At 45.8% G+C, this 72,089-nt stretch overlaps 1 long non-coding RNA gene across 3 annotated transcripts; it reads left to right on the top strand.

Moving 5' to 3' along the window:
- Positions 1–15,850: 15,850 nt before the first annotated feature.
- Positions 15,851–48,495, top strand: LOC148213978 (uncharacterized). Of its 3 annotated transcripts, none has more exons than XR_015793610.1 (4): positions 15,851–16,145; positions 37,947–40,170; positions 45,262–45,404; positions 46,206–48,495. It is a non-coding gene; the product is annotated as an uncharacterized LOC148213978 (long non-coding RNA). The 3 variants fall into 3 exon arrangements; XR_015793611.1 differs by lacking the exon at positions 15,851–16,145 and having other exon boundaries at positions 35,033–38,141; positions 39,972–40,170; positions 46,206–48,483; XR_015793609.1 differs by lacking the exon at positions 15,851–16,145 and having other exon boundaries at positions 35,038–40,170; positions 46,206–48,481.
- The last annotated feature ends 23,594 nt before the right edge of the window (positions 48,496–72,089 follow it).

The raw sequence follows: 72,089 nt of genomic DNA, 5'->3' as shown, positions 1-72,089 counted from the left end.
GGATAACTCAGTGAAGCCATGAGCTATACCATGCAGGGCCACCCAAGACGGACAGGTCATGACAGAGAGTTCTGACAAAACGTGGTCCACTGGAGAAGGAAATGGCAACCCACTCCAGTATCCTTGCCAAGAAAACCCCATGGACAATGTCAAAAGGCTAAAAGATATGATGCTGGAAGATGAGCCCCTCAGGTCAGAAGGTGTCCAATATGCTACTGGGGAAGAGCGGAGGGCAATTCCAAGTAGCATCAGGAAGGATGAAGCGGCTGGGCCAAAGCCGAAAGGACGTTCAGCTGTGGATGTATCTGGAAGCGAAAAGAAGGTCCGATGCTGTAAAGAACAATATTGTATAGGTACCTGGAATGTAAGATCTATGAACCAAGGCAAGCTGGATGTGGACAAACACGAGATGACAAGATTGAACGTCGACATCTTGGGAATCAGCGAATTGAAATGGACGGGAATGGGTGAATCTAATTCAGGTGATCATTATATCTACTACTGTGGGCAAGAAACCCTTAGAAGAAATGGAGTTGCACTCATAGTCAATAAGAGAGTGGGAAAGGCAGTAATGGGGTACAACCTTAAAAATGACAGAATGATCTCAGTGCATATCCAAGGCAAACCATGCAACATCACAGTAATCCAAGTCTATGCCCCAACCACTGATGCCAAAGAAGCTGAAGTTGACAGGTTCTATGAAGACCTACAACACCTTCTAGAACTAGCACCAAAAAAAGATGTCCTTTTCAACACAGGGGATTGGAATGCTAAAGTAGGAAGTCAAGGAGTAATCGGAATAACAGGCAAGTTTGGCCTTGGAGTACAAAATGAAGCAGGGCAAAGGCTAATAGAGTTCTGTCAAAAGAACAAGCTAGTCATAGCAAACACTCTTTTCCAACAACACAAGAGACGACTCTACACATAGACATCACCAGGTGGTCAATACCGAAACCAGATTGATTATATACTTTGCAGCCAAAGATGGAGAAGCTCTATACAGATAGCAAAAACAAGACCGGGAGCTGACTGTGGCTCAGATCATGAGCTTCTTACTGCAAAATTTAGGCTTAAATTGAAGAACGTAGGGAAAACCACTAGACCACTCAGGTATGACTTAGATCATATTCCTTGTGAGTACACAGTGAAGGTGATGAATAGATTTAGAAGTTTAGATTTGGTAGACAGAGTGCCTGAAGAACTATGGACGGGGGTCCGTAACATTGTACAGGAGGCAGCAACTAAAACCATCCCAAAGAAAAATGCAAGAAAGCAAAATGGCTGTCTGAGGAAGCTTTACAAATAGCTGTGGAAAGAAGGAATGCGAAAAGCAAGGGTGAAAGGGAAAGATATAAGCAACTGAATGCAGATTTCCAGAGAATAGCAAGGAGAGATAAGAAGGCCTTCTTAAATGAACAATGCAAAGAAATCGAGGAAAACAATAGAATGGGGAAGACTAGAGATCTCTTCAAGAAAACTGGAGATATGAAAGGAACGTTTAGTGCAAAGATGGGCATGATAAAGGACAAAAAAGGCAGGGACCTAACAGAAGCGGAAGAGATTAAGAAGAGGTGGCAAGAATACACAGAAGAACTATACAAGAAAGATTTTAATGTCCCTGATGTCCACACTGGTGTGATCACTGACCTTGAGCCAGACATCCTAGAGTCAAGTGGGCCTTAGGAAGCATTGCTAACAACAAAGCTAGTGGAGATGACAGTATTCCAGCTGAGTTATTTAAAATACTAAAAGACGATGGTATTAAAGTGCTGCACTCAATATGGCAGCAAGTTTGGAAAACGCAGCAGTGGCCACGGGATTGGAAAAGGTCAGTTTACGTTCCAATTCCAAAGAAGGGCAATCCCAAAGAATGCTCAAACTATCGCACAACTGCACTCATTTCACATGCTAGCAAGGTTATGCTCAAAATCCTACAAGCTAGGCTTCAGCAGTACGTGAACCGAGAACTACCGGATGTACAAGCTGGGTTTCGAAGAGGCAGAGGAACTAGAGATCAAATCGCCAACATTCGCTGGATCATGGAGAAAGCACGAGAGTTCCAGAAAAACATCTACTTCTGCTTCATTGACTATGCAAAAGCCTTCGATTGTGTGGATCACAACAAACTGTGGCAAATTCTTAAAGAGATGGGGGTACCAGACCACCTTACCTGTCTCCTGAGAAATCTGTATGCGGGCCAAGAAGCAACAGTTAGAACCGGTCACGGAACAAACGATTGGTTCAAAATAGGGAAAGGTGTACGCCAAGGCTGTATACTGTCACCCTGCTTATTTAACCTATATGCAGAGTACATCATGAGAAATGCCAGGCTGGAAGAATCACAAGCCGGAATTAAGATTGCAGGGAGAATCATCAATAACCTCAGATATGCAGATGATACCACCCTAATGGCAGAAAGTGAAGAAGAACTAAAGAGCCTCTTGATGAGGGTGAAAGAGGAGAGTGCGAAAGCTGGCTTGAAACTCAACATTAAAAAAACTAAGATCATGGCATCTGGACCCATCAGTTCCTGGCAAATAGAAGGGGTAGAAATGGAAGCAGTAACAAACTTCATTTATTTGGGCTCCAAGATCACTGCAGACAGAGACTGCAGCCATGAAATTAAAAGACGCTTGCTCCTTGGGAGGAAAGCTATGGCAAGCCTAAATAGCATATTAAAAAGCAGAGACGTCACCTTGCCGACAAAGATCTGCATAGTCAAAGCTATGGTTTTTCCAGTAGTAAAGTGTGGCTGTGAGAGCTGGACCATAAAGAAGGCTGAGCGCCGAAGAATTGATGCCTTTGAACTGTGGTGCTGGAGAAGACTCTTGAGAGTCCCCTGGACTGCTAGGAGGTCAAACCAGTCAATCTTAAAGGAAATCAACCCTGATTGCTCATTGGAAGGATCGATAATGAAGCTCAAGCTCAGATATTTTGGTCACCTAAAGCGAAGAGAGATCTCTTTGGAGAAGACCCTGATGCTGGGAAAGATTGAAGGCAAAAGGAGAAGAGGATGGCAGAGGATGAGATGGTTAGATAGCATCACTGAAGCAATGAGCATGAAACTGAGCAAACTCAGGGAGGCAGTGAAGGACAGGAAGGCCTGGCGCAATATGGTTCATGGGGTCACGAAGAGTCGGACACGACTTAACGACTAAACAACAACATCTGTCCCAAGGATCATCTATTCTCTAGATGTATAGGAAAAAAGTTAACTAAGAACTGCGTGAATTTTAATTTAGTTTTCTCTGTGTGCTTTTAAGTCTAACTTTTGTCTCAGGTGATTATTCTCTCCATACAAACTGGCACCTTGAGGTGATTTTTTGCAATTTAGAGCTTCTTTACATCAGTTGCTTCTAAACAGGAGCAGACCTGTATCATCTTGCAATCTACTCAGAGCATTCATTTTGCTATATTTTTCTATTGGAGGTTCTTCTAAAATGCTGTCTGTGGTTTAAACAGCCCTGTATTTTTATTTCTTCCACCCCTTATTGCTTTGCATGTGACTACTTAAAATTAGATAGGACTTTTACATTCTCTTGTTTCCTTTTTTAAAACATAAAGTTTGATTCTTGTGAGATTGGTCCCACAAAGGAGGAGGTAGAGGAGGGTCTGATTCTCCTAACTACCTGCTCAACACTACAAGGTCAGAAAGTGGTGCTATAGACTTTGCTTGTTTGTTTGTTTCCCCTTTTACTTGCCAGAAAAGCACATGGGCGCATGAGGCCTGGCTCTTCCACATAGCAAAGGGGAGGATATTAGGTCGAGGCAACCCCCTGGAAATTAGGCGGTTGCAGTGAGGACTACCAAGTCAGTACATCGAGATAGGAGGTAGAACTAAGGGGTGTAGACCCAGAGGGATCTAGGAGAGGAGGCTTGAGACCTCTAACCCTTCACCCTACAAACTCACCTTTCTTGTAGGGATACACCCGTGGGTTGACTTATGTGAAGAATAAGAAACTGTACTGTACTTAGCAAGTGAACAGCCAAAGTCAAGAGAAACTCCATTGTGAATGTTTGGGAAGAACTTAAGAAAATGACAAGGAAGAAAACACAATGAGAGAAGCAGTGGTTTTATGGTTTCCAATCATAAGAAAGTCCACCCAGTTATCCTTTCACCTCTAGGATGTTTAGTCCTTTCAGGATTGCTGACAATTTCTAAGCCTATATGCACTGAAAAAAGCCACTGAAATAGATGGCTAACTTGTTTTGCCATTCCCCCCCAGGCAAACGGGATATGGTATTTATTTATTTATTTATTTATTTATTTATACATTCGATTTATTTATTGTCCGCCCATCTCCCCCCAATGGGGAACTCTGGGCGGCTCACAAAGTACATATCAACAATTACAATTCTACAATTAATTACGTTATGTGACCGGCAGGGGTCGCTAGGGGGTCATCCGGGCTTTTCCTCCTCCGTAGATCTTCCTCGCCGCTCACCACTCATGCCGGCTGCATTCGGAGTTCGACCAGCACCGGTATTTGCCCCCTGCGCAGCACCGCCGGTTCCTCCCATCTAAACGGGAGTACCCATTTATCTACTCGCAGATGGAATAGCTTTCGAATTGCTGGGTGAGCAAGAGCTAGGACAAGGGACAGGAGCTCACCCTGTCCCACGGAGCCGGGCTCGAACTGCAGGAGAGCCAATCATTTCTGACCGGCAACTCCCACGTCATTAAGCCCTTACGCCACCGCGTATACAATACAATACAATGCAATACAAGCGTAGTATTGCAGGCTAATCCCTCCATTCAGACGTTAATGTATAGAGCTTTAGTTGTTCTCCCTTTCAGAGAAGGCAGAGTAATTTCCTAAGTACATGGCAAGAGCCTGTAACCCAACCAGGTCAGTTAGGCAGCTTCTGAAAGTCAGCTGCAGAGGGAATGTTGGTTCCCTGGTCTTTCAGATTCTAGAATTCTAGAGGAGCAAGTGCAGTTCAGTGAAACACAAACAGCCCAAGACTCTTAGCATTGGTTAAAGTTTGGTGGGATCAGAGCTGAAGGTCACTGACCAGAAAAAGGACCTGGGGTCAGGTTGGTGAACAGAAGGATAAGAGTCAGCTGATGCCCAAGTGGCAAATTTATGCTGAGACCCATTGCACAAGGAATTGAAATTGAAATGCCCTTATTTAAATAACTGTTGCGACCACACCAAAAATTCTTAGGATAATTGTGGCCACCATGTCTTAGACAGTTTATTAGAAAATAAGAGCAGGACTGTTGGAGCATGTCCAGCAGTGTTGCTGCAAGGCTTGTGACAACACTGGGCCTGGCCCTTCCCCAAAGGCTGCTTTTGGCCTGGTCTCCCGTGCTGTCCTGCTCCTTCTTGATACCAAGAGTTTTGGGGAGAGCGTGTCCAACTCCTGCCCAGTGCAGGAATCCAAACTAGAGTATCCCAGAGTAACAGCTGTCTGGCCCCTGCTTGAACACATCCAGAGAAGAAGAAGGACAAGCTCTGTCACTTTTTTCTTTTAACCCCAGAACCTGGACTCCTCTGTAGAGCAGAATTGTGGAGGTTTTAGGGCATGGAAGACTTACTGCTTCTTTCCACCATGCACTGTTAATGTCTGAATTGGCTACATAAGTTATACTGACAGGCTCACATAGTAATATATGATTATTTGCTCACTTACATGTTTCATCAGATCATTGGGAAATTCAGCACTTTCCCCCAGAGCTTCAACAGGAATCCAAATGGTTTTTTTTTTTTTAATGAAATTTCATATGTTACTCAGCTCACCTATGCACTATTTTAAGTTTCCCCTCAATCATTTTTGTTCATGCTTTTTACCCTGGAGATAGTTCATGCATCTGATGGATTGTAGTCCATAAATGTTTCTGCCATCATACCTAGAATCATGGAATGTTAGGTCGGAAAGGATCTTGGAGATCATTTAGTCCCCCCTCCTCAGTGTTGGAATCTTATGATGGCATCTCCAACAGAGACCATCTAGCTTCTGTTTTTATACCTCAGTGAAGGAGAATCCATCACCTCTTAAGGAAGTCTGTTCCATTGTTGAACTGCTCTAACCATTAGGAATTTGTTTCTGTTTTAATTTCCTTGTAACTGTTTCTTGTCCTGACTTAGGGAATGACTCTGAACAATTTTGCCCCATCTTTTACATGACAGCCCTTCAACACACGAAAGCAACTATGATGCCCTCTGCAGTCTTCTCCAGGGTACATATACCAAGACTTCTAAATGTTCCCTGTAAGTTTCTTCCTTCTAGGGTCTGAATCATCTTGGTTGCTTTGCTCTGGACACACCAGTTTGCCAATGCCCTTCTTTAAATGTGATACTCCATACTGGGCACAGGTATGGTCTGACACTGCAGAATAAAGAAAAACAATGACTTTTCTTGATCTTGAGACTGTATTTCTGTGGATGAGGCTTAGGATTGCATTGCTTTTATTACTTTTTACAGCTGCACTGTTGCCATATATATTAATTAATTAATTACAATAATTTATCTGACTGCCCAACTTGCACACGCAACTCTAGGTAGGTAACTTAGGATTAAAAACCAGAACAAGATATATAATAAATATAAAACTACAACTCTACAATACGAGGTGGCACCAACTAAGGCCAAAAACACATCATGTTCAGAATCCTAAACCATTTTCCAGATGGGTCAGGCAACATGCTAACTCAAGTGCTACCTGGCTGTGTGCCATTAAGGGCTTTATGGGTGATAACAGCAACTTGAAGGGGTAGAGGAGTGTGGAGATAGCCTTGCTCTTATTTATTGTTATTTCCCTATAACAACTCGGTGCATTCCTTCACAGGGAGGTCACCCCCTTTATCTCTATCTCCCTTTCAGACTCTACCACCCCTGCATTTTGCCCTCTAGAATTCCATATATCTATATTTATATCTATATCTATATCTTTATTAAAATTTTAAAAATGAAAGATAAAAGCTAACAAACCATACATGGACGAGACAAGAGAACTTGGAATTGATGGAATGCTGCTACAACAGCAGACCTAATGAGATATACGAAACGTATGAGGGAACTATGGGGATATACGAAACGTATGAGGGAACTATGGATAGACAGAAGACCTACATCCACACTAACTGAGAAACAACTAGTAACACAGCGCTTCAACATAGTGAAGAGGAAGCTGCTCTCACAACTTGAAATAGACCAACTCCACATTACAACCTGGACTCAAGCAGATCTGGAAGAACAACTGGATGTGCAGCCAACACCTGAAGCAGGAACATCACTGCCACCTCCTCCATTACACAGCACAGCAACTGATATGAGGCATAAGATCATGGATAAACTAGCTACAGTCAACCCTTGGGACCTATTACCAAGGCTCAGTGGAGAAGTACCATCAGATAGTATGCTAGAAGATGCCAATAGAGCCCTCCAGACAATCCCTACAGTCTACAGTCACAGGGACCAACAGACAGAGACCCCCAGGATGAAGAGGACACTCTGATTCCCAGCACAATCGTCTTTCCAGAACAAGCCATTATGGAGCAGGAAAAGAGAGGGGACCCTTCAGTCCTACATATCTCTGAATTGCAGGACTTGCCTATTGATTTGCAGGACCTGCTGAGTGATGGTGGGGCAGTGAGTCTGTAGAGCGTTCTCATAGCACTGTTCCAGTGGGATTTGTGTGTGTGTGCGTGCGCGTGCATGTATGTATATGTGTCCCCTGGGGTGATGGCTGATGCCACACCTAAAACCTGGATGGACACATTTCTGAGAGGAGAATGCCCCCTTTGTGTAGGATAATGCAGTCAAAACCCACAGCTCCTCCATTCCTAGATAGACACATGGAAGGAGGCGGAGACTCTGTGAAGTCACTTCCGTTTCCTCCTTCGCCATGTTCTCAAGGCGAAAGCACATGTCTGAGCTATTCAGCTCAGAGACTAATTATGGCCTAATTTTGTAATTTACTTAATACTTTAAATTTGCCATTTAATTGTTGCTACTGAGGAAAAACTACTTCATGTGAGTAAATGTTAATTTTGTCTTATTTCACAAGAAAACTGTGATCGTTGTTTTTCGAGGGGATAAAAGGGGTAGCACCAGGTATAATCTCATGCCCACACTTTGTACCCAACCAGGTTCAAGAATACACACTAGGTTGGCCATCTACCTCTACCAGGTCACGAAGGCCAACTTGGCATTCAGTAGCAGCACCTAAAACCCTGGGTAACTGAAGGTTTACTGAATGGGCATTGAGAGTGAGCACAGGGAGCTTGAATGTGGAATTGGGATAATACTCTCAGAGTCAATCCACAGACTATTATAGCCCCTTGGTGTCACTGTAGCACACAAACCAACAAAAACCCTCCAAAACATCTTGACTGATTGATTATGTGCCATCAAGTCAGTGTCAACTCTTAGCAACCACATAGATAGATTTTCTCCATGATGATCTGTCCCTAACCTGGTCTTTCAGGTCTTCCAATGGTGCCTTGATCACCACTGTAACTGAGTCTATCCACCTTGCTGCTGGTTATCCTCTTCTTCTCTTTCCTTCCACTTTCCCAGCATTACAGCCTTCTCCAGAGACCAAAACATCTTTGGCAAACCTAAACACCAATAACCGAAGAAATAAAAAACATGTCATCCACAACATAGAAGGTAAGGACTGTAACAGCCACTATGTAGACGATAGGTTGAAGATTGTCAGAATGCATCCATAAGCATCAACTGGCAGTCAAGATGAAAATGAAAACAAGATGAAAATTCCTTAATATCTCAACACATAAAGAGACCCAGAATTTCATCTGGGAAATTGTTGGCATTCTCGACCAAGCCAAATCCAAAAATGCTAGGGAATTCCTGGTGGCTTAGCATTCAGGCATCAGCCATCAATATACACATAGAGACAAACCCCATTTGCATACCATTTAAAAGATATAACCAGAAGTCAAACAGCCCAGCTCACATCATCCTTACCAGTTTGCACCCAGAATAAGCAGAAAACAGCGCTAGATAAACAAGCAAGGAAAAAACAGTATGCTCATCAAGGTAGAAACCACATTTCAACCAAGACTGTAGGGCAAGCTACTATATGTAAACAGCCAGCACACTCCACTTTCCCTCACCCTGATGATTTTGCCTAGCCTAGGGATGAAGTGTCTGCAGGACAACAACCAAGTTCAGAGAATACCAAGATTCACCCACAGAAACAACTTATTCCAGGCAAGGATGATGTGTGATCCACTGAACTGGACAGAGTGCATCTGAGCAGGTGCTTGGCTAACTGCTTCACTGTCTGCCTAGAGTGTGGATGCCAAGAATTGGGACAAGTTTGGACAGGCTGCCTTGTCTCAGTGACAATAATTAAACAGCAGATTGTCCAGCCTTCCAATGACTATCCTAGTTTATTGATCCATGCATTGGCTTTTTCAGTGCTGGTCACTGAAAAATACCAAATGTTGACAGGTTAAAAGGAAAGGAGGAACTACTTAGACTTTGCTGAGAAGAGGGATTATGTTCTACCAGGCAACTAATAAAGATTTTGAACTTCATCCCAGGATGAAGGAGCAGGACTAAAGTTTGAAAGAGACAGAAACTTGATCAGGGGAAATATTTTAGCTTCAGTTTAAATTTTCAAGGATGGATTAATTTCATCCCAAGGTATTGAAGGAACTAGTAGATGGTTTAGCCCAACTTCTATCCATTACCTTTGAGAAAAACTTGATAACTGGTGAAATTCCAGACTGGTGGAGGGCATGAGTCATCCCTATCCTCAAAAAGGGGGAAAGAAGGATCTGAAGAATTACAGACTGGTGAATCTGACTGTCTTTTCACCAAAGGAAAAAGTGGTCCAAAGTATCTGAAGCCACACCATCAGAGGCAGAAGAGAAATGCAGGTTCCAATAGAAAAGGAATTGGTGAGAGAAGACCTTGCTGCTTTGAATGAATTTAAATCCCTGGAGCCAGATAGATTACATCTGAGGGTGCTAAAGGAACTGGGGGAGGTGATCTCAGAACTGCAGACTTTGAGAGCTCCTGGAGTACAGAGGAAGTGCCAGAAGATTAGACAAGAGTTAATGTTGCTCCAGTCTTTAAGAGGGAGGGAAAAGTGAACCTAGAAAGCTATAGACTAATCAATTTGTCATCAATACCTGGGAAAATCCTAGAAAAGATAATCAAGAACTGTTCCTTAGAAAGGAACATGGTGATTACCAGAAACCAGCAAAGAGGTTGTGCCAGACAATTTTTTTTTAACAGTGACTAGATTAGTAGGCAAGGAAATTCTTGGATGTAGTGTATGTCAAGAATATCAATAATGTGACCCACATCTTCATGTGAAATGCCACATTTAACAGTAATTTTCCTTTGCGTGATCTGCCAATTGTCCTTAATATGTTCATCAAACTTTCTCATGTGGTTCTCATTGGTTACTGTCATAACTCATCCACTGCATTCTTGATCAATCAAGTCAGCTCTTCTTGGTCTTTATATTTTTTGGCCTAGCCACACACAGTACTCACATCAGCAGTCATCACCATAAACTATCTAGATTCGGCAGTAAATTTCAGCTGGAGAGTCTCCTGCAGCAATCATAAATTTAATCAGAGTGTGTTGCTTAATACTTACTGACAATATTTACTACAGGCTTCCATTTCACAAGCAGTGCAACACAGCCTTTTCTCACAGCAATTTCCCACTAACTGAAGTGAACCAACAGATGGTAAAGAACATGTCAGAACTTCCAGTGCATTACTACTGCCATCTGTTGACCACTTATAACATTAGAGGTCTTGTTCTTTATTCAACCCTTGTATATCTGTCAGCCCTCCCAGGTAAACCAGACAGGAAACACGACCAGATGAGCTAATTCTACTTTATTGTAAGGCTATATTAACAGAATCTTGCAAATCTGAAAATACAAATCTCCCACCATCACTTTTAACAGCCTGATACATTAGGGCAGATTGCCCGTTATTCAGCTGCGAGCTCCTCCCCCTTTTATCTGATCATTCTCTAGGCAGCATATTGTTCCCTCATCCCTCAAAGTCATTCCCACAAACTATTACAATAACTGGGAAATTTAAATCATGCAGCATTAATAGTTTGGTGTGTATGTGTCTCTGTGTGTATACACACAGACACACACACACATACATGCATACCTGTGATGAAGGACTTGGATGAGGAGCTTCAAGGTCATGGGGAGAAACATCTCCTCAGCCCACAGCCTGAGCATGTGAAAGCAAAGAGGATGAGACTGGCACCACCCTAGGGAATTCATAGTGTTTAATTGCAGACTTTGGGAGTTAGAGTTAGTCTGGTGAGATTCTGTCTAGCAGGTGTAAGCTAATAAATAACTGAGCAATTCCAGAACTGTCCCATAGAGTTTCTTGGGCTGAACCTGACATCAATCTCCCCAGACTCACTCTAAATACCAAAGTCTGCAATTAAACACTACGAATTCCTTAGGGCGGTGCCAGTCTCATCCTCTTTGCTTTCACAGGCTCAGGCTGTGGGCTGAGGAGATGTTTCTCCCCATGACCTTGAAGCTCCTCATCCAAGTCCTCCATCACAATACCAAAGTCCTAGTACTATTATCCCCTTCATAGATCACTGCCTTGTCGTGGCGAAGGGGCTTGCATAACTCAGTGAAGCCATGAGCTATACCGTGCAGGGCCACCCAAGACGGACAGGTCATGACAGAGAGTTCTGACAAAATGTGGTCCACTGGAGAAGGAAATGGCAACCCACTCCAGTATCCTTGCCAAGAAAACCCCATGGACAATGTTAAAAGGCTAAAAGATATGACGCCGGAAGATGAGCCCCTCAGGTCGGAAGGTGTCCAATATGCTACTGGGGAAGAGCAGAGGGCAATTCCAAGTAGCTCCAGAAAGAGTGAAGCGGCTGGGCCAAAGCCGAAAGGACGTTCAGCTGTGGATGTATCTGGGAGCGAAAAGAAGGTCCGATGCTGTAAAGAACAATATTGTATAGGTAGCTGGAATGTAAGACTAGAGATATCAAAGGCATTTTTAGTGCAAAGATGGGCATGATAAAGAACAAAAAAGGCAGGGACCTAACAGAAGCAGAAGAGATTAAGAAGAGGTGGCAAGAATACACAGAAGAACTCTACAAGAAAGAACTTAATGTCCCTGATGTCCATGCTGGTGTGGTCACTGACCTTGAGCCGGACATCCTAGAGTCAAGTGGGCCTTAGGAAGCATTACTAAGAACAAAGCTAGTGGAGATGACAGTATTCCAGCTGAGTTATTTAAAATACTAAAAGACGATGCTGTTAAAGTGCTGCACTCAATATGGCAGCAAGTTTGGAAAACGCAGCAGTGGCCACGGGATTGGAAAAGGTCAGTTTACGTTCCAATTCCAAAGAAGGGCAATGCCAAAGAATGCTCAAACTATCGCACAACTGCACTCATTTCACATGCTAGCAAGGTTATGCTCAAAATCCTATAAGCTAGGCTTCAGCAGTACGTGAATCGAGAACTACCAGATGTACAAGCTGGGTTTCGAAGAGGCAGAGGAACTAGAGATCAAATTGCCAACGTTCGCTGGATCATGGAGAAAGCACGAGAGTTCCAGAAAAACATCTACTTCTGCTTCATTGACTATGCAAAAGCCTTCGATTGTGTGGATCACAACAAACTGTGGCAAATTCTTAAAGAGATGGGAGTACCAGATCACCTTACCTGTCTCCTGAGAAATCTGTATACGGGCCAAGAAGCAACAGTTAGAACCGGTCACGGAACAACCGATTGGTTCAAAATAGGGAAAGGAATACGCCAAGGCTGTATACTGTCACCCTGCTTATTTAACCTATATGCAGAGTACATCATGAGAAATGCCAGGCTGGAAGAATCACAAGCCGGAATTAAGATTGCAGGGAGAATCATCAATAACCTCAGATATGCAGACGATACCACCCTAATGGCAGAAAGTGAAGAAGAACTAAAGAGCCTCTTGATGAGGGTGAAAGAGGAGAGTGCGAAAGCTGGCTTGAAACTCAACATGAAAAAAAACTAAGATCATGGCATCTGGACCCATCAATTCCTGGCAAATAGAAGGGGTAGAAATGGAAGCAGTAACAGACTTCATTTATTTGGGCTCCAAGATCACCACAGATGGAGACTGCAGCCATGAAATTAAAAGACGCTTGCTCCTTGGGAGGAAAGCTATGGCAAACCTAGATAGCATATTAAAAAGCAGAGACGCCACCTTGCCGACAATGATCCGCATAGTCAAAGCTATGGTTTTTCCAGTAGTAATGTGTGGCTGTGAGAGCTGGACCATAAAGAAGGCTGAGCGCCGAAGAATTGATGCCTTTGAACTGTGGTGCTGGAGAAGACTCTTGAGAGTCCCCTGGACTGCTAGGAGGTCAAACCAGTCAATCTTAACGGAAATCAACCCTTGGAAATCAATCCTTGGAAATCAATCAACCCTTGGAAATCAATCCTCATTGGAAGGATTGATAATGAAGCTCAAGCTCAGATACTTTGGTCACCTAATGCGAAGAGCGGACTCTTTGGAAAAGACCCTGACGCTGGGAAAGATTGACGGCAAAAGGAGAAGAGGATGGCAGAGGATGAGATGGTTAGATAGCATCACTGAAGCAATGAGCATGAAACTGAACAAACTCAGGGAGGCAGTGAAGGACAGGAAGGCCTGGCGCAATATGGTTCATGGGGTCACGAAGAGTCAGACACGACTTAACGACTGAACAACAACAACAACAGTACTATTATGTCCAACCTTAGAAATATCTCTGAGATATAAGGCAATCTGAAGAGACTTTTCCAAAGAAGAGCTGAACAAATGGGAACCAAAAGTAATGTTGTTCCAGGAATACATTACAGACTGCCCAGCCAGCTGGAAGACAGGGTAGAACTTCCTTGGAATATATGACAATGTTGGTTTAGAGGTAACCATCAGTCACAGGGTCCACCCTCAGTGACTGATGGACCCACAAGGGTTCTAGAAGGAGCTGGGGGTTGTCCCTGATGGTCTGCTGCACAGTCTGGCAGAGGTCTTACTCGCCACTCGGAACAACAGGGCAGCTGTGCCTTGGATCAGATTGTGCCCATGTGACTTCTCTCTTCCTATGGTTTACAGCGGAGCTGAGGGAGATGAAATGGAAGGAGAGATGTCTAGAGCACCACTGGAGGTCAACAAGGATGAACTTGAGCGAACACGGGTGAGAGCCGCTATTAAGGCCTGCTTTGTGGTGGTAATGGTGGTGAAGCATCACTACTTCTCTGATCTTATTACATCTGTGGATTGCTGCCCATCAGCCTTGTTCCAGGTGACCTGAGCTCTTTTGGGCCAGGGGGACCCAGAGATTCACCTACAAGGCTGTGCAGAGGAATTTTCAGACATCTGTCAGACACAATCACTTGGATTCATTCCCAGTTGGTCTCCAGCCTTGGTGCAGGTCTTCTGGAGATGCCTGGAGCACAGTCTTGTCCTGTTATCTGGGAATGGTTTGAACTTGTTGGGCCTGAGGAAGTGGACAGGGTCCTTGGGGCTGTGAGCTCAGCCACCCACTCTTTAGATCCATGCCCCTCCTGGTTGGTCAAGGCTGTCGGGGGGTGACATGTAGGTGGGTTCTAGCAGTGGTGAATTCATCCTTGAGAGGATTGTCCCTTTGCCACTTAAGGAGGTGTTGGTCTTCCATTTATTTATTGGGGCTTAAGACTGGCTGGCTCTGGGGCTTGAAGCTGGGGCTGGAGCTTTAGGCCAGTTGACGTGGAGCTTGCCGCAGTGCAGGGCTTGAGGTGACAGTCCAGCCAGTGCTGGATTTGAAGTAGAGGCCTGGGGGCAGCAGCGGCAGGCTGAGGCTGCTGAAGGCTGCCACTGCTGAGAAGTGCCACCTCAAGCCCTGCGCTGTGGCAAGTCCCACGCTTCCTAACGTCTGCCCATGGCACCTGCCCCTCAGCCCATAGCACCTGCCCCTCAGCCCACTTACCAGCCTGCTTGCCTGGGACTCCTGCCTTTTCTCATGTCATGGCCATGTGAGGCCCTCATTTAACAACCCACACAGTCCTGGGGTTACAATGGCAACCAGTACCATTGTACATCACTAAGCAATGTGGTTATGTGATGTGATGCTTTACGACCACATTGCTTAGTGATGTAAATCCCCGTCTCAATTGCCATCATAACCCGAGAACTACCTATTCCCTCTGGGACTAACTCAGCCAGGATGAAATACAAATGGTGGGAACATTGGGGGAAAGTGACTGGGGTCTCTGAATGCTCTTGACAGTCCAAACAGCTTAGTTAGAACAGGAAAACTGATTTCAAAGAGTTCAGGGAACCATTTTGTAGAATTTCCTGGCTAGAAATTCTAAAGGAAAAAAGAATCCAAAAATGGTACTGCAAGGCCTGGTTGCAGTTAGATGCTTACATTTTTCCACAAACTTCCTCAACATTAGGCACGAGCATATGTACCATGTGAGCCCTCTTTGAGAGATTCTCAGAGGCAATCCATTTCTCTCCATCTTCCCATTCCTCAGTAAAATAAACACAATCCTCATGCCTTTATGACCTCTCTCCTGCCCTGCACACAGTCCCTCCGTTCTGGCTCGCTGGCAGCTGACAACTGACCTTCCTTGCTGAGTGGCGTTTTGGGCTTTGCTAGGAGGTGATGACATTTTGCTCAGGACACAGAAATTAAGCAGCTGCTCTATGTGGAGCACACTGTCCTCCATCCTCAGCAGCCCAGATGGATGATAGGAGCCTTTCCATTAACACTGATAGCTCTGTGATAAGTAATTGCTGTCTGTCAAAAGTATGTCTGAATGGCACACCATCAATGGTATTTGAACAGCAGTCCTTGCAGGTCAGAGAGCCAGTTTGGTGCAGTGTTAAGGCATCAGGCTAGAAACCAGCAAACTGTGAGTGGGTTAGGCACAAATCCAGCTGGGTGACCTTGGGCCAGTCCCTCTCTCTCAGCCCTAGGAAGAGGGCAGCCATGGCAGAACACTTCTGAAAAAAACTTGCTGAGAAAACTGCAGGGACTTGTCCAGGCAGTCGTCAGGAGTTGAAACTGACTTGAAGGCACATACATACCTTCCAGCTCATCTCCAAGTCCATTTCCAGTTCTGGATAAAGTAATTGCTGTCCATTTCCATGAAACATTTAAATGATTTTCTTCTCCAGTTTCTTCTGACAGGGTAAGCAGGCCTTGGGTTAGGGTGGTGGTGAAATTCTTAGATGAGTTTACATGTTAATTTGAATGTCTTTGCTCTTCTGGACATACATTGTTCTTTTGTTGTTGTGGTATTGTCTCTTGCTATTTTTGGTATTGTATGTCACCTAGAATCTTTATGGAGCTGGGCTGTCTTATAAAATCAATCAATCAATCAATCAATCAATCAATCAATCAATCAATCAATCAAGTTAATAAGTAAGTTGAGAGCCACACTTGCTGGTGCTCCAGTTGGAGGATGGATGGGGGGACCAGAGGTTCCATAGTCCTAGATTGCTTTTTGATAGGTACCAGAAGTTCATCTCCAATTTCATGTGCCATCCATATGTATGTTTCAGTCATCCATATGCTGAACATAACATGTGGACATCCCTTCTTTTGCAGTATAACAGAAATTCTACTCACCCAATCAACATTTAGGGAGGTTATACTAGAAAAACCATTCCTCTCTCAATGACTCTGTTTTGTGAATTAGCCTTACTCAAGGGCCAACTCTCAAGTAGCAGGGATACTTATTTATTTGATTTATATAGCTGCCCATCTCACTTTTATGTAACTCTAGGCAGCTTACAATAAAATAAATAAAATACATAAAATACACAATAGAAAAAATAAAAATAAAACACATAGCAGCTGGTCATTATCCAACCATTATCCACACAGCCAGAGATGGGATCTATCCCACATCCAGGGCCACAGGTCGGGTACAAAGCCAAGTTATCAAGGCCTTATGAAAAGCCAACAGGGATGGGGCCAATCTGATTTCAGGGGGGATGATGTTTCAAAGGGCAGGTACCATGGCAGAAAAGGATGTCCTTCTGGGACCCACCAGCTGACACTCCTCAGCCAATGGTACCTGGAGCATGCCCCTCCTGCCGGATTGGGTAGGATGGGTAGAAATAACTGGGCAGAGATGGTTCTGTAAGCAACCTGGTCTGAAGCCATGAAGGGCTTTAAAGGTGACAACCAAAACCTTGAATTGCACCTGGAAGCAAACCGGAAGCCAATGCAGCTCACAAAGCAGTGGTGTCACATGTGCCAAGTAATTGGTGCCAATAACTGCCTGCGCTGCTGCATTCTACACCAGTTGAAGCTTCTGAATACTCTTCAAGGGCAGCCCCACATAAAGCACATTGCAATAGTCCAACCTGGAGTTCACAAGGGCATGAGTGACTGTGAGCAGGGCCCCTGTCCAGGAATGGGTGCAACTAAAGCAACCTGAGGTTACGCAAAGGCCCTCCTAGTCACAGCTGCCACCTGATCATTGAACAGGAGCCATGAGTCCAGGAGGAGCCCCAGACTGCACACTGGGTATGTCTGTGGCAGTGTCACCCCATCTAGAACCAAAGATGGAAGGACCCTGGAACCAGAAGGTCCAAAATATACATCTCTTGTAAATGTGGGTGAAGAGGAATGGAGCTATTCTGTCCACTCTGTTCCTTCCCTTCTTGCTTGTTGGGCATGAACATCTACGCAGTGGTATGGTTGTGCCATTTAATTAGTACTTCTCATTATGCAGCAGGTTCCACTGTCTAAGTACACAGAAATAACTTCTTAATGCAGGGTCATTCATAGTTTGGGATGGAGAAGCTTCTTTAATCCAAGAGATAATTTGCTGATGTATTTGTCCACCAGACTGATATCCCACCTCTTATCCAGGAACTCAGAGTTGCATCCAGAACTTCCCTTCATCCCTTGTTATATCCACATTAATCCTGTGAGTTAGGCTACTACACGGAGAAGAAGCAGTGGCCCATTGCCACTCAGAGAACTTTATGGCCAGGCACAGATTTTCAACCTGGATCTCCACATCTATTGTGGGGTCTACTCCAATAATCTAGCACTCTATCACAATTATTTTTATTCATTAAAAAAAAATTTTTTTTTTAGACTTTTTAATACCACTAACCACCCATTGCTCCTCAATAGTTGTAACAAGCATCCTGGAAAGGCATCAAGCAACCTTTCCTTCTCTACTACAGTCATTTGCCCTGGGTGGAGGATTGTGGAGGAGGCCATAATGGGGTGAAGAAGGGGAGTTGGCTAGAAGTTGGTTGCTGTGCCAGAGTCTCTGATTAGCCTGTCTCTGCTGTAACTTCTCTCCAGACCAACAAGAGAAACAACTCCTTGCTTATTCTGGCTGTGCCTCTGTTGATCTGGGCCTCTCTTCTTTCTCTCTGGGACCTCCTCCTCCACATCTTCCCCCCAGCAACCTCTGCATGAAAGGAATAGAAAGAAATGTCCACAGTTTGCAATCTTTCTGCCAGCGTAGGTAAGAGTGTCCATAGGCAACTGTTACTGGATGAGAATAAGGTAGAATTATATTTCACACCCAAATATGGCACTCATGTAATTTATGGTGGGGGAAAAAGATTTCAAATGGGCAAATTACCAGCAGGGGAGGATGGAAGGGTCATTAGAAATGTGAGACTTCTCTGACAGTCTTTTTTTTAACCAGCTAAAGTGATCTAAGGTGTTCAAGATTGATTTATGACTAAATAAATATGGTTAAATAAAGGCAATTTTCTCATTATTAAAGTCAATTGTCACCTTTCACAGAAATGATAATGGTGATTGCATTTCACTGCAAGGTGTGTAATGTTTCCAGATGATCTCAGCCATAACGCAGTCCTCATAATTGTGAGGTTTAATGTGCTCAAGATAGTCTTGGTACTTGGTTCTTATTAGACCTGTGCAGAGATGCCAGACTGCTTCGAGGCTGGATCCTCAGTGCAGAAAACAGCTTGAATGGCCTTGTGCCAATCTAGCTATGCTTGTTCCAACTCATTCCTGAATCTTGAGCACTTTTCAGGAAATTTGAGTTCCCTCCCTAGGATTGGGGAAAAAAACTTCCAGGGGGAGTTTTCAGAGTCAGGGGTAACACTGCCTATGGTTACTAACAGGCACGCACAGCTTTCAATAGACCTTGTGGAGGGAGGGGCTTTGCTGGCCCGGACAGGCAGAGGCACGCATCAGTGAGAAGAGAGAAGAGAATGGCAAAGACTCTCAAGCCATGGGAAGAAAGCTGGAAAAGAAACCCGCTACATGCTAAAAATCTGCCCAGAATCCTGAAAGAGTGGCGAGAATCTCTCTCTCGTTCTCTCTCTCTCTCTCTCTCTCTCTCTCTGTCAGGTTCGGTCAGCACGGGGCTTCGGGGAAGCTCGCAGCCACACCACGCGAACTCCACCGGCTGCAGCTAGCGAGGGAAAGAGGAACTGAAAGCGCCGCTAATTAATGGGCCACCTGCGCCCAGCCAAACAGGAAAACCGCAGCGGACGTTTTAACTCTACACTGATAATGGCGCGAGCCAACAATGAACGGGGCCGCAGGCAGTGAAACAAGAGTGCCGTGCAACGCAGAAGCCTCGGGCTTGCACGTAACGGGGGGGGAACCAACCCAAGCCAGGGGGGAACTGTCAATCAAGGACAATGGACCCTGACCGAACCTGCCATCATGGACAATTAAGAGGGATTATTGGGGGGCCGATAATCCGCAGCGGTAATGCGATCGCGGGGCGGAGAAAGCGCGGGAATGGGGGAATATAACAAGTGATGCAATTGTACCAAACCAGTCCTGGCTTTGCTTGTGACTGCTACGTTACGCATGAGTAAACCTCTTTTGTGAACCACACGTGTCACGGGAGTTTCTCTGTCGAACGGGGCAAACCTCACATAAAGCCAGGACTCACCGTTAGCGCTGTAAGATTTGCCCCGTTCGACAGAGAAACTCTCGTGACACGTGTGGTTCACAAAGAAGGTTTACTCATGCGTAACGTAGTAGTCACAAGCAAAGCCAGGACTGGCTTGGTACAATTGCATCACTTGTTATATTCCCCCCTTCCCGCGCTTTTTCCCGCCTCATGATCGCGTTGCAGCTGTGGACTATTGGGCCCCCCAATGTCCCCCTTGATTGTTCATGATGGCAGGGTCGGTCAGAGTCCATTGTCCTTGATTGCCAGTCCCCCTCCGGCTGGGTTGGTCCCTCCCTGCTACGTGCAGACCCGCGGGTTCTGTGCTGCGTTGCGATCTTGTTTCGCTGCCCTGCGGCCCCGTTCCTTGCTTGCTCGCGCCGTTATCAGTTCATAGTTAAAAGCTTCCGCTGTGGTTTTCCTGTTTAGCTGGCCGCAGGTGGCTCGTTAATTAGCGGCGCTTTCGGTTCCTCTTTTCCCCGCTAGCTACCGCCGGTGGATTCCGCGTGGTCTGGTTGCAAGCTTCCCTGCAGCCCCGTGCTTCCCTGAAGCCTCGTGCTGACCGAACCTGACAAGCGCTACCCGGTACCACCGAGGAGCGTTTCCCTTTCTAATACAGGCATGACCAGCGACGAGGAATCCGTGGGTCAGCTGGAGCACGAGGAACCTGGACTCGAGGAGGGACGGTCAGAGCCACCCGGGAGCGACGGGGCAGCAGCCAGGGCCGGGGACCCTCCAACGGAGCGGTGGTCGATGTGCATGAACCAAGGGCCAGACAGCTCAGGGGTCACGATGACCCGGGGTTCGGGGGCCCGGAACCGCAAGAGGGATGAGAAGCTCGCCCGACTAGAGGAGAGGATCGAGCGGCGCCTAGATGCCGTGGAGGCGATACTCCAGACCTTGCTACAGAGAGCGGGACCATCGGCGGTGAGCGATGGCACGAGCAACAGGGGTGGCAGCCCGGCACCCCAGCTGGCACCACCCACGATGCCCCGGTTGGTGGACCGACGGGTGGCGGACGCCCTGAGACTTCGAGGCATCACCGGGAAGTTCTCAGGGGACCCTGAACAGCTGCCGCACTTCTTGACGCACGTCAGGGGTTTCATGCAGAGGGGTGGTCACCTATTCGCTAGGGATGAGGATAGAGTATCCTACGTGGCCAAGCTGTTAGACGGCCAAGCGGCTAGCTGGGTGATCGGACTGTATGACACCAACGCGGCGGAACTGCGGAGTTTCCCGGATTTCATGCAGGCGCTCCGGGACAGATTCGAGGACACATTGAGCGCCAAGCGGGCTGAGGACGACATCCTGCAGTTCAGACAGTGGGACAAGTCGGTATCGGAGTATGCCCTGGAGTTCCGGAGGTTAGTAGAGAAGCTCACGGACTGGCCGGAGTCCCTGAGGGTGAAGTATTTTAAGAGGGGGCTCAATCCGGAGATCCTGGAGCGGGCACTGGGGCGGGATGACCCGTCCACAGTGAAAGATTGGATCTGGCTGGCCGCAACGGCGGAATCGGCGTGGTGGCAGATTCAACAAAGCGCGAGATGACGGGACCAGACGAGGGACCGGCCGAGGGAGAGACCCCCAGAGGAAAGGCGGAGCAGTTGGCGGCAGTTCACCGGGGGGCGAGAGGCAACCAAAACCCCGAACCTGTGCTTCCGGTGCGGAGGCAGAGGCCACCGAGCAGCGCAGTGCCTGACGGAGCGGGAAGGAGCCTCCCCACGGCCCGAAGTCAAGCCCCGCGTCCTACCGGGAAAAGGGCCGGCGACCGACCGCGGAAGAGTGCAGTGGTGGCGGTGACCGAAAGAGGACGGATGGGGTGGTCGACCCCGGAGATGGCGTCCTCCGGAGAGGACTCGGAGCCGGCGGGAAACGAGGCGCGCTTGCACTGAATGGCGTCCCAGTGAGAGCAGGGGAACCGAGGCGTGCGGACCCAATCAGGGATGAGGACTGCCCTCCGTTCCGGGTGAGGATACACATCCGGGGGGTGAGGTCCGGAGGGGAGGCACAGCTGCGGGCGCTGCTGGATTCAGGCTGCACCCACTGCTTGATGCACCCAGCTGTGGTCTCGGGACTCAGACTACAGCTGAGGCACCTCCGGGAACCCATTGGATTCAGCCAGCTAGACGGCTTGCTGGCGGGGGGGGGGCAGCTCAATATTACACCGAGCCGGTCCAGATGACGATCGGGAGTCACCGGGAAGAACTAAGATTTGTGGTGGTCCTGGTGGCCGACTATGCGGTGGTACTCGGCTTGGCGTGGCTGCGGCAACGGAACCCACGGGTCGACTGGACAGCGGAGGCGGTGCGATTCGGGGTCGAGAGGCCGGCGGAGCGCGAGAGCAGATGGGACCAGGCCGTGGCGATGGGCGCGACCGCAACCACAGACGGGCAAGTGGAGGATCCGAGGCACAGGGAGGCGAGACGAGAGCAGACGAAGCCTGAGACCCGGGCGGCGACAGCAGCAACAGCAGCGCCGGAGACCCAGAGATTTGCAACGATCCCGAGGCGTGGGAAGGCAGCGGCGACTGGCGGGACAACTGCAAAAAGAGGGCCAAAGTCCGGGGAACCCACGACGAGCGGCAGAATCCCGAGGCAATATCGAGACCTGGCGGTGGCGTTCGGGGAGAAGGAGTCCGACCAGCTCCCTCCACACCGACCCAGTGACTGCGCCATCGAGCTAGAGCCAGGGGCAAAGCTGCCCAAACCGAAAATGTACTCCCTGTCAATGAGGAAGATGGGGGCTCTGCGGGAGTTCATAGACAAGAACCTAGCGCGGGGATTCATCCAACCCGCGAAGTCACCATTAGCGGCCCCGGTACTATTCCAGGAGAAGAAGGATGGCTCGCTCCGGATGTGCGTGGACTACCGGGGGCTGAACGCAATCAGCACCAAATACAAATACCCCCTCCCCCTGATGAAGGACTTAATGTCGCACCTATCCAAGGGGAGGGTGTTCACAAAACTGGACTTGCGCGAAGCTTACTTTAGGGTCTGGATCCGCACAAAAGATGAGTGGAAGATGGCGTTCAACATGCCGCTCAGAAGCTACCAATTTTCCGTGATGCCGTTCGGATTAAAAGGGGCCCCGGGGGTGTTTATGCAGCTAATAAATGAGGTGCTGCACGACCTACTCTACCGGGGTGTCCAGGTCTACCTGGACGACATCCTCATCTACACCGAAACCCTGGCGGAGCACGTGAGCCTGGTGCGCACGGTGCTCCAGAGACTGCTGAAGGCACAGCTGTACACAAAGCTATCAAAATGCGAGTTTCATCGGGAGCAGCTGGACTACCTCGGCTACCGGATATCCAGTCGGGGAATTGAGATGGACCCGGCGAAAGTAAAAGATGTTCTGGGCTGGGAAGCGCCGCGAACCCGGAGGCAACTTCAAAGCTTCTTGGGGTTTGCGAACTTCTACAGACAGTTCATCCCGAACTTCGCCCAAATCGCCCTTCCCCTGACAGACTTACTAAAAACCAAGGGCAGTGGAAAACCCCCCAAGCCCAGCATGGCACTCACGTGGACTGTGGAATGCCAGGGGGCATTTGAGGAGCTAAAACGGCGGTTCACAGCGGAGCCGATCCTGCGCCATCCCGACCCAGATTGGCGGTTTATCATACAAGTAGACGCGTCAGACGTGGCAACGGGGGCGGTCCTGCTCCAGCCCAGCCCGGAGGGGGCCATCCACCCATGCGCCTATGCCTCCCGCAAATTCATGGAGACAGAGAGGAGGTGGATGATGTGGGAGAAAGAGGCATACGCGGTCAAGTGGGCGCTGGCCACGTGGAGGCATCTATTGGAGGGGGCAGCCGAACCATTCGAGGTGTGGACGGACCACAAGAACCTCGAGGCCCTGAAGGCCCCGCGTAAGCTATCCCCCAAACAGGCACGGTGGTCCCAATACTTCGGGAGGTTCAGGTTCACCCTAAAACACATCCCCAGGAAACGCAACTTCCTAGCAGACGGGTTGTCTCGCATGCCCCAGCACGCCAGCCTACGAGAGGAGATCGTGGACTCCATCATCCCTGCCAGCAGGCTGGCTGCAAAGGCGGTGACCCGGAGCCAGACTAAGGGAGAGCGATGGGACGCGGCGACCGAGGTAAAGCAAAGGTTTGCGGAGGCGGCGGAACGGGACGCTTGGCTCAAGCAAAACCGAGAAGCGCTAACCAGCCAAGAGGGTTTGTGGTGGCACGAAGGGAAGTTGTACGTACCCGAGGAGTGCCGACGCGGGGTCATGGAAAGAGCCCACGACAGCCGGAACGCGGGGCACTACGGCTTCGTGAAGACGCTCCACTTAATCCGGCGGCAGTTCTGGTGGCCAACGCTCCGGAAGGACGTGGAGGCATACTCGGGGGGTTGCCCAGTGTGCGTGACAGTGAAAGGGGCTAAAGGCAAGCCTAGGGGGTTACTCCAGTCGGTAGCGGACCCCGACGGCCCATGGCAAGGGATTGCCATGGACTTCATAGTAGAGCTCCCGGAGAGTAAGGGGAAGACTGCCATTTGGGTGGTTATGGACTTATTCTCCAAACAAGCGCACTTTGTAGCGTGCCGGTGAGTCCCCACGGCGGAGAGGTTGGTGAGGCTGTTCGTGCAGCATGTTTACCGGCTGCACGGTGCGCCCCGACGGGTCGTCAGCGATCGGGGCGGCAACTTCATAGCGCGGTTCTGGAGGGAGTTCCTGAAGCGGGTTGGGGCGAAGCAAGCCCTTTCCTCCGTGGCGCACCCGCAGACGGACGGAGCCACGGAACGCCTGAACGGGGGGCTCGAGCAGTACCTACGCTGCTATGTGGGACACCAACAGGACGATTGGGTGGAGCTACTGCCATTCGCGGAAGTGGCATACAACAACGCCGTCCACAAGAGTACCGGGTTCTCTCCGTTCAAAGTAGCCACCGGGAGAGACTTCGTCCCCATGCCGGAGTTGCCTCAGCCGGAATCCCAGATCAACTCCCTGGACGCCTGGTTCGCCCAAATCGACGTGACCCGGCGAGCGGCGCACGCGGCATTGCAAAGAGCCAAAGCCGACTACAAGAAACACGCGGACCACAAGAGACTCCCCGAGGGGCAGTGGGAAGTGGGGGACCAGGTGTATTTGTCAACCAAAAACCTAAAGACACACCAGACATCGAAGAAACTCAGCCCAAGATTTGTGGGACCGTTCCCCATTGCAGAGGTCATCAACCCCGTAACCGTCAGGCTGACGCTCCACCCGGTGTTCCACTGCAGCCTGCTAAAGCTGCACCAGCCGGGGAACGCCTGGCACAAGGCAGAGGGGGTGCCACCACCCATCATGGTCGGTGGGGAGCAGCATTTCGAGATCAACCAGATACTGGACGCCAGGAGGCACAAGGGGCAGGTCCAGCTCCTAGTGCAATGGAAACATTTTCCCAAGTCCCACAGCGAATGGGTAAGCAAAACGCACATAAGAGCACCGGACCTAGTGCGGGACTTTTACAACAAATACCCCGGGAAACCGAAATAAAGTCGGGGGGGGAATATGTTTTCAGGGGGGCGGTATGTCAGGTTCGGTCAGCACGGGGCTTCGGGGAAGCTCTCAGCCACACCACGCGAACTCCACTGGCGGCAGCTAGCAAGGGAAAGAGGAACTGAAAGCGCCGCTAATTAATGGGCCACCTGCGCCCAGCCAAACAGGAAAACCGCAGCGGAAGTTTTAACTCTACACTGATAACGGCGCGAGCCAACAATGAATGGGGCCGCAGGCAGTGAAACAAGAGTGCCGCGCAATGCAGAAGCCTCGGGCTTGCACGTAACGGGGGGGGAACCAACCCAAGCCGGGGGGGGACTGCCAATCAAGGACAATGGACCCTGACCGAACCTGCCATCATGGACAATTAAGAGGGATTATTGGGGGGCTGATAATCCGCAGCGGTAACGCGATCGCGGGGCGGAAAAAGCGCGGGAAGGGGGGAATATAACAAGTGATGCAATTGTACCAAACCAGTCCTGGCTTTGCTTGTGACTGCTACGTTATGCATGAGTAAACCTCTTTTGTGAACCACACGTGTCACAGGAGTTTCTCTGTCGAACGGGGCAAACCTCACTCTCTCTCTCTCTCTCTCTCTCTCTCTCTTTCCCCTCCTATTTATTAATCTGCTGCCTGTTCCTGTTCAAAACCTTGCCAGGTTCTTTATTTTGAGCAATGGAGAATAAAGTGGGATGATTATTTTCCATCTTTTGGAAACTGTGCTTCTCGAGATACAGTCTTGACCTGTATTTGCCTTTTGTACAGCCACATCACACTGCTGGTTCACACTCAGAATGCAATTAAAAAACAATAACAACCTGATTCCATCGTCATCTTTACAAGTAGTACTGCCAAGCCAGATATCCCCATTCTATAATAAGTTCCTAGGGCAACCTATAGTGCATTTTCATGGTTAAATGTCATTCTTTTATTTTCAGATTATTCTGTTACCTATCATAGTGGCTCTGAATGTGATGTTTGTTTTAGGGTTAGCATTCAGTTAGTGTCATCTGCAGGGCTGATAAACTCTCCTTCACTTTTTCATCCAAATCAGTAAAAATACTGAAGAATAGAGGGCTCAGATTAAACTTCATGGCATCACGCTTGACACCATCCGATGGGAAAAAACAGCGGAGGACTACCAGTATGGTTTTGAAGCCAGCTGTACAGCTGTCCAATAGACTTGCCAACCAACTCACACCTAACTAGCTGGTTAATGAGGAAGTCAAGGGGCAATTTGTCAAATACTTTAATCAAGATATAATACTTTAATCAAGATATAATCAAGATATAGTTTATATCTGATGCAATCTCAGAACCAAGTAAGGAAATTACCTAATAAAAAATGACATAAGAGCACAAGTGATGCAGAAGGTCAGAATCTATTCTGGAACAAAGGATAGACTATATTCTTTGTTGGTTTAGTACAAAAATGTCTCATTGAAAGATAAATTAGACTATGAAGGGTAAGGCTCTCTATGACTCTGGATCATGAAGGCTATATTGGATTAGAACCATCTTGACTGTAATTTGTATGCTGATTTCAAAGTGTTTAGTCTCTAAGTACTGACAACATGTAGTAAAACAATGGGTGTGGAATTCTGGAGGTTTTGTAGTTCTCCATTAATTTTGTACCCAAAGGTGGCTGGGCAGGTTGATTCTATTGACCAAATGCAGGTAAAAAGGCAATTTAATATCCTCTCCTCCTCAGTCAAATATTCAGAAGTTGTTGTTGTTTTAACTCTTCTCTAGCCACAAACTCTTAGATAGGTATTTTTTGTCAGGCATTTTGAAGTAAAGTCAGTGGGGTGAATTTTGTATCTCTAGGCCCCAACATACCAAACTTCATCCAATTATTTCATTTCCAATCTGATGAATTTGGTAATGGGGATAAATTGTTCAGGTCCCACTGATTCCCCACTGCCCTGCTTGCTGCCTTAAGGAAGTGAGAGGGCTCACTGGCCATCTTCTCGTGGCTAGCCTTGGCATTCCCAGGAAGTGGGCCTGATGAATTACCCCTGACATGCTGTCTTTTTCACCTCTAGGCACAATTCAAAGTTGCCACAGAAAGTGTTTTCCTCTCCCTGTACCATGTAATTAGTTACACCTGCATAAATCTCCATTTGCAGTTTTTTAGAACAATAATAAGACCTTTATTGCCTTTCCAAAAGTTTTATTTCCTTCCTCCCTTTCTGGAAGCCAGCCTGGTTACTGGGGTGGGAAGCTAACACACAGTGATTTCTACCATTCCTGAAGTGCCTGAAAACACTTGTTTTTCTCCTGCAAAGGATATTTTGGGAAGAAATAGGATTGATCACAGGGTAGTGGGAGAACTGAGGAATGGACCCCACATCAGGCCAGGTAAAGACTGAGGATAGGGGTGACGTTTAAGCCAATGTTGAGGGTATGGGTTCTTTCAATTTACTTTGTTCAAAAACAGGTAAGTATTAAAGGAGGAAGCCCCATTTCCCACCTTAACCTCTTGCCTCAAATTCCCCAATGGCTTAAAATAGCACTACCTAAATTCAGCCATCTTCTATGTATTGTACAGGCCCAGAAAATGGGATAATGCAGCAACTGAGTTAAGCATATTTGGTAAACATGCCCATTGTCTAAAATATTCTTACTTTGCCATAGTAGTTTGAAAAAAAGTTGTTATTATTCCACCTTTGAACAAACATGCCTAGGCCTCTGTTTTCATCTTAATTGCCAGTCATTTCTTCTGAGGGATTGCCTTGGTTCAAGACAGACAAAAAGCAATACAGGAGAAGTTACCACCCCAGATATGGGATTTGGTTTTGCAGAGGATGGGTTGGGCAATGGTGGGAGGCACCCAGAAGCAGGCACCGGAAGGGGCATGCAGGGAAAGCATAGAAGGCAGGAGAAGAACAGGGGTCAGATAGGCATCTTCTGGAATTCATACCACACAAGTGAACCAAAACTTGGTTATGCGTTAGTAGGCTCGTTTTTCCAAATGTTGCAATGCAATCTACCAATTGAAATGGTTTATAAAATGGGTATCTTAAAGACAGTGAGCACTAATGAGTATATCCTGCCCTCTCTCTGGGCCGCTCCATCTACCAGTCCTTGAGTGAGCAGGATATTTGCTGCCTCTGTTGATGATCTCTGTTCTGCCAAAGACATGAAGATGGCAAATGGTTTATTTATGGTGTCCAGGGTTGTTAAGGACAGGAATTGCTGGATTCCCCCAGTTTTGTTTTCCTTCCCTCCTAGCAATATGTGTCATTATCACCAGTCAGCAAAAAAAAATAAAAAAAAAATAAAATCTACTGATCAATCTCCTTAACAGGGAAGGAAGCAACTTTTGACAGGTGGCTGTACCTGTGGGTTTAGCCGTCTGTCAAAACTTGTTCTGCTTTGTGCAAGTATTTTGCATGGATGTGTTCCAGAAGAGCACAAGGATCATGCTCAAAAGCTGACCGGCACTGGGAGGCAGTAACCCAGTCCTCCTTCAGTGTGAAGCCCCCACCCTGCCCCATGAACTTTTCTTTGTATATAAGTTTTTTTCCCTTTCATGGACTTGTATAAACAACTTGCCTGAACAAGTTAAAGTCCTTAGTTTATGATACACACACACAAAGAGAGAGAGAGAGAGAGAGAGAGAGAGAGAGAGAGAGAGAAGCTTAAACAGAACCATCACTCTGGGGGAATTTGCAGAACCCAACCTGGTGTCTAGCAGATGGGGCAAAATATTTCCCCTTGTGTTTGTGTGACATCTTTTGTTAGATTGCCGAATGGAAATTGAATGCCCGGCACCCTGGCAGAAGAACGAGCGGAACGAGCCAAACCACAATGGATGCCTTCCCCACCCTGAACCAGAGGCAGGCATGATAGGCAAAGGCGCACTTTCGTTTGCAACGCTGTTCTGTACTGCCAATCCTTTCTTCTCCAACAGCACATTAGAATTGTTCTGTGACTTAAAAAAGGAAAAACCTCCCAAACCCTACATTTTCTGAAGTTGCCTTCCCAGGGTTTTAAATTTTATCCCAGTGAGGGTTATTACATATAGATTCTTCAGATGTGTTTGTTTTAACTTTTTGAAGAATGATGTTTCAGACAGGCAAGATTTCTCTTCAAATCTGCAGGACCTCAGCCGAGGAATCTAAAAATACCTTTGCAACGCTGAGCAGTGCCAGCCTGAAGCAGAGCCCAGGAGCAGCCCACAGGGGCCCACTCTCCTTTCGGAAAATATTTTCTGTATCCCTGACACATCTCCCTTCTTGTCCCCATGGGTGAGGCGGGTGGCCTAAGGAGTCAGATGTTGTCCTCTCGACCTTAGAGAAGCCTGTTCATAAGTGGAGGTGCTGGTGTCTCCCAAAGAGTTGAATTTCAGTTCCCAGTGACAAGGCCTGTGGGTGCTGCAGTCCCAAACTTCAGAAGGACACCCAGTTGCCAGCCCTGCTTGTTAGGCATTTCCCCTTTATTCCTACCATTTGTCTTCTTGGTCTCTCTGATGTTTCTTGCACTCCCTGATGTGGGAAAATAAGCCACCTCCCCTCCACCATAGGTGGCACTGCAGTGCTTTGGGGTGCCTCTGTTTTTGATTCGGGGCATCCCTGTGCTCACTTCCTTTAAGGATGACGGTAACTGAATTGTCATATCTGGGCGGGAAAGCCAGCACTGGGCCCAGGTGTGTGAGGGGCCGGTCAGAGGTTGCTTCTTTTCAATGCAAAGAAAAGCCTTAAGTAAAGCTGACATATGCTCACCTGGTACGTTCACCTGTAGTTGCCATAGCAACATGGATAAGGCACTGAACAGAGTGATACACTGGAGAAGGAAAGGAAGCAAAGTCAGCCCCACCTGCCTGCCATGAGGAAGTTTCTGGCGCTCTGCAGGACAGGCTAGTTTCTGCCGAGTGGCCAACCGCTGGTGTCCTCCATCTCGACAGAATAAGGCGGGGCCGTATTGCCGGCTGGAAACCCCGCAGAGGCTTTTTGTGTGAAGCAGAAAAAACTGAACTTATATGGTTTTGATGATTAGAAAGAATGGATTATAGCAAAAACAGAGTTACGCTGTAACCATAGAGCAAGAGGTGAATATATAAATGTACTTATAACTGCTGTAAAGAAGATCAGAAGCCACTTCTTCGTATCTTTTTTCTTCGCTTTTGCACTTTTAGCTCTTTCTTTGATTTCTATTTTCTTTTTCTTTCTTATTCTATATTAGCTTCTATTCTATATAGTTTCTATTCTCTCTCTCTCATAGATAGATAGACAGACAGACAGACAGACAGACAGACAGACAGATAGATAGATAGATAGATAGATAGATAGTCAGGGCCGAGCCTATTTTCTGTGGCTAAGGTGCACACAGTTTAGAAACCAGGGTTTTAAAAGGTCACTGAGAGGGTAGGGTGACGTGATCACATCACCAGAGGAAACAGATCTAACTTTTCCTCTGATCTGGGTGATTTCTGTTAAAAGATTCCCCACCTAAAATTGCTGCATTAAGCCTGCCTAAAAGCTGAGGATTCTCTGGGGCCACAAGCAGGCTGTGAGTCTGCTGGGGGTCTTCCAGGCCACGCGCCCGGCCACTGTCTTCCACCTGCCCACTTCCTCTCCCCCAGGACTGTGGATGCCCTGGAGGTCGGGCTTTCAGGCCTGTTACTGGAAGGCAGCCCGAGTTTGCTATGGCTGGAAAAGAGCCTGAATTCTGCTTGCAAGTGACAGCGAGGCCAGGAACAGAACTTGAGGGCCTTGTGGACAGCGGCTAAGATGCAGCTTAGTTCTCCAGCTGATACCACAGCACAAGCAGCCAGTTTGCAGCTGCTCTGGATGGGCGAGAACTTCAGCTGTTCATTTTGGAAAGCATGTAAAATTAAGAACAGAATATTGAACTGGGGGCAAAGGCCCAACTGATGGATCTGCCTGTCCAGGCAGCAAAGCTGTCTTGATTCGCTTCTCGCTGGCTTTAGGATGCTAAATTAGGGCTTTGGCTTCCTCTTATTTTCTTCATCAGATGACATGATGAAAACTCTTTAATTTCACAACACATGGGCAGACTCAACCATAGTTTCAACTGGGAAACTGTGAGCATCCTAGACCAAGGTAAATCCAAAAATGCGAGGGAATTCCTGGAAGCTTGGCATTCAGACAAATCAGCCATCAATAGAGATAAACCACATTTACACATCTTTCAAAAGAGACAATAAAAAAGCTAAGAAGGAAACAAAAAGACCAGAACACATCCTTACCAGCAGCATACATCAGACAAACAATCAAGCAGAAAACAAAACCCTAATCAAGGAACTACCAAGGAGAAAACCACCCCCCACCCCCCTAACACTGCTATATATGAACAGGGGGCAAAGCCCACCCTCCCTCGCACTGCTGATGTTACCTAGTGGGGTAATGAAATCTCTGCAAGCAAACCCCTGAGCTCAGAGAGCACCAAGGACTCCACAGAAGAACAATCTGTTCCCATTCTGAGTAGCGAGTTACTTAAATGTGGGTTCGATGATGTAACAATTAAGGAGAAATAGCTGGTTCAAAAACTGTCCTCAGTTAGTGCCCTTCCAAGTGGACAGAAATCTCAAGTGAGGTGTCACAATGTTCGGTTCTGGATCTGGGACTCTGCTATTTTTTTTAATGACTTGGATGAGGAGATGGAGGAAATGCTAATTAGATTTTCAGAGGATACAGAAATAAAAATCAAAACAATATCAATCAGAGAAATGGGCATAATACAATTCATCAGAGACAAATGCAAAGATTTTCATTTAGGACGCAGAAATCAAAGGCACATGATTTCACACATAGATATACTTGTGAAAAAGTTATTGGATAGTAGTTGGTTGCAAACTGAATATGAGTCAGAAGAGTGATGTGGATTAGGCAAATAAAATTATAGGCTGCATTATCAGAAAAAGCATGTTAATTTTACTTGGTCAGATCCCACCTTCCATTCTGAGCACCATACTTTAAGATGGATTTAAGGGAATTGGAAGAGGCAGTGAGGATGATCGTGTACCCGCTCCCCCCAGGTGAGGGATGGATTTTCCTCCATCCTGCACTGCAACGGAGGAACTTACTTGCCAATACAAGTTCTAAAAATAAATATGTCCCAAATGTTCTCCAACATTAGCATAGGAACAACTTGGGGCAGTGGCTGTTTTATCCAGAGGCATGATAATATAGGGAATTTTTTCAGACAGTTCAAGGCAAAAGCATACAGGACTATCAATTATGCATCACATATGCGAGCTCCCAAGAGGAAAGATGGGCCAGCAGATTTCAATCTTCAGCAGGACACGGGGTCCCTGATTGTGCCGGTCTGGTCTCTGGCCTCGTTATCTGCCATGATCCAGCCCTGTTCTGTTTCTCCGGGTTTTTGTGCCCCAAAGAGGCACAGCAGCAACAGGAATTACCACACGTGCTCAAGGATCCTGCAGCTGAAAGGGAGCTCCCACCACTCTGTCAGGAACACCTACTATGGGGTGGGGAGGGGGACGGTTCCTTCTGCACTGAGCTGAGGCAGATACCCCGTCTGGTCCACATTCCAAGGTAGAATTTAAAAAAGGTTCACGTTCCCCGTTGCCTAGAGTGAAGGAACAGATTGTGGGAACGGAAACGACTGGCTGGGGTTCTCTACAGCAGATTGATTAGCGGAAGGGAAGGGCCAAGCAATGCAAATGGACCGGTTTGGCTGCAGACGTGGCTAGTCCCTCCAGCAAAGGAGAGCAGTGGGACCTCACTCTGCATCTGAAGTCAGGCTTCTCTTTCAGCGTGAAAACAAATTCAAGATGAGTGAAATGCAGCCTTAATGCAGAAAGGGGACAGAAGTGACCTATGAATGAGCACACACCAGAGGGTACAGCCAGACTGAGCACCCCGCCCCCAGGAGGAGCCATGTCAAAACAAATTGGATGCTCCTTTTCCTTCTCTCCTCTGAATGTCACCAGCCAGTGGGAAACTTCTGCCAGGGTGATATGGGAAAGAGGGGGGCGACAACTGTGGGGCGCTGCTCCCTTCCTCTTGACTTAAAGTCTAAGCACTGGGAAGTGAAGGGGATTATGATGATGGGTGAGTCACACATCTGCACAATGGTACAAAGAGCACAGTGAAGCAGTTCAGGCACTCTTGCACAACTTTACAAGTCCATTTTACACAATGGTGCCACACCAGTTTTTCATAAGCAGCGGAAGCTTCTACAGAAGTGCATGTTCATACCGCTGCCCCTTCTGCGCCCTCACCCAGTGCAACGACACTAGGCCAGAGGACCTAACTGTAGGAAGAGTCCCGCCTGCCCACCCCCAGCCTCATTTCAGAGAAGCAGAAGCACAGATCTATGGACTTCTGCAATGCCATTTGTTTAACCTGCCCAGCTGTGCCTGGCTCTTTGTTGGGGGGGGGAGTTGGTGGGAAGGGTACAGAACAATGCCAAGGGGTGTGCCTGGAACCAGAGGGAAGGGGTCTTCCCACATCTGCCTGCAATGGAGAATAGGCCCCTGGTGATCCCACCGCTTACTGGGGAAGATTCTCGGATGTTATATATCTTGTTTGCCTCTGCTAGTGGATGCTCTCAGCTTGAGTGGGACCATTTAATTAGCAAAGGCGCTGCTAAGGATGAGGACAAGATGGAGGCAATAGCGTGGGATTCAGCAGAGCAAAGGTGTTGAGACCCGGTTAGGTACAGGGGCTGAACAGCAGAGCCCTACGTCGCAGGATATGGCCCGCTAAAAACCTGTTTCTTTACACAGTGAGCCAATGACCTTTCCTCTCTGCTTCACTGCTGAAATCATGTGGGAGAAAGGGGTCTTGCCTGGTCCTCTGTCAAGCACCACCATATGCTGAGGCTGAAATGGTTCACAGCTAATTCCACTCAACCTGCAAGATTTCCTTTGATATCCCTCTTTGGAAAAGAAGGAGGGAGAATTCCCTGTAAGGCTTAAGGTGCTTGGGGACAAAAGAAAACAACTTACAAAAACAGCCCCACTTGAAGAGTAGCACGGAACAGAAAGTTTACTCTGATCCCAGCTTGAAAAGAAAAAAACATTAACAAGACAACAAGTGAAAGTGGGGGCATAAAGCATATGTTTGCATTATGTCAAAGCATGGTTGTGCATTTAAAACAAACGAACACTTCCATCAACAACGGAGGGTGGAGGGGACACTAAAAGTCTCTCTGTGTAGGAAACAGGCTTCTAGGATTGTGCACGCCCCAAACATGACCTATGGAAGCCAATGGTTCTTTTGTTATTCTATGCATTTCTTAATACTTAGTGGTTTTCTTGGTAGATTTGTGTCACTCAGTAAATAATACAATTCAGATTCAAACAAAGAGCACAGAGTAATGTAGCTGTAGGGCTAAGAAATTCATTTTCCAAATGGAGTGCAACAAGCAGCATCCCCCTTTGCTCTTCCAGAAAAGAAGCAATGAAACAGGTGGGAGAATCCCACAAGAGTTAATTTCAGCCCCAGAGCAAAGTTGGGGCAGGCTTAGAGGTTTTGAGGAACCGGTCGCTTTGCATATTACAACTGGACACAAATAAGACATCATCAAAAATGGCAATATTTAAAAACTTTGTGTGGGGAGGAAACAGTCAATATCAAAATGGCTTTTCTTGAACAAAGACAGATTTCACTGCAAAAGAGCTAAGCAAGTCCCCACATGGCTTAAACCATTAAAGCTCCATTTGCCTTTTCATTCAGACTACATCTGCTTCATCAGCTCACCTGTTTTAATGGGAGGGGGATTTATACTCACTTTTTTAGCAAGGGGAGACGTGGGAAGAAGTCTCAGGAAAAGCCCTGTGGAGGCACCACAAGAGAGGGAAACTGTCAGGGTCCTCCAGCAAAGACTGGAATTTGGCAGGGAGGGTGGTTGATGAGAAGAGCACCCTGAAGGCACAGGGGAACTGCAAGAAAATATTCCTCTAGAAAAAGTCACAGAATTAAATTCCTAAAACTAAAAAAACAAAAAAAAATGTCGACATTGGAATAACACCAGGAAGTTCTGAGGAAAACCTGGGAAAGGATGTTCCTACCTTTTCTCCACCATTTCTGCTGTTATTACACATTCTTTCATTTCAGCTTCATTTTTATTCTTATCTACCCCCTTTTATCCAAGCTGCATTCTTGTTGTATTTCTTTGGGTTACCCCATAGCTGTGCCCAGAACTGTACTGTTTCTTCTTTGTCAGGTGCTGACCGGTTCATTGCAGTCTCTCCATTGATGGATTGGTAGAAACGTTTCTGATTCGACTGAAATTGGAGATTCTGCCTGTAGTGTGCAATTTGAGCTTTGTATCTGCTGATCTTCTTGGCTATGGCTATTTGCTGCTTTATTATTTCCAGTGCTTCCTTGGTCTTCCTTGTTTCTAGGTGATATTTCTTGATCAGGTATTCTTTGGTCTTCTTGTTCTTCAGCTTCTTTTCTTGCATCTGTTCTAGATTGCTTGCATCTGCTCTTAGCATGCTGATCTTATTTTCCAACCTGATCTTCCGTTTTGGTGGTGCACTATTTGGCTTTTTTTTTTTTTTCTTGTTGGTTCATTTTGCATCCAAGGTATTCAGTTATAACTGCAGCCGTGCTGCACATCAGTTGCAGTGAGTTGGTGCTTATATTTGATATTACAGTATTGGCATCGTTTAATACTTGTGCTAGCTATTTCTTTGTAACAAGCTTCAACGCAGGCAACCTTATTTTGTTGTCTTTGTGCTGTTCTAGATGCTCAGTTATTCTTTGTTTCAATTCCTCTTGTTTTATAGTTAGAAGGCTTTGTTCTTCCTGAGGAGAAGGCGCTATTGTCTGAGCTACTTCTGGCAAGGCTTTAATTTCTTTGCCCTGGGTAGACCTTTGCAGTTCTTCCAATTCTACTTCTGTGAATACTTCATTTTGTATTATAAATGGATGTTGATCTGCTAGCCTGTGATCTGTTATTTCTGATTCTGGATGTTGTTCTTTCCAGTACTGATGCATTCTTTTCAGATATCTTCTTCTCACTGGACTTGATTTGTAATAGCAGATCATTATTTCTTTGTTTTCTTTGTATATTTGTATATTTGCGATGGTTAAACAACTTTTCTTCCAGTAGTCCTGCAGCTGCTGGCCCTGGTTGCTCAGCCAACAGTCCTGCATCCTGTAGCCCACTTGTCACCAGATGTCCAGGAGCTAGAACACCAAGTGTGGTCCTTGCTGACCCGGGCGACGACCGATCCGGTGTGGGTTTCTGTAAATGTCATCTCACCATCTTGTTTATGGGACAGACCCTCTTTGTCTGGCTCCTCTGATGAGACTTGTCCAGCATGGTTAACCTCTGGCATAGCTCTCATCCTTCTCAGAGCATGCAAGCCCCATGACCACATCAAGGTAGTGCCTCATGGGGGGATGATGATGTTGATGATGATGACAATGATGATTTTGTTCCACTTGTTCAGCTGCAGGAGTTACTCCAGGGATAAGAGATGCCCACAGGTGCCATATTTTGCTAACTCCTGACCCACCTATGCTTTATCTGCCTTTCATCCTTTTTTTCTTTAGGGAAAAACTGCTCAGGAAAAAATATTTGAATCAGAAACTCACATTTTCAAAAAAATGGAAGCTTTGTAGTACATCACTCCAGTAAGCGTCTGCTGATGGCTTTGACATCTGCAGTGGCCTTTATTATCCTTGTCCAGTCCTGCAACCTAAAGACTGGAATTGTTGCCAGTACAGATTATTTTGTTACCTGCACACATTAATGGTAAGGATTACCGATATACAGGAAGACAGGAATTCCAGAATTTCAAAATGTTGGCCGAGTGCCTCGCTCACTTTTCATGCTTGGAATCTAGCAAATATTTTATATACAGAAAAGTGAAAGATTTTACTCCAATGAACTAACATGTATGGATAATTCTGATAATTTCAGAATGTAAAAAAGAAAAAGGGTGAAGGCAAGAGATAGAATCTAACTGTGACTTCCTTGAGTGTTCACCCAGCAACTACCTCCCAGCCACAGTCCCATGTGCTCTTGACCCCCAGAGCAAATGTTGAGGGCATACAGGGATGGAGATTCAGGGAGAGGGGAGAAGTTCAAAGCTTCATTGTACGATGATATTTAATTCCCTGGGAATGTGTGATTTTGAATTAATAATAATTCTGTGTTAACTAAACAAAAAATGTTGTAAGTGTGCCAAAAAGCTTCATACATGTTCATAACCAATACTGAATTTTGGGAAGGGAGCACAAAAAAGGGGTGGAAGACTGTCTAGAGAGGGCAGATCAACTTATTTGTTTATTGAGTTTATATCCTACTTTTCTTCCAGAAGCTCAAGGTGGCTTACGTGGGGATCTCTGTTCGTTTTTATTCCCACAATAACTGCTCATTAGATATTTGGGGTAAGATAAAGGGCTTGGCTGAAAGTCAACCAGTGAGTTTCCCTGAAAATGGGGGGACTCAAACCTGAGCCTCCCAATCATGGACCAACATGTGAACTGCTACCTTACAGGTGCAATGATGGGAGAGAAAGGAAATGGGGCGGACAAAAACAATGGTCTAGAAAGAGATGTTGCTGGAGCACTGTTTATGATCTTGGAGCTTCAGGAAGTATTGCTCAAATTATAAGACATCTCTCCCTACTTTAAATAGACATTTTAAAGCCCTGCTACAAACCCATCTTCTGAGACCTTTCTACCTGAGTCTTTGAAGTCAGGAGGATAAAACAAAGAACTGGTCAAACATATTGCTTTTTAGGAATCAATAAAAGAAATACCGGTGAGGATGGATGACTTGGGCAGGTGGACTGATGGACAGGGTCAAGAATTTTTACATGAAGCAACAATGGTATGTTTGCCTCCCTTCAGCCACTCTCACATGAGCACAGGGCACAGACAAGCTTTGATTGGAATGCCCAAAATGTCTAAGACTTCCACCCCACCCCACCCCAGAGCAATCAGCTTTCACCTCCCACATCCACCAGTTTGTCTTTCTCAGCACAGGAACAGCCTCAAACTACCAGAATATTTACTAGGCTTGCAAAACTTCCAGCCTAACTGTCTATCTTCCCACCTCCTCTTCCTGCATTTGACATCCCCTGAAGGGAAGTCTTTGGTTTAAGCTTCATTCTGGAGCTGTGCTTTAGAGTCAACAATTGGCACTAGAAGTCACATTAATGATTGGGGTAGAAGGGCAAAGGATAATTGTAGTTTCCAGTGTTTGGAAGGCACAATCTGGTTGTAATCTGGCAAGAGAAGCAGGCCCATCTTTTCTTTCAGTGCTCAAACTTTCTGTCTTCTTTGTTTGCAGAACCACCCATCTTGAGCATTCAACATCACTGTGTTCCATACTAGCTAATTTTTATCAAGTGAATTTTATTTTTCCAGGAAAAAGTTGGAGAGCAGGGCACCCATTGTTCCCGGCATGGTTTTGCCTTCACTTCCTCTGATTCTTAAGCCAGGGTGTTATGCAGAACCCCTGAATCTCTCTCTCTGCAAAATGGAAATAACTACATTAAAAATTCATCTTCTTGGAAACTCAACCCTGTAACTATTTTCTTAAAATTCGTTGGCCTATTACCTCAATGAGGACTTTTTTCTTCATCGGCAAATTGGCTATTATTATTATATTATATTATTATTATTATTATTATTATTATTATTATTATTATTTAATTGGACATGAAAAGTACTAAATTTAGGTGTCCAGCAGTGAAATGTTGCCCAAGAGGACTTTATATTACTCATTGTAAGCTTGTATTCTGTGAAGATACTTTTGGATCACTAGTCCTACTTTGTTTAATTTTCTCACCTATGAGAACAGAAATAATATCTGTTTTTTTGTAGGTCTAAAAGACTACCTACTAGTTTCCTTAGGTTTTACATCTACTAAGGGTCTGTGCATCTCACAAAAGATGGACCTTAATGAGGCAGTCCTGAGTATTTACAAATAATAAGTTAACAAGCTTTTACTTGGTTCTGTTTCTCAGCAAGTCCCTGGTGGAACTTGCAACTTCTGAATCTGGGAAGATCCATTTTTATTTATTTATTTGATTCAGTTTGATTTGTATAGCCATGCATTTCACATATATGACTCTTTTTTTTGCTGTCAATCTGAAGATTCCCCTTCACTCCACAAACAAAAATGGTTTCAAAACTAAAATTCTTCCTCCAACACACCCTGAATTGTAATAATCTCTCCAGATTGAGAGCTCTTGGAAATACAAAATGCTCCAACTATATTCTAAACCTCTAGATTTGTCAGGATGAATTTTATTTATTTATTTATTTGTTATATCTTTCTTTATTATGGAATGTATTCACTTCCTCAGTTCCATTGGACTCTAGACAGTTGACAGCTAACCTTAGTTCACTTTCAGTTTTTGCCTTCCTGGCCTCATTCTTATATTGCTAAGCTGAAACTTTGTAGACTTCCTTTTCCTCCTTTTGGTGATGGGTGATGGTATCATATTATGATGATATCATAACTATTAAGTTATCTTGAACCTATGTCATTGGTTATTGTTGTTACTAATATTTTAATAAATTTAATGAATTTTGATTCATTAAAATATATGACATATATTTTATGTTATGCTGTAAGCAACTTAAAGTTGTATGACTGAAGCAGCCTAAAAGCATTTGTAATAAATAAATGGTTCTTTTCCCCTTGGATCAGGTGACAGAAGTTCAATCGTGGCATTCTTTTTTAGCGCGCAGAAACTTCTGTTGAGACTAGAGGTTGCTAGTGTCTGCCAAGGTCTAGGAGAATAATCTGCTTTGTGAACTTATTTGCTTCTGATGGTGATGCGTTGTCAGCTGCCTCCATTCTTATCCTTTGGGGAGGTTGTAAGCCTCATGCTGCTCTTCTGTCTGTGGTAAGTAATGCCACCCACTACTGTTCAAGGAGTCTTTATCTTGATGAATGAATCAATGAGATGTAAATGTAGGCATGAGACTTGAGCCAACACTTTGTAGAGTTGAAGTATTTCTGGAAGAAATGTAAACATGGCACATCTGTTGCAGGTTACCGACAGGACACCATCTCTGGCCGTGATGTTTTCTTCCACTGTGGAGGGAGGGAGGGAGAGTTAAATTTTGTGCTGTCAGACATGTGGTCAACTGGTTTCAGATATTCAGATGAAGTCCAGCTCTTCCCCTGTTTCCAAGGACTTTGGCTCAAGCCGATGGGCAGTTGTGAGAACTGGGGTGAATCCCTTCTATCTCAGATGACAGTAAAAAGGTGCACCACTAGACTACTTTATTATTATTAAAATAGCACAGGGAAAAGTAGGAAGATTAGGGAAAGGAGGAAAAAGTATTTTAAAATAACAATATTTGTGCCAGATTTTAAACCAGCAACCTTCTATTTATGAGGCAAGAATCTGTGGTAAAAATAAGTCTCAAAAGCATTAGAAAGAAGGATGGTAGTAGGAAATAGTATCTTTAAGCTGCTTGTTGTGTCTGCATTTATGTGAATTTTGATGTTTTAGATACATATAAACATAGACCTGCACACAATTAAAAGTACATATATCTAGGAAGACCTACCCACAGGAAGGACAGCAATGGGACCTTGCTTTCCTGGAGCAGAGGGCGCAGTGTTCTAGGGAAGGAGGAACAGCCTGCAGTCCAGACAAAGTACCTTGGAGGCTGCTGGCAGAGTCCAGACAGGATTTTCTGAAGCTGGTTTAGAGTCAAGCCAGCAGGAGAGGAGCAGCTTCAACGATAAGTGTAGGTAGATCTTCCAAGTGCAACTTCGTAAAGATTGAAGAAGTTAAAGAAAATTAAAGAAAAAGAGAGGTCCATTGAATGAATATAAATGTACCATTTATGTGGAAAATCCTGGATCCTGGATCCTGCCACACCAATATGAAACATTGTTTATTTTGAGGAGAGGGGAAAAAGGATAACCATGAGGTGTCAGTTTTTGTACCCTCTGTCTGGGCAAACAGCAAGCAGAGATGACAAGCCTCCAAGGAGGCCCTTGTTGCATGCTCAGAAGTCAACCATGTGGCAGAGCTGGAAGGGAAACTGAGGCACCTGAGGAGCTCTGCCCAATTCTTCCCTGAACAGAAAGGAGGGAATAACTCAGACAAACATACATCTGCAATGTGCAAACTAGCAAGCTGCCTAATTTAAGGGCCTCAGGACCCCTCCTGCTCATAAATTACTCCATGCATGTGTGAGACTCTTTCGGGTTCAGTGGCGATACATGAGAGGGAAAAGCATTCAGAACAGATCAAAGCACAAGAGTTAGGTCACTTTTGATGTGGGAAGGTCTTGAGATGTGACTTCTTATCATGGAGAAAAACAAAAATGCAGTGGGGATAAAAAATGACTGAAGCCAAGGCTTGTTATTCAGTAGCTCTCTAATTCCCAAGTCAGCTTTGTCAGAAACTCCCTGGTTACACCTCTCAATCAGTCATTCTTATCGCTTTTCTCCAAGTATTTACGCTCCACTCCACCTGGGCAAATGGGGCCTTGGGAACGTTATCTCTCTAGTGGCTTTGCCCTGTGTGCTCCACTGAAGCTGCCTTTGTAAAAATGACTGATGACCTTCTGAGCAGTGAGTCTTGGTGTGGGAACAGTGGCCACAGAGGTGTCAATTAAGCAACTATTAATTTTTTACCAGCAGGGCCCACCCTGTGGACTCCCTTTAGAAATGGTTTCTGTTACTTTGAGTCTACTGGGCAAAGGCCTCTCTTGCTGAAGACATACAAAAGTCCTGTCAAAGTCACTATTTACCAAGGCTAAGCTAAATCTATTGCTCAAAGAAGGGCCAGGTAGACCAGTGAGTCCAACTCCTGCTCAGTGCAGGACCTCAGTGAAGGCATTCCAGAGCGACGCTCTCCCGCCTCCCTTGGAGACATCAGATGAAAGAGGGCCCATCACTTCTCTGGGTCCATGTCTGTTAGGAGCTTTTCCTAGCTTTTAATCATAGGCTGCCTCCCTACTATCTGAGTCTGCAGCTTGTTTGTTTATTTATATTTATTGGCCACCCAACTCCAGTGGACTCTGGGCAGTGCACAAAACTTTCTTCAAGGGTGGTGTCCAGAACTGAATAATTCTGACTAATACAGAATAAAGATCTTTTTCACAAGTACAATTACTAACCAGGTATTCCTGGGCCCTCTCAGCATTGTTATTAATGACTCAGATGAAGCAGTAGAAGGACTGCTTATCAGATCTGCAAATGACACTCACTGGCTGGAATAACAGAAGACAGTAATAATACTCAAAATTATCTTGATAGATTAATGGGATGAAAAGAACAACAAAATTTCACAGAGGCAAACACGGTGTACTTCATTTAGGAAACCAAAAAACAAATGTACAGGACAGGGAATACCTGGTTAGTAACTGTACTTGTGGAAAAGGGGATGGCTGGGCGAAAGAGCACCCGGAAGAAAGAGACAGTTTGCTGGAATAGATAGACGAAATGGTAACTGGAGACAGTCACATGCTTTTGAGGAGCAAGCTTCCAGGAGAAGCAGAGAGCTAAGCAATGGAGGGAATCATACTAGAAGCAAAGCTGAAGCTCTCCAGGACCAGAAGGGAGAAAGAGGGCTGAGTCAGAGCCAAGGACATCCCCAGGCAGGCAAAGATCCCTCAGTGGACTGAGTGGAGCCAGGGCCCAAACGAAGGGCAAAGCTAAGTGTCTGTGGCCTGGAGTGGGGTAAGGTGCCTGTCCCTTAGACGTCTTTAGGGAGCCAGCAGGAGCTAAGAGGAAGTGGTCCTAACACTATGCTTGAGGGTTGCAGTCTACGAGATTAGTCAGGGCAAGGTAGGTGGAGAAATCAGCTGGGGGAATCCTTTTTGTCTGGGGAAAAGAAAGAAAATTTAGGCAAAGCTTGCCAGCCCGATTCCTTTGACTGAAATTATGTCAATCTGCTACATGGTCTCTGATATGTGGAACGTGTCTGCTAATTGTTTTAAGATCTTGCCTCTGGTTTTGTATCAGAAGCTTGACTGCTTTTGTGCTAACTCAGATCTTGTACGTTTGGGTCTTGGATCTCTGCCCAGTCTTCCTCTGTAACGGCCTCCACCCACTGGCCTTCTGGAAAGCAGGGAAGACCCGGCTTTTCCCCCAGGCACTGGGGCCAGGATGTTGATGGGGCTGGCATGGCATCTTTGATCTATTAAGGGGCCTTAACGTTGTCTTTTTTGCTTTAATTATTTTTTATAATTGTATTGTGTTTTCATTCTTGTTCCCTTTGGTAAATGGGAGGCTATATAAATTTATTTGATAGATAGATAAATAAATAAATAATGTAAGATTGATGTCAGAAGTGCTAGTTCTGACCTTATCAGCAACGCCTTATTCCATCCAGTTGTAACTGCGTGGGCACTTGATTGCCTGAAGCTGAAAGGAAGCTTACTTTATTTCCCCTTATTTTTAATAAAACTAATTTTTAAATTGTGAGCGTGATGCTTTTTTTCATAGCTCAAAGCTGTTAAGGCCAGGAGATGATACCCCAGAGTTCATTTTCCTTTATCAACATCATTGTTATTATTACCTCCATCATTATTATGATGCCCATTTTACTGGTGAGTAACTTGCTCAGGATGTGCAAGCTCTCTTTCACAAGCTGATGATGATGAAGATGGTGATGATGATGGTAATAATAATCATAATAATGTATTATATTTGTAGGCTGCCCAATTCCCAGCAACTCTGGGGTTTTAAGGAGGAGGAGTCTGGTCAAGAAATTTCCTTTCTCCAGGAGGATGGGTGGTGGTGGCAGCAGAAAGTACTTTTATAACCCACAACCAGAAACTGTGCCAGAGAAGTGGGGGCTGAAGCTGAAAGCCCTCCCGCCAGCAGCCCATATGCCTCACGTGGCCATCCGTTATGGGGGCTCACCTAGCATGAAAGCAGCAGCAGCAGCAGCAGCAGCAGCAGCAGCAGCAGCAGCAGCAGCAGCAGCAGCAGCAGCAGCAGCAGCTTCTTTTCACTCTGATTAGGGTTATGAGAATAAAAGGCAGCTTGCCCCCACTCCTTTCTCCTCTGGACACTGTTCTTTATTACAAATATGGTGAGTAAATGGTGGAAACTCCTGAATGCAGCTGCCTTGAAAATGAATGACAACTAGTATTCTCGGCTCAGAAAGAGAAACGCTTTCAATTTCCTCTGAATGCTACCCCAAGAACTCAGTAATCAGCTCAGTCGGACTCATGTTTTAGGAGGACTGTCATGAGGCAGAGGATTGGAAGGGAGGCCAAGCCAAGCCCACAGATGAAGCATCTCAAGACCTCAGTCCTGCATGCCAGAAGCTGAGCAAGGTGACCTTTCTGTAGATCTGCATCGGATCATGCAGTAGCAAGGGTCAAGGCCTTTCTCTGTGATGTGTAGCTTGGTGACAGTGTCTTCTAGCATGTGAGAGTAGCCATTATCGCCCATGTTCAGATGGCACAGTGCCTGGCAGAACTCTATGTCTCCTACAATGAACCTGCTCCCATGTAAGATTTCTGTCTTAAGAAACATGGAGGCCCTCCCCGGGAGAGGCAGTTTTTCAAAATATGCCCAACATGTGTCTGCTGGAGTAAGGCAGCTGCAAAATCAGTGTAATTCAAGTTGAAGCCAGAGGGTTAAACATGTCAGGACCCACCTGTGCTCCATGACCATTTAATGATGGTCCCCATAGCAAGGAAACAACTATTCCCATGGCATCAAAAACAGCTGTTACCAGGTAGCAAGGCGCTACCTCCCTTTCCTTCTCTGCCTGCCTGCCTGCCAACCTGATCCCTGTTCTCCTCAGGTAACACAAAGCTATGGTCACTGAACTCACTGCTAGGATAATGCCCACAGACAGTTGTTTAGAAGTTGCACCTCAGCTTGGTAGCTAGTTCTTGGATTTTGAACAAGCAGCACAGAATAGATGGCAACAATGACTTCTTTTGAACTTGACATTACATTTGTTGATGTAGGCTCGGATTGCATTTGTGCATTTGTGTTCTTTTTGCAGCTGCATCACACTGCTGGGATATGCTCAATGAAAAGCCCTCTCCATATGAACTGCATGGTCCCCACTCTCCTTTTTGGACTCAAGTCTGGTTTTTCCTACACAGATTGGTCATGGGTTTCAGCCCATGGTTCCAGCTGGTTAAAGTATCCTTGGGAGAATCCTAAATCACGTTGCTGTCTTCAAAGGGGTTTGCTATTCCCCCTGTTTCGTGTTGCCTGCAAAGTTGACAATCACATTTTCTAACTGCTCATGCAGGTAATTTATAAATAGGTTGGGCAGCGCCATTATGGGAAAGTATGCCATTCAAGACTTCTCTCTGGCTTGATACAGAGTCAGTGATCCATATTTGTGGGCTACAATTGTTCAACCAACTCTGTAACCATCTAATGGCTGCATAGTCCTCTCCACACTTTGGCCAGTTGACTGGTCTATAGTTCCCCAGGTTGTCTTTTCCCCCATCTCCAAAGACAGAAACAACATTTGCACTTGAGCAGTCCTCTGGCATCCTCCCCAATCCTCCCCACCCATCCTCCCCAATGCCTCAAAGATCACAGAAACAAATTGAGAGCTGGAAATGATCAGTTCTGGGTCAACATATTGCTGCTACTGCTGACAATTTTTCCCTAGTCCCTGAATGTTTCAGAAATGCTTGAACAACAGCATACAGTGATTTTTTTCCCCTTTAAAACTTACCACTGCCCCCCCGCCCCCAGCCCCTGATATCCCTCTCCCTCCTCACTCTAAAGATACTACCTTGATATCCATTTTGGAATTACAGAAGATACCTTTAATTCAGGGACATTTGGATGATGGTTCTATTCCACAATTCCAATGTTATTCCAAAATAGCTACATTATATTCCAGTTATATTCTAGAACAGTGCTTGATATCAGCTGAAATCCCCCCTCCCTTTCCTTAACTTGTCCTACATTAAAACTGTCAAGACAACACCGTTCCCTGGCTTTATGACAGATCGGAGCTCGGTGAGGAGGGCAGGACTGGGCAATGGCAGAATTTTGCACACTCAAAGACTAGAACATGGATCTGAGGAACAAGCAGAAGTCTTCCTTATTGGTTAAGTTCAGAAGAGGAATTGTTCCTGTGGAACTTGCTCTTTGGGCTTTCCCTAATGTCCAAATGCTCACTGGTGCATGGGTCTTTCAGGAGCACTTAAATGGGAAGGTCTCCTTAAACTTTGGTGTTGGCAGTGAGTGATAGTGATTGAAAGTTGTTTAAGGGTCTCCTGACAATTTGTAATCAAAGGCAGGATACAAATATGCTGAATTCATGGCGAAGAATGTCTGAAATGTGTGGTTTACTAACTCTACATAAATCACTCTGCATTGTTGGATTGTGTATGAGACAGGAGCAAATCTACACATCTTGCAAGCATCTGACAAAATTCATCTACATTTCCTGCCAGCAAAACAGTCAAACCATTAAAGACGCTTTCAGAACATACAACCAAACCTGTAATGTGTTTTGAAACTTTAGCCACTAGCTCGTCTCGAGAAGGGTTCCCATGCTCAACAGTAGAAGGGACTGGATGACTTCCAGGGGAGTAATGGTGGGTTGAGGACGGCTCTGTTTCGGAATGGCAGGTTGGAGGAGCTGGTGAAAGGTCAGGCTCTTTGGAACCATCTCTGGACAAAGGAGATGACTGGATCACCCACAAGTGCTCCTTACAGAGGCTCCCTATGAAGAGATAGCAATTCAGAGATCTCCAGTGGGTTGAGTGCTCTGGGAGTCACAGGAAACATTGAGCCCAAGCCGCGGCTCAGAGCCCTCAAAAGGACACCAGATTTGCTTTCACTTCCTCTTTTAATGACCATCAGAAATTACTTATTACTGATTTACTTGGACATTAAAAACCTTCTGTTTTTTGAAGTTGATGTATGCTGGGAGAATTTCCTTTTATCCTGGAAGAAAGAAGATTAAGTAAATTGAAAGATTAAAAAGAAAAATCTTAACTTTTGGAAACAGTGAAAGGGAGTTAAGAATGCTGACTGGGGACAGTTAAGGGGCCAGATGGATTTGAAAGAACAGGGTTTTTAATGGACTTTTTAAAATTTTTGTAAAGATACAGCAGATGATTTTGGACTTACTTGTAAGAAAACCTATTGTGGGAAAGTTTTGGCTCTGAAAATAAATAAAAGATAAGACTGGACTTTGAAGGTTAACTAGAGGGAACCAGAGAGCAATTAAAGGAAAAGATACATCCTGACATAATGGAGGAAACAACACATTCTCACTATAGAAGAATTAAATCTGTTTGGGAACAATGTGTTCAGGACTTATTTTTAAAATTGGATCTAACAGAGGTTATAGAAGAAGAAAAGATTCTAATGGATAAAAAGAAGCTGAAGTTGATTTGACTAAGGAGTTTAAAATGGACTTTAAAGAAATGCCAGATTATAAAAACAATATGGAAGATATGGAAAAAGATGTTGTGGATCTGAAAATGGACTTAGAAGTTTGATTACAAGAGTGACATGGAAAAAGAAGTTGAAATGGGTATACAAACTTTGCTGGCTGATGTCCAGACAGGGAGAAAATGGTAAGAAATCACTATGTGGGACTTTATTTGAAGAAGCAACTGAAGATTAAGCCTCATAAAAAAGAAATTAAAAGTGTTCAAAGTTGACTTATTTGACCAGGGTTAAATTGTATAAGTTTTGATTTTGGGTTATTATTATTGGAATCTTTTTTCTGACCGGGACTGTAAGACGATGTAATTTTTTTATATATACAGTATAGGGATGAATCTTTTATTTCCTATTTGTTAAAGAAAGTTAGGGTTACTATGTAAAAGGGACCTACTGGATCTAGTTTAAAAATGTATATGTTACTATTACTGAAATTCTTTATGCTTATGGGGATCAATTTTTTATGTTTTGCTTATTAGAGAAAGTTATAAGTCAAAATGTGAAATAGATTTAGTTGTTTAAGCTTAAAACGTATGGGTTATTATTACTGGTACTCTTAAAGCTTTTGCTGTGTAAGACTGATCAATGAATTTTTTTTATATAATTTGGTTATTTTTAGTGATGAGAAATGGGAAGAAGAGTTTCTTTTTCTGTAATTTCAGAGGTGTTAAGTTACTGTAAATGCTTATATTTGTCTGGAGGGAGGGGGGGAGTCACTTTTTAATATGTCCTTCTTTTTCCTGTTCCTTTTTCTCTTTCTTGTTCTCTTTCTTCTTCATTTTTGTTTGCATATCTTTTCTAATTGTATATTAGCTTTTAATTATGTAAAACTTTAATAAAAATATTATGGAAAAAAAAGTAGAGGGGACAGGGTTTCCTCTTCTCAGCTATCTTGTGTAAGTGCTGGGGCTTTACCATTTGTGTGAAGCTGAAATCCCAGTGTTGGGACCAACCTGCTGGCAAGAACCAATGGTGGCTTGGGTGCCCATGAGTGGCCCCAGCAGGATGAGATCATGGAGGGCTGGCCCCCAACCCGTTTCTCTTTCTGGTGCTGGGAAGTGATTTATGTCCTCAGCATGTCATCCTTCTGCCTTGCCAGCCATGGCTCCCCACCTCTCTCCACCTCCACCAGGCCAAACAGCTGTGTGGAAGGAACAAAATTCTTATTTGCAGGAAAAGCAGAAGAACTCCCTGGAAAGAATCTCAAGGGCCTCTTTTCCCTCCATCATTAAAGAAGGGAGAACAAAGTTGATGTTTGTTGAACAAGGCTTAGAAAATGCTGTCTTGTTTTCAAACAGGAAGAGGATGGATTAATAACAAACTGGAAAAACACCCACGGCTGCTGTGGAAGCAGCTGGGGTTTGGCCAGGAAGGAGAGTTGATGCTCTTCCGGCTAGGAAAACTTCCCATGGCTTCTCTTTATGATCAGATGTTGTTTTCGTTGAAACCAAGGTACCTATTTAGTGGTTTTCCTCTAATAAAACATTTCCTGCCACAAGATAAATTATTGGGCGATCCAAGGCTTCGCTTGCCCTCACTTGTCCCTCATGTTTTGTCTACACTTTGCACTGAGATGGCTCTATGAGTTCAAGAAGATCAAATTGGAAATGTGTTTTTCTAGAATTACCAGTTCATCCCCAGGCTGTCTAATTGTGGTCTTGGAGTTTGTTCCAGGAGGGCCCAAAACCTATAAAGAGCCATTTTCTATCCAAAAGGGTATTAAGAGAAGGGAGGAGGGACATTTTGATGGAAGAATGAAAAGCCAAAGTTTGATCTGGAGGAGTCCAGCTTAACATACAAGTTATAGAAGCAAGGATGCATAGAGGGAAAATGGAGCAACCTAGAATATTTCAGGAGGCCCCCTCTGGAGACTGTGGAAAAGAGTTAATCCATGGCGAATCTTTCCTCATTGCCAGCACCAGGAATCAACTCCCTGGCTGACTTGGTCTTTCAAGAGCCTTGTTTCTGAACACCTTTCTTTCACGTGTGCTCTGCCAAGCAGCCACAGCAGAGTCTCTGGAGGTGTGCATGTCATTGTGCCAAAACCGAAAAGGCCCTTGCTTGGGCATGGCAAAAGAGGGAACATCAGTTCAGATTCATTCATTTTTTATTCATGCAAATATAGTTAGGCCTGTAAAAGTCCTATTCTGGTGCTGGAAGAGCAGCCACAGCTCTCTTCAGTAGCCACAATGGCCCTTCTATCATATCTAACTTTGGTTGGTGCTCCTCTGATGCCTTTTCCCCCAGTACCATCTGTGCCCACTTGCTGCCCTTGCAAAGGCGCCCGTGCAAGTGACTGCTGACACCTCTACCACAGAAGAGCAGGGCTTGAGCCTGGCACTGCTGAACCAGGAAAGGCCAGGAAGCCTCTGGACTGCCACGGTGAAGCTGGGTTCCTCAAGCTCTTCTGACTCTGCCTGGCTAGCAGACAATCTGCCCCCAGGCTGTCCTCGCTGCAGGGCCTGGCCCTCTGGCGTCCAGCTCCAGCAGCAAGGAGCCCTGCATGCTGTTCCTGACTGGGCATTATGGGAGCTGCTGAGGATCCTTTCCTCCAGCAGCTGGCAACCTCCTCCTCACCATTCCACATCAAGGCAAGGCAATCAGCCAGGGTGGTGGTGGAAGGAACTTCTCTGGGCCCTGGGAGAACTCACAGCCTCTGCCCACATGTTCCCGGCAACACAGGCTGAGTGTAGGTCCTCTGCCCTTCCTTGTTCCCTCCAGGCCTTGCCATGGCTCTGCTTGATGCTCTTCACAGTGGATCTCCTCCTTCCTCTGGGGCTGGTTCCAGTCAGTGTTGGTGGGAGAGGACCACTGGAGCCCTAGGTCCCTGTTTTGTGGGGTCTCTCAGGACTATACTCTCCCCCCCTTTTTAATATCTACATGAAGCCACTGGGCAATGTACAGGGTAAAGTATCACCAATGTGCTGATGATCTCACAGTTGCGCATCTCCACCCCTGGCTGTCCAAGCAAAGCTGTTGAGGTTCTGTCCCAGTGTCTGGGGGGTGTGAGGGTCTAAATGGGGAAGAACAGGTTGTAGTTCAACCTTGCCAGGGCTGAGTGGCTGTGGATTTTAGGTCCCCAGGATCAGGGACCTGGAGTATTTCCATCATTGGCTCTGGACACGGTTGCCCTGCCCTCTTCAGATTCAGTGCATATTCTGGGGGTCCTCCTAGACTCACAGCTCCTGCTGGAAGAGCAGGTGTGCTTTGCACAACTGTGTCTTGAGCACCAATGGCGGCCATTCCTGGACCGGGAGGCATTGCTGAGGGTCACTCATGCTTCAGTCACCTCCCAACATGCTCTATGTGGGATTGCCTTGAAGACCATCTGGAGGCTTCAGTTGGTTCAGGATGCAGCAATGCTGGTAGTTCTGAGCACAGCTCATTGTTCCCATGTGGCACCACTTCTCCGTGAGCTGTACGGGCTCCCCATAGGTTCCCAGATGTGATCCAAGGTGCTGGCTATCACCTTTAAAGCCCTCCATGGCATAAGACCAAGCTATGTGCAGGATCGCCTGTTCCCCCCAGAGTCCCCTGGAGTTGGGCAGCCAATAAATTTAAAGATATAAATAAATCTGCCTGCCCCACACACTCCCATAGGGAGGGCATGCTCCAGATTACCTCATGTAAATGTTGCCATCTTATAGGGCCTGGGAAGCATGGCTTTCTGGTGGTGGCCCCTGCTTTTCAGAATAAGCTGCCCCCCAACATATGTTTACTCCTGCAGGCCTTTAGAAGCACAGTTGAAGCTGGTTCTTCTGCCAGGCCTGGGGTCCAGATGAGCGGCGCCCCAGTGGCATATCCTGGTCTGGTTGGCACCTTATGGTTCTTTTTGTTCTCTAAAGGTGGTTGGTTGCTTTGGTACCTTTTGAGGTAAAGGGGGAGATAGATAGGTAGATAGATAGATAGATAGATAGATAGATAGATAGATAGATAGATAGATAGATAGATAGATAGATATTCCAAATTTGGGTCTGTGGTTTCTCTCTCCCTGCTTTTGCGCGCCTCTTATCCTGTTTTTGCCAGATAAATGTTTTTCGTGTTTGCTGATGTTTAATAAACAAGCAAACGTCAGGCTCTGTTTTTGCCAGCTGAACTGAGGGGCGTGTGTGCTTGCTCTGATCACCCACAAGAACTTTCCAGCCAGCCACTGGGACGGACAGCCAATGCTACCTCATGGGCTGGAGGGGGGCTCTTCACCGGCCACACAGAAGGGCTTCCCTTGCTTCTGGCTCCTGCCGAGCCCCAGATGACCTTGACTGCGCTCTCGGGGCAAGCGTCTGGCGGAGCTACGCCTCTCCTTTCCTCCTTTCTCTTCAGTGGTTGCAGGTTTGCCTCCTGAACGTGCCCCAAGGGTTGTGTATGTGTGCCTGGGTGTGTGTGTGCACAGAGTCCAAGAGAGCTGTGTGCTCCACAAATCTTGGCAGGGAAAGGAAGAGGAGACCAGTGATAGGAAAGGACAAATGTAATTTGGGAAAAATATGACTGAGGGGGAAGGCCAAACTGCGGGGTGGGGGGGAGAGATATCGAGGGACGTAGTAATTAGGGCAAGTTTAGCATGCATGCATTTTTCTGGGTTGGCATCAGGAAGTTTGCCTGGCAGCTGCAGAAATGATTTATTATACACTCACAACATATGCCCTGTAGGAAAGTAAATAAATAAAATGGACACATTGTCCCACTTATTCAAACAATCCAGGGATATGACCTAATTTCTGTCTACCTACAATTTTTTGCTCATCACCAGAAGCTCCTAGTGGGAAGTGCTCATTTCCCCACCCAAGGTGCCAAGAATGACACCTTGGCACACTCTCTCACTGGAGCTCATTGCTGCATTCTTCTGGGGCACCATACGAACAGCTCCATGCCCCATTGGTGAGTTCTGCCATTGCCCTAATCAGTCCCTCTCCACAGATGACCTTGTTGCCAGACAGCTGAACAGCACCTAGCTCAGTTTCCAGACTATGGCTAAGCCCACCACTGTAGCCTTCTGTTTGAACACTCTCTTGACCCAGCCCCTCCGCCCCCCCCCCCAATTTAGGGGAGTGATCAGCAGAGGGCTTTCCCTCCCTCCTTACCATGCTTTGGTTAGGATGTAACATTGAGCAGCCTTGTTGGTAAAGGCTGACTTGGGACTGGTGTGCGGACAGAGGAAGAAGGCGGCCAGGCTGTATTCCACCTCACAGAGGGAGGAGGGCACCTGGAATGTACCTCTGGGGACGTACCTCTGGGTAATCATGCAGAAATCCACTCATCAGTTCTCGCCAACTGTATTTCTTTCCCCAGCCTGTCTTGTCTAAACATCCACAGAGAAAGACACAACAAGTTCATGGTAATGGACAGCTGCATGTTTAGAAATAATCTGTAGAATTTAACTTAATTTTCTACCTCAGACAGCTCAAAGTCTTCAGACAATTTGTCCTCCACAATACTGATCACCCACATCATTTTTTTCACTTCAGTTGCCTACAATTTAAGTTTCTGTCCCCCAGTTCTGGCTCTAAAATAAATTTGTGGTCAAATACCTGCATCTCCACCCAAAACACTAAAGCCAGTGAGAAAGTCCCTTTGAACAGGAGAGAGGCTGGTGGTGGTTCTCCTTGGATGCAGTTTGCTGGGAGCAGAGCAGAGAACATCCAACGGTATGTCTAAGATACGTACACCCACGTGATCTCCCCAACCCCAAGCAAACCTACATATGCCTTTCATACTGGGGTGAACCTGTCCTGGTTCTGTGGCTTGCAGATGGGCAGATGATCCAACCTGCTTCGCTGGAAAGCTGGAGGGGCCCTTGCCCTCCACCTCCCCTCTACATATCAAGCCAGCAGTGGTGCCCACCTCCCCAGGTAAGGCCAGCTGTGCCCTGCTATACCCAGAATGTAACTGGAGGGGCTCCGGAGGAAGTGGTGGGTGTGTTTCCTCATGGAAACTGTAGAGAAGGTGGACTAGGTGTCTCTCACTGGGCATGGTACCATCTTTGTCCTCAGAGGTCCCTCTGATTCCAGGGGCCGCAGACAATGGGATGCACCCTGTCCTCGGCTTTCTTGGGGTACACATGGTGGCAAGCTGGGGCAGCTTTCAAGAAATGTGCCCCCCTAGGCCTGGCTCTCAGGGGGCCAGGAAATGTGGATGGAGGTGCTGCTATCGGGGCTGGGCTAACCTTTAAATTCTGAGGGAAAAGGCAGCTTTGGAGCATCAGGGTGTGTACATGTGGCACACCTTGGCAACTTAGTGCAGTCCTGGGGAAAGACAGTTACTTTAAGTCGAGGAGCCCCTCTTCAGGCTCAGAAGCATCTTTTCTCTCTGAATCCGAAACGTGGTGCAGCAGTTGGCTCTTCCCATTGTTCCTTTTTATCCCTCTCCTAACCGCAACTTTTCATCCCATCCTCTGGCCAATTGCTCTGCCAGGCCGTTCTCCTAATCCTTTCATCTCCTGCAATTGTGGTGAGATTTGCTTGAGAAAATCCCTGGGATTTTCCTTGGCTTCTAAAAAACTTTTTACCCAGAAGGCCCATTTTTCCTCATCCCAAGTCTGTTGTGCCCTAGAAGGGCTGTTTCTGGGCACTCTCTGGGAGCAATTCCTCCAGCTAGCATAAAACTAGGCTGGTGTACGTTGCACTCTCCCAAAAGCTGAGCCTCAGACGAGGCCAGCAAGTCAGAGGAAGCTGTTGGTGGATTCCCCTCCCAGTGAGCCTCACCCTAAATGGGCAGGGATGGAACAGCAGATTCACCATCTCTCCAGCTGCCTGACTGACCAGTTGCAAGTACAGAGGTGCTTGGTGCTTCTGAGTGGTCAGTCGGGCTATTTGTGAGCATGGGGCCAGCAACTGATGCCCCCAAATAGCCCAGTGGTCTCAGGCACAGAGGAAGTGTGTGGGGAACTCTGTCCTCAGCTGCTGCTGCTACAGTGGATCAGCAGTGCGGGCAGAGGATCCAGTTCTCTTCTCAGAGCCAGTGGCCCCGAGAAGCAACCTGTGGCTGTGGAGCTGGAGTGGGGTGGGCTTTGGGGTGCCCCCCAGGCAAAATCCAATCAAGGGGGTGCCTCAAATATGTAAAAATGATTGGCTGAGGGGCTAGAAAATATTATTATTCATTTTGTGGGGGTGGGTTGGGGGGCATCTAACACCTTAAAGGACAGTATAAAGATTCTATAGGAACTTGATAAACTGGGACAATGGGCAGAAGACAGCAAGATGAATTTCAGCAGGGACAAACACAAAGTCCCCCATTGGATCAAGACAAATACAGGCAAGAAGACAGGAGGGGGATCATCCTGGGCAGTAAGGTGTGCAAAAAGGATCTAGGTGTCTTGGGGGATCATTAGCTCATACTCCAAGTGCTCAGAGGAGCGCATCCTCCATTGCCAAGGCCTAGTGATCCAAGGCAGCATATATTCCTGCTGCTCTGAAATCATTCGGAGAAAGTGGGGGCAGGGGCAGCCATTCTTTATGGTGCTCTGCAGCATGTCTGATCCAAATGTTTCAGAACTGCATTGCAGGTCCCCTGTCGCATGACTGATTCCAGCTTGAGGTGGATGTCCTGAAAGGCTGGAGATCCGGTATCTATATTCAGTTATTGCTAGAGGCCATTCCCTTTCTCTTTAGGCCACCTAACTTCAGAGGAGGACTCCTGCCCTGTACGGAATTGATCTCTCTTGGTAAAATCAGCATCTTTAGGGTTTTCTCTGCCTCTCCTGCAGTCCGAGCCAAAAAGGCAGTGGAGATCTGTGCCCCACAGCAACTTACAGTACCTAATAGAAGCTGGGCAGATCCTAATCCTGGCCACATCAACAACTGTTCCGAGCATGAAGAATACTAGATTGCATCCATGGTCAAAAATATTTTATGGGAAGGAGGAAAAACACTATTTGTAAACTGAAGCTGCTGAATCTTCAAGCTGCCTTAGCTATGGGGGTGGGGATGAGAGAATGGCATATAAAAAACTTGCAGGGCACCTCTGAATCAGAGTTAGGCCCACATGAGGAGAATGAGCCCTTTGAGAGAGGCGTGGCATGAACTGGGTTTCTGAGTCAATTGCCAACCCTGCCGTTAAAGATAACTTGAAGATGCTTCTATCACGGGCTTGGGTGTGCTTTGACCCATTTGGGGGGATGCAGATGAGCCCTCCAGGTCCATTAGAGCCCTTTGAACGTTTGCCAGAGACCTGCCACGTGAGAGAAGAAGAGGAAGCCCAGCCTCCGACCGGCCTCGGAGGGCTTTTGCACGTGTTTTGTCAAAGGAGGAGGAGGAGGCTCCACAAGTCCTTTGAAAGTTCTCCCCACAGGAGAGCCAAAGAACTCCACTGTAGTGGAGTCGGGGGGGGGGGCAAAAACTTCACAGAGAAATGCAGGCTGAAATAACAGTGGCCTTCCCCTTTCAAGGCACCCAGAGTGCAGAGATAAATACAAAGATTTCTCACCATGGAGCAGGTCAAAGAGGGCATCCAAATGCTGAGAGGAGGGGAGGGGCTCTCAGGCATCTGCTGTGCTCAGGTTAGGATTACCAGCATGCTACTCCCATTCCATACTAGGGGCTGCTCATTCCCTCTTCCTAAGGGAACTTCTGCCTGGAAGGAAAAGCGGGTGGCTAACCAGGTATGCATGTATTTGCTGGATTTCTACCTGCTGCAGTTGAGAGACTCCTGGTGATTTACCAGGTACCCACAGTAGAATAATAAAAAATAAATGCAACCCAATGCACTAAATTGTCCATGGTAGTAACTCAACAAGACTAAAAGCAGAATTGCAACCATCCCCATGTAACCAAAAACATAACAAAGCCAATAAATCAACAGTGAAGTTCATCACTCAAAGGCTCTCAGGAATAGCTGTTTTTAATGACTTCTGGAAAGCCAACAAAGTGGGAGTTGATTGAATTTCCAGGAAGAAGCTGTTTCAAGGCACAGTGAGAGAAAAGCAATACCCATCAGCTGCCATCCTCTCACTTTGCAAAATTGGTGCCTGCTAGCAGATCCTTCTAGGATATGGACGTTGGGACAGATGAAACCAGTTAGTGAAGATGGTCTGAATATTCCTTGGAGCCAAGACATGTAGGGCTTTAAGAGTCCAAAAGCAGTTCAAGTTGCACTTGGGAGCCAACAGGAGATCAGTGCAGGCCTGGAGCACTGGAGCTATGTGCTCGACCCCACAGCTGAGTGACGGAAATTCCAGTCCCAATTGCCGCCCTAACCCAAGGAATAACAAGATCATGGGAAGAGATAGTATTGCTCTATATTGCACAGACCACCTCTGGAATAGTGTGTCTAGTTCTGGTCACCACAATACAAATAGGACACTGAGGAACTAGAAAGAATGCAGGGAAAGGCAACAAAAATGGTACAAGGCTTGGAGACCAAATGCTACAAAGGGCAGTTAAAGGAACCTACAATAATAATTTATTAAACTTGTATGCTGCCCAACTCCCAATGACTCTGAGTGGCTCACAATAATAAAACAAAGAAATGACAATAAAACTGATAAAAGAGAAAAGTTAGCAAGATTGACAGACCAGGTGGAATGAAATGAGGGGGTCTCACTCTGCTTCGCCAAACGCCTGGGTAAGGGCCAGGACTTTAAGGCTCTTTTGAACAACAGCAGAGTGGGACCATCTGGATCTTGGGGGAACCTCATTCCAGAGGGCAGGCACAGAAACTTGGTATGTTTAACCTCAAGAAGAGAAGGCTAAGGGGAGACATGATGGCAGACATGAAGGGCTGTCACAGGGAAGAGGGTGTGAATTTATTCTCCATAGCACCCGAGGTTAACACAAGAACCAAAGGGTAGAAGCTTTGCAGAGGGAGATCCGAACATGAACTAAGGAGGTATTTCCTGACTATGACAGCTATTAAGCAGAATTGTCTGACTATTAAGCAGCTGGCCTCCTGAAGTCATGGCTGCTGTACCCCTGGGGGTTTTCAAGAAGAGATTGGGCAGCCCTTTGTCCGGGATCATCTGAGGATTCCTGCCCTGGGCAGGAATTTATATGATTTGAAGAGAAACCAGAGTACACTGATGCTATATGGTGCTCAGGTGTGAGTCTGTAAGGACACCTCTAGACTTAAAAGCATCCAGTCAAAATTTCTAAAAACTGTAATGTGTGCTTCTCATTCAATTTTTAATGACGTCATAAAATTAGAATGAGGCTGCATCTTCTTTGGGGCTCCTCTGAGACTTTGTCACCCTAGTTTCTGGTTAAAGCAAATCCTTTGGGGAACCTTCTTGGTCCACCTTATCCTGCTGGATAAGTTCATTTCTTCTTTAAAAAGACAAATAAATTATGATTTGACCTACTGTGTTTTTTTGGTCCTGGCCTTGATAAAACTTTGACTAAATAAAGCAGAGGATTTGGAACCAAGACTTCCAATCTGACAGAGTTATTGTTTCTCACCCTCATTACAGTGTAGTGTTCCCTCCGTTTGGACTATCCCTAGATATTTTTTAACATTTTACATGCCTATGTACATTTTACATGCATTTTACACACAGGAGATTTTTCTCCCCGGCCTGAATCAATGATTACCCATTTGGGTGATAATAGGCAGATATACTGGCCTCCCTTGTGAACATTGCACTTGTGTATGCTCAGATATGGAGGTTGTATCAGATGTATTACAAAATTGCCCACTTCATACACAATGGTGAATGGATCTTATATTACCTATTGTTAGAAAACGTGGTTCCTTTTATGACCATGAGGTAACCATTCTCCACTTTTGTGATCAATTTTCTAATACTTCCAAGAAGTTTGTAAAATGTTTAATCAATAGCTATGGCTTATAGAAGCTGTCTGATGCCGTCTTCATATTAGTAATGGTTTCAGGCCTGTATTACAGTCTCATGTGTATGTGAATGTATGTTATCTACTGTATTTGATGTATTTTTAATAATTGGCTTTGGACTGTAAATAGATAAACTTTGACTTCCTAGGTGCCTTCTAACCCTATGATTCTATGATTCTAAATTTAACTTGAGGGGGGGATGATGGACTGGGTCAGTTGACCCTTTTTTATATATTCTCACAGCGCCCCTCCCAGTGATGCAGCTAAGTGGGTTGTGAAAATGGTGCCGCTGTGAATGCTGCAGAGAAAAAGCCAACTGAACAGGCATCCAACTGTTCCCGTAAAAGGCTGGGGAAGGGTCTGAGCCAGGTGGGCACTCCACTAGCATGTCCTTTTTTTCTTTCAAACATCATTCTTTGAGGAAATGTAGAAGAACTGGAAGGACCAACTGTGTCAGTTGGGCAAAAAACATGACATTAAAGCCCTAGTTGTTTGTCATGGTAAGTCTCTAACCACTGTACTTACACTGTATTTCTGAAAATACATAGATTTACCCAGAGTATGTTAATATAATATCTTTACCCAAATCACAGGATGAGTATCACAAACCCCTTTCTCCAAAAAGCATTTAAGAATCCCATTGCACAAATATTTTTATGGAAGTCAATAGTAATAAAATTATTATATAGCTGATTAGATTTTAATTATGCATTAGTGCTCTTCTGAGAATTTTGTAAGGTTAAAAGTCTGTTTAATCTTAGAGGTAGACACTAACCTGTTTAAAATAAATTTTAAAAATCTGCATCCACTTGACTGGAATTTGGCAGGCTTGATTCCCTTAGAAGAAGCAAAGTGCAGAAATCCAGGCACCTGGTTGCATGACATTTTGGCAGGTTTTGCCCATTCAGGAATGCCTGAGAATTTTATCCCATTTTGAAAAAGAATCTCTAGCCATTTATTCAATTCTATGGAGACCCATGAAGGACCCTTGGCTTTTCCAGATGTAGCTTGGCTTCAAAGTACAAAAGGAAACCAGCGATGCCAGAGGAGGCTGAGCTGAGTTGCCTCCCAAAGGGCTGAAGCCAAAAGCCGTGCCACAAAACCAAGCCTATTCCCCCCCCCCACCCATATTGTGACACTTAAAACAGTGCTATTCCATGTCCTTAGTGCTTAGTGAAAATCCTGTTTTGTCTGTGGGAAACTTTGCTAGATGTCTGCTGGCTAATCCTAATAAAATGTGTTTTTCTAAGCCAATATGACCTCCTTAAAAGCGGAGGAGAATGTCACCAATCTGGGTGATGAAAAGCTCCCTTCTGGTGAGAAGTGGCACGATGGGGCTCTCAGACACCTGCTTCTGAATGAATATTGACACAAAGGCAGCTGTTTGACTGCCATCAATCAGAGTGGAAAGGAAGATTGGAGGCTTCCTCCCATGAAGCTTCTAACCAATGAAGTTTCTGATGCTTGATCGTGTGTTTGGGAGAGGCCACAATATATGCTAGTTTAAAAATGGAGTCACTGAAATGGAGAGATTTTAATTCAAATGGGATGTGGTCATTCTCCCATCCCTACTACCACTCTACTCCTGTCAGAAGGCTGAGAGCCAAGTTCAAAAAAGCTGATTGCATCCTCTGTACTTCAGTTCCCAGCTCACAGCTGGCCCCGACCCTTCTGACACTCCCACATCCTGAACCTCTTCGGTCTGTGCCACTGCTTAGGATTTCTGGATGTGGCAGGTCCGTATCTAAGCTCTCATACTGGCATCCTGTATGGGGTTTCCTATCCTCTGGTTGCTTTCTTCTTCTTCACCCACCTCACTGCCCTCTGAGTCTTCTGTTTCTCTGGCAAGACTTTATCTTGTCTAGCCAGCAGATCAGATCATTCTTTCAGGACCTGCTCTAGTTAGAAGTTGGCTTCTTTAACAGCTGCCTAGAATTGCCAACCCCTTCATCGATCACTGCTGTGTCATGGCTAAGGGGCTTGCATAACTCAATGAAGCCATGACCTATGCCATGCAGGGCCACCCAAGATGGACAGGTTATGGCAGAGAGTTCTGAAAAAACGTGGTCCACCGGAGAAGGAAATGGCAACCCACTCCAGTATCCATGCCAAGAAAACCCCATGGACAATATCAAAAGGCTAAAAGATATGGCGCCAGAAGATAAGCCCCTCAGGTCAGAAGGTGTCCAATATACTACTGGGGAAGAGTGGAGGGCAATTCCAAGTAGCTCCAGGAAGGGTGAAGCGGCTGGGCCAAAGCCGAAAGGACGTTCAGCTGTGGATGTATCTGGAAGCGAAAAGAAAGTCCGATGCTGTAAAGAACAATATTGTATAGGTAGCTGGAATGTAAGATCTATGAACCAAGGCAAGCTGGATGTGGTCAAACATGAGATGACAAGGTTGAACATCGACATCTTGGGAATCAGCTAATTAAAATGGATGGGAATGGATTAAATTAATTCAGGTGACCATTATATCTACTACTGTGGGCAAGAAACCCTTAGAAGAAATGGAGTAGCACTCATAGTCAATAAGAGAGTGGGAAAGGCAGTAATGGGATACAACCTCAAAAATGACAGAATGATCTCAGTGTGAATCCAAGGCAAACCATTCAACATCACAGCAATCCAAGTCTATGCCCCAACCACTGATGCGAAGAAGCTGAAGTTGACTGTTCTATGAAGACCTACAACACCTTCTAGAACTACCACCAAAAAAAGATGTCCTTTTCATCACAGGGAATTGGAATGCTAAAGTAGGAAGTCAAGAAATAATTGGAATAACAGCAAGTTTGGCCTTGGAGTACAGAATGAAGCAGGGGAAAGGCTGTTTTTCAAGAGAACAGGCTAGTCATAGCAAACACTCTTTTCCAACAACACAAGAGACGACTCTACACATAGACATCACCAGGTGGTCAATACCGAAACCAGATTGATTATATACTTTGCAGCCAAAGATGGAGAAGCTCTATACAGATAGCAAAAACAAGACCAGGAGCTGACTGTGGCTCAGATCATGAGCTTCTTACTGCAAAATTTAGGCTTAAATTGAAGAACATAGAGGAAACCACTAGACCATTCAGGTATGACTTAGATCATATTCCTTGTGAGTACACAGTGAAGGTGATGAATAGATTTAGAGGATTAGATTTGGTAGACAGAGTGCCTGAAGAACTATGGACGGAGGTCCATAACACTGTACAGGAGGAAGCAACTAAAACCATCCCAAAGAAAAAGAAATGCAAGAAAGCAAAATGGCTGTCTGATGAGGCTTTAAAAATAGCTGTGGAAAGAAGGAATGCGAAAAGCAAGGGTGAAAGGGAAAGATATAAGCAACTGAATGCAGAGTTCCAGAGAATAGCAAGGAGAGATAAGAAGGACTTCTTAAATGAGCAATGCAAAGAAATCGAGGAAAACAATAGAATTGGGAAGACTAGAGATCTCTTCAAGAAAACTAGAGATATCAAAGGCATGTTTAGTGCAAAGATGGGCATGATAAAGGACAAAAAAGGCAGGGACCTAACAGAAGCAGAAGAGATTAAGAAAAGGTGGCAAGAATACACAGAAGAACTATACAAGAAAGATCTTAATGTCCCTGATGTCCATGCTGGTGTGATCACTGACCTTGAGCCAGACATCCTAGAGTCAAGTGGGCCTTAGGAAGCATTACTAACAACAAAGCTAGTGGAGATGACAGTATTCCAGCTGAGTTATTTAAAATACTAAAAGATGATGCTGTTCAAGTGATGCACTCAATATGCCAGCAAGTTTGGAAAACGCAACAGTGGCCACGAGATTGGAAAAGGTCAGTCTACGTTCCAATGCCAAAGAAGGGCAATGCCAAAGAATCTCAAACTACCACACAATTGCACTTATTTCACATGCTAGCAAGGTTATGCTCAAAATCCTACAAGCTAGGCTTCAGCAGTATGTGAACCGAGAACTATTGGATGTGCAAGCTGGGTTTCGAAGAGGCAGAGGAACTAGAGATCAAATTGCCAACATTCGCTGGATCATGGAGAAAGCACGAGAGTTCCAGAAAAACATCTACTTCTGCTTCATTGACTATGCAAAAGCCTTCGATTGGGTGGATCACAACAAACTGTGGCAAATTCTTAAAGAGATGGGAGTACCAGACCATCTTACCTGTCTCCTGAGAAATCTGTATGCGGGCCAAGAAGCAACAGTTAGAACCAGTCACAGAACAGCCGATTGGTTCAAAATAGGGAAAGGAGTACGACAAGGCTGTATACTGTCACCCTGCTTATTTAACCCATATGCAGAGTACATCATGAGAAATGCCAGGCTGGAAGAATCACAAGCCGGAATTAAGATTGCAGGGAGAATCATCAATAACCTCAGATATGCAGACGATACCACCCTAATGGCAGAAAGTGAAGAAGAACTAAAGAGCCTCTTGATGAGGGTGAAAGAGGAGAGTGCGAAAGCTGGCTTGAAACTCAACATTAAAAAAAACTAAGATCATGGCATCTGGACCCATCAGTTCCTGGCAAATAGAAGGGGTAGAAATGGAAGCAGTAACAGACTTCATTTATTTGGGCTCCAAGATCACCGCAGATGGAGACTGCAGCCATGAAATTAAAAGACGCTTGCTCCTTGGGAGGAAAGCTATGGCAAACCTAGATAACATATTAAAAAGCAGAGATGTCACCTTGCCGACAAAGATCCGCATAGTCAAAGCTATGGTTTTTCCAGTAGCAATGTATGGCTGTGAGAGCTGGACCATAAGGAAGGCTGAGCACTGAAGAATTGATGCTTTTGAACTGTGGTGCTGGAGAAGACTCTTAGGAGTCTCTTGGACTGCCAGGAGGTCAAACCAGTCAATCCTAAAGGAAATCCACCCTGACTGCTTATTGGAAGGATTGATAATGAAGCTCAAGCTCAGATACTTTGGTCACTTAATGCAAAGAGAGGACTCTTTGGAAAAGACCCTGATGCTGGGAAAGATTGAAGGCAAAAGGAGAAGGGGACGGCAGAGGATGAGATGGTTAGATAGCATCCCTGAAGCAATGAGCATGAAACTGAGCAAACTCAGGGAGGCAGTGAAGGACAGGAAGGCCTGGCGCAATATGGTTCATGGGGTCACGAAGAGTTGGACACGACTTAATGACTGAACAACAACAAGAATTGCCAAGAGCCCAAATCTGTCTTTTTCCCTCTTGATTCATCTTTCGTAAGAAGTGCCAGCATTTAAATCAAAACTCCTTTGCCAATTTTGCCTCAATCTCTGGATGTTTTCCAGACACCACCTGGACTGAAGCCTCCTCCTGCCCAGCATTACTGGGGAGCTTTGCAGGGCCAGGTAGATTGTGGCAGCTTCTCTTGTGCAGAACTGCATTCTTAATGGGACATTTCCTGTGTTAGTCTGATGGCTCCATTTTCAGGTATTTTGTCACCCACCTAAAAACAATGACAAATCATAGTGACCTCATGACTTGGACAGATAAATTAGCCCTAATTACCAGATGCTGATTTTGCCTCCACAGCATTCTAGCTTTGAGTGGCCCTGGCCTCTCCCTGTCTCTGGCAATATTTCTTCAATGTGTGTCTCACTTTCCCTCTTCATTTCTTTTCTTGATTATCCATAGAAGTCCTTGGCTATTTGTGGTAATGTTGGTAGCTTGTTTCCTTTCTTGCTGTCCAAAAGGGTAAATATACTCCACATAGCTAAAACCAGCTTGAAGACCAGTTTTGCTGACTTTAGTTACCACGCCACTTCCTGCTGGACGCTGGGTCAGAAGAGCCTTTTTACTTTCACAGATCTAAAGTCTCCATTTTTCTCTTTCAGCTGGAATGCAACTCTGTATGCATCAGCTTTCTTCACCTTCTGCAACTTCTGACCAGAGGAGCAATAGATCTAGACATAATTACAGAGGAACTCCGAACTTTCATCTCCTCCCCTGACCTTGCAACTCTCTCAGGAACACACCTCCTCCTGGCTAGGCTGATATTCTCGGGGCTCTCATCCCTGCCTTCCTGTCCCAGTTCAGCTCTCTCCTGCTAGCTCTGACCATGTAGCTCAGCGTTTCATAGAGTGTGCTGCAGGCACTTACCTCGAGAAAGGCTTAAGGAGCTCAGTTTTCCTACCACCATGTCTGAGGGTTCTTTTTGGTGACAACTGGACACACCACGAGATAGGTGAGAACTGTACACAATGCTTTATGGTAGCACACACGTTCTCCAACAGTAGGCTGTGGCCCTGCCTGGCAAGGTAACTCCACCTTCCGAGCCTGTACAAGTTGGTGTAGTTGTGTCAACAAGCCTTTAGGGCTCAGTCCTTACAGCAGTTAAAACTCTCAAAGTTTGTAATGTGGTGTACAGCCCTTGCCTCCCTCCAAAAGTTCTTGCCTTCACTGGAATTAGATGCTCGCTCCTTTTATGATTGATGCTGAGCTCCAGACCAAGCGCCATACTCTGCTATTAGGCAATGTTGCTATTGAGCAGCCAAACCAAATCCAGGCAGGGATCAAGCCAAGATGGGCTGCTTCCTATGGCTTCATGGGGCTGCCCTTGAAGACCACCCGGGAGCTTCAGCTGCTCTAGAATGCAGCGGCATGAGCAGTGATGGGCAGGCCTCAGTATACCTATGTGACGCCACTGCTTCTTGAGCTGCACTGGCTGCTCGTTTGCTTCCAGGACTGACTCAAGGCACTGGTCCCCACCTATAAAGCTCTCCATGGCATGGGCTAGTCTCCACCACCTGTCTCCCGTAGCATCTGCCCGGCCAATCTGATCTGGCAGGTTTGGCATGCTCTGGGTTCCTTCAGTTAAACAATGTCATCCAGGGCCCCAGAAGTGTGCCTTCTCTGTAGCAGTGCCTGCCCTCTGGAACGAGGTCCCCTCTGAGATCCAGAGGTGTTTCGAAAGGGCTTAAGCAGGCAAGCATAATTGAAGATCCCTTTTCTTCTTTGTTCCCATCTGGGTTTGTCATTTCTGCCATTATTATTCTTTTGGGGGATTTTTTTTTTTTGGTTTGTTTTCTTATTTTTAAATATTTTTAACAATTTGTAAAAGTCTCTGGGAGCTGGGCATGATATCAATAATGATGATAATAATAATGGTCTTGGCAGCTGACTGTCAGTTGTCTGTAGGCTAGGGGCATGGCTGGGCAAGAGGTGCTAACCTGGAAAGGCCAGGGTAGGGCTCAGCTAGCCTGTTGGGGACGGGGTTAGCCAGTCAAAACAGCTGGGGGCGGCAAATGCCTAGCCCTCCTCCATGCCCGTGGTGAGCCCGGGCTGGTCAGTCCTCCTCTCCCAGCAAGCTGGTGGGGGGGGGGGAGGTGGTGGTGGTGGAGCACTTCCCCTTCCAGGTTCTGTCCCTTTGGAGAAGGGGATGAGCCGAGTCCAGCCTTGGGAGAAGTTGGGGGCCACTTTAGCCCACCTTTTTAGTGCTGCTTTTCTCAAGGGCAGTTTTAAAGGAACTCCCCTCTCCCTCATGCCATCTTATTTCTTATGTTTTCTTATTTGAATCTGCTTAATTGGCTGTTTTCCATCACATAAAAATTCACCATAGCAGATGTGTTCCACGCTTCCCATTAGCTGAATAGAGAAGTCTTCACTTTTGAAATACAAAAAAATAACTGACACATCAAAAAAACTCTTAGCCAAACCTGGACCCAGCTGAAACCCATGGACTAAATGATATGAAAAAAGATGAAAACCATACTTTAGTGGGCAAAGACAGAGCAACAGTAATGCTTGAGAAATTCAAAATTCAAGCTGCTGCCAAACAAACAAACAAACAAATCCAGTCAACCAGACGGGGAAACAAGTCGGATTGCTTGTAAAAGAAATTGGTAAAAATCAAGAACAGCTATAAGCCTCCGCACTCTTCAGCCTGCCAAAAATCTGCAACCAGAGATTCCACCAAGGTCGACCATCAGCTGCAGCGGAACAGCCACCTACCTGCTGGCAGAGCACCTGGTCAGAATACTAAACCCACTTCAGGAAACCACTGAATCAACCATAAAGAATTTTCTTTCTTTCAACAAGGCAATGAGTCTACCAGCAAAGGGACAGCAGGGCTATGTGATCACCCATGATCACCAGCACTATGCAACTTGTGTGTGGACATCTGGAGAGAAATACTTGAGCGACAGCCACAAAGAAGCCAAGCCTGCAGTACTTTGGCTCTAGAAAAGTTCCTGCAGCACTTGGACCAACAAAACCCAGCAGTAAAGTTCACAATAGAAAAATAGCAAAACCACACCATACCCTCCTGGGTGTCCTCATCCAAAAGCAACAATACCTAATCACCAGCATACAAAAAGCCGATCCAGTGGTCCACTATTACCATCAAAGAACAGCCACTAAGCCACTAAGGGGATATACATGGAAAAGAGCAGCAGAGTTCGCTAAAGCACAATATCCGCCCAGCAGCGATGAGTCAAGAATATGCCTGAACAAAGAGCAGCCCCCTCCAGCCGAAAGAACAGCAAGACCATCTATCCAGTCCCCATGCCACCCTGCAAGGAAGTAGCTGGGGGGAACAGGGCAGGCGCTGAAGACCAGCTTAGCAGCGGATGGGAAAGCAATGAGGGGACATGGCAGAAAGGGCTGCTGCAGTGCCCAGTGAAGCAGATTCAAGGAAGATGAATCAGTACTCACAAATGTTTTGAAGCTTATCTTTACTTTCTTCACACAAGCCCCAGTCTCAAGAATACTTTCCCACAAAAGCTGTACTCCTGACTTTAGTGGTTTACTTACTCTCTACACATTTCTTCCACTATTTCTTAAACAGGTGTTTTTATACTTGTCTCTGAAGGATTGCATTTGATATTTCAGCACATTTCTCTAACCAATCAAGGTAATCATTCTGAATTTTGTTGCAATCTTCTAGGATATTAGCTATTCCAGCCATTTTGATAAACTTTCCCTCCACTTCCTCATCCAGATCACTAATGAAGACGTTTGAGGGTTGAATGCTCAGAAGTAGCCCTTTTAGCACCTCATGTGACACATCGTTCTACTTTCATGAGCACACTTTGTGTATGGTTTTTGAGCCAGCCGTGCATCTATTTGTCATGCCATCCAAGCTATACTTAGCTGCTGTGGTAATCTGCTTGTCACGGGGACCTTTGTCAAATGCTTTTCTAACTTCAAGAGACATTGCCTCTACAGCATTCTGGCAGTCTACCTTAGCAGCTACTGTACCTGATAAAAAAGTGATATGAGGTTAGCTTGGCAAGACTTATTCCTGCCGCATCCACGCTGAGCTCCAGTAAACACTACATTGTTCTCAGGGTGCTCAGAGAATGAACCCTGCTGTAGAATCTGCTGCAGAAACTTCCCAGCCAGGGAGGTCAGATTGAGCGATCATCATTCCCTGAATGCTTCTTTCCCTTCATGTGAAGATAGACATTTCCTCTCCTTCGGCCATCTGCTACCTCCAGGATTTCTCAAAGAATATTCCTAAGTCTTTTGTCGGACCATAAGCACTTTCCTCTAGTACCATTCAGGTGCAATTCTTCTGCCCATGGAGATTTGAAGACATTCAGAGTAAATATGTACTCCCTGGCCAAAATTCTATTAATCACAGCTTTCAGTCCTGCCTTCTTATTCTCCTCTTCACAGTCACCCAGTAGAACAGACTTTCCTTTTGGGGTGAAACTGAGCTTTAAAAAGGAGTTGGGCAGTTTCTTGGTTACCTGTTAGCATTTTGCTCTTGTCACTGAGCAGCTGGTCTATTTCCTTTTATTCTGAATATTCTGAATCCACCTTTTGGTTATTCTTAGTATTCTTCATTAACCTGAGGTCCTTGTGATCTTTCATTTCCCTGACACCAGCTCAGCAGTTCTAGGTTACCTGCCTGCACTCTTGCATGGTGACATGGCCCTCTTTCCACCTTCTATATGCATCTTTTTCTGCTTTCAGATATTCACTACGATTTTTGTGAGGCCACATCAGCTTCTTTTGTGATCTCCTCATTGGAATTGTTTGCAATTGTGCTTTTAGTCTCTCCTTTTCCCAAAAGCATCTTCTGCCAGGCAATCAATTTGAGAATAGATCAGGAATCATGATATCATCTAACTGGCTAGCTAAATAAGGCTGCCTCTGAGAGGGCGTCTAGAACGGTTTGAGACTGGCAATCTCCCTGGCAAAGGACCTTCTTGACCTTCTTGCAGAAGAAGGTCCCTGCTTGGATAGGAAATTACATACAAGGCATTTTAAAGTCTTGAATTGATGCAGAGGCAGGATAAACAAAGTCTAAGACTGGAAAATTTAAAAAGTAAGAAAAGCCAAAGTTAATGCTTCTTCCAACCCTAATTATCGATTGATTAGTTATTCCAATACTGTCTTTGCTAACTGGTGTCACCAGAGACTTAGGACTCTAACTGGGTACAGTTAGTTAGCCCATTCTTGCTTACAGGAGGTCCCATAGCACGCTGCCCACTCCTTCTGATCAAAATGGACCTTGAGCAGGAGGACAGAGAAAGCTCCTCCTGCTGGAAGCATTGCCATCACCCAAGGTTCAGCAGGACTCCAAGGGCCCAGACAAAGCAGACTTGCCTCCTTTATCAGGTCCTGGTCATTTCTGGGTCTTTAGAGGTGTCTCCTCCCTATTGAAAGAAGTGCTGTTGCTGTCACTGAAAGGGGGGTAAAAGGTGAAGAGCAAATGTGGGGTTGGGTCACTTGGAACTCCTTCAGGCCTCGTGCCACAGGGAGTGCTGGGTGGTCTGCTGCTTAATTGCAGGGTTGGTACAGTGCTACTATCAGAAGAGGTTTCTTAACCTGATAATGAGTAGGAAGCAGCTGTAGCTTAGAAAATGTAATAATTGCAGAGTGGAGCTCCCTAATTATAAGATGTGTATCAACTACTCCAGTGTTTACTTAGAAAAAAGCTTCTTCAAAACAGCAGCAGGAACAATGGAGAGGAAAGGAGAATAAGGGGTGGGGGGGAGGGCAAAATGTTACTTGGATCCAAATCAAGGCTTATGGCCATTCATATGACTGAACTCACTGGTCCAACTTGGAGAGGAATGCTGGGGGCATGCAGCCCCCTTGCCAACAGAAATCCCGCCCCCAGCTAAGCACCCTGCTTGCTCTTTGTCAGGAGGGTGATGCCAGGTTTAGCCCAAAGAACTCCAAGAGACAATACAAATCCAGTTCAACTGTGTTTATTAGCTACATCCTCTGGACAGAAAATCTCCCCAGACTCAAACCTAGCTCCCAAGCCAGCCAGCCACAACACCGTGAATTCCTCAGGGAGGTGCCAGCCTCATCCTCTTGAACTTCCCATGCTCCTCCAGTGAACTAAGAACATGCTTATCTCCCTGAGCCTGGCCTTCATAATTCCATTCCATCACAGGTGCCTTCGTTCCATAAAATCATGGCCAACAAGGCTGCCCTCCTGAACTCCCTGGAGGGATGCTTGAAGGCTAAGATAGATAGCATCTAACATCTTTTGGCATCAGGATTAGACTCCGCATCAGTAAAACAAATCCTCATATAATCATTCATAAGACCCTCAAGACTGAGTTGGTGTTGTCTTTTTAGCAGTGTTTTATCTATGTCTACAATTCTCTCTCCCACTGTTTATCCTGTTTCTGCACTGAATTTCTGGAACAAGGAATAGCTTTTTTTTGCCTATGCAATCTTTGATTCTTAATTACAACATGGGCAAGGCTTTGTGATGAGCTGAGTAGAATGAATGGAATGGAGGAAGTCCACTGGAGAAACACTTAACCTGCTGGCCTTTCTCAGGAGGAATGCCAGTCCTGCAACATAATCCAATCCTCATTCACCCCATCTCAAGGAGACGAGCATCAGTGGAATAATTCCGATTGTCAAAAGCACTTTAAATTTTTGCAGAGATCTGGATGCTGGAATGCAGGAACCTGCATGACCTGTACAATCTGCAAGGATGGGCCACTTAACTGAGATCATCCAAAACAAAACAAAACAAAACAAGGGAGGGAGGGAGGGAGGGAGGGAGGGAGAGAAGGTGGTGGCGGATAGAACTGTATGGCCCGACAGTTCTTCAGGCCTTCTTCAAATCAGTCTCCAGATGACTGTTAGCAGAGCACTGTGACCTCCCTACCCAAGTGAGCTCCTCTTCCTGTCATTGTTATAGGAAAACAGAGCCTTCCTATGAAACTCAATTTTCTTTTCATTACTTTTTATTCTGCCACGGGAAAGATTATTTATGCTTGGGTTCTTTTGTAACCACGGTGATGAACAGGGCAGTGCCTTCAAGCAAAGTCTGCAGGAAAGATTATATTCCACAAGAAAAAGGCAGATGCCATCCCCCCTGAAGAAGAGGCTTGTGCAGTTGCAAGAGAAGCCTGCTTATCAGTCAAAAATGGCAGGGACTTTCCAGTCAAACCACATCCTGTATGGTTTATCTATTAGCCTGTCTTTTTCTGATGGAGGGAGATAGTTTCAAAAGGCTGAAATGGACAAGGACTCTGTCCTTACTTTTTAAAGAGAAGTCTACGATCTCGCCACTCAGGAACAAGGAGCTCTTCTAGCACTCTCTGGCTGCACTTCTCCGAATGCCAGTGTGGCCACACAGTATTCCATGGTCTCAGGAGCACTTCAGAAACTCTGCACACAGCAAAGGCAGCCTGTGCATGGACAGATCTGCATATACACAAAGCTTTTCTGACAGAATAAGATTGCTGTATGGCCTTGCAATGCTGCATTTCCCAGAAGTGCTCCTTGGCTAGAGCTGACTGCGTGGCCATAATCACAGTCACAGTCATGGCTTATATATAATTAAAACCAGGACCAGATCAATGCCATGATTACCACTGGGTAATTCCCATAATTTAGGGAATGAAGGTGGTTGGCCTAGAACAGCCTTTTCTGCAGTATTTCTTAGAGTGCCTCTGCCAGAATCACTCAGATTCTTAGTGATGGCAGGAGACGTAAATGGTGACCCCAGGTTTCACTCAAGTTCCATGTCACACTTCTGCCAGCTAAGTCTTCCAGGATTCACCCAGATAGATGGGAACACGTTAGCAGAAAAGGAACCTATACTAGAAGGTGCTTGGCAGAAAGTCTTTTCTGACCAGGAGCCAGGGTTAAAATGGATATGGGACAAGCCAGGGATGCAGTTAATCCTGTGGCTGGACAATCCCCAAAGCAAGAATACAAAGTGTGTAGTCTTGGAATAATCCAAGAAGATTATTTGCATCTTTTTAGCTTTCTTTTTTTTTTTAATCTATGTTTATAGTTAATCCTTTTTCTATATTTCCTGGAAGACAGTGGCACTGACAGTAACAGTGGGGTTCTAGTAAGTAGAAAAAGGCTTGGGAAAAAAGCAAACAACACTGAGGTTGGAGTTCACCCATCTTTACCCTAGTGTTTAAGGAGTAGGCAACAAAGAACACCTTGCTTATTTATTAAGGAACCTGGAGATGGAGGCAGGCCAACACTTAGGCAGGGGGTGCTAGTCTTTAAAGGAAAATTAAAGCAGAAGTGGTTGTCATTAGGGAAGGACAGTGTCGTCCTAGAATTGCCAACCAACCAACCAACACTACACTGCTTTGACTCCAATCTGTTGCACATTGTGCTGAAGTTCCCTCAGTCGCATAGCCTCTGTAGAGCAGAACTTTCTGCTTTCTCTTCCAATTGATATACAAGCACAACACCAGGGTGCTACT

Source organism: Python bivittatus, unplaced genomic scaffold (genome assembly GCF_059951505.1).
Source record: "Python bivittatus isolate LINGU-HERP-01145 unplaced genomic scaffold, Pbiv_v1 ctg000790_np1212, whole genome shotgun sequence".
Taxonomy (NCBI): Eukaryota; Metazoa; Chordata; class Lepidosauria; order Squamata; family Pythonidae; genus Python; species Python bivittatus.
This window is presented reverse-complemented; position numbering and strand designations above follow the sequence as displayed.